The sequence below is a fragment of the Zea mays genome, chromosome 8, assembly GCF_902167145.1.
Source record: "Zea mays cultivar B73 chromosome 8, Zm-B73-REFERENCE-NAM-5.0, whole genome shotgun sequence".
In the NCBI taxonomy this organism is placed as follows: Eukaryota; Viridiplantae; Streptophyta; class Magnoliopsida; order Poales; family Poaceae; genus Zea; species Zea mays.
In genome coordinates, this window is record NC_050103.1 from 141636848 (window position 1) to 141708936 (window position 72089).

A 72089-nucleotide genomic window follows, 5' to 3' on the forward strand; every position below is an offset into this window, starting at 1 on the left:
AGTACACATCAACATACTCAGCAAGTATCCTGTTTGGCTGTAGTGGACTAGCTTTATGTGGGGATAAGTCAAGCAGTTGCTTTTAGTTGGTCAGATTATTATTTACTAGTAGAAAAAGCCAAGTTTTAGCATTAACCCAAGTTATTAGCCCAATGTACCCTTTCCAAACGGAAAGAATACCACTTACCAGCACCATAGTCATAACCAAAACCATCGATTCTCACAACCACCTGTACCACAATGTCTCTGATCAAGTACCACTAATCACTGGAGCTCCCTTGGCCGCTCATAACCGTGAGCACGGCTGATATATCAGTTTTCAAACACTCTGCAGAGGTTGTGCACTTTACCCACAAGCCGTGATTCCCTCTTGCCTCGGGCCGATCAAACCCTTAAACACTACCAAGGTGAATAGGCAGGGTTTCACTACGTAGCCTTTACAAAGATTCCCCGGGGCTGTAGCCACCCGTTAGGTTTCCTAAATGCACCGCACTCCTCCCCAAGGGGCGAACCCAAACTTGGCAGAGCGAGCCGCATACACCGAGCCCCATTGACGGCACGACGACTAAGTGAACTACACCCCGGATCCTCTAATTATTCAGCTAAGGGCACCCTATTCCACCCTCATGGTTGCACTGTTTTCCCGGGTGGTCATCCATAGAACAGGTCCTTACGGAGAGGCACTCGAGAAACCGCTCGAGTCCCCTTAAAGGTCACAAGTACAACATCATAATAAGAGAAGGGAAAACAGCGTATCATAGATAATCTCATCATGTTCATTGATTAGAGTTTGAGCAATAGCATAAAGCTAAACAGTAATAATCCAACCCAAATAGGTAAGCAAGGACATGGATAACAAAAGCTAGTCAATCCTTAGGTATAAAGGTGTAAAGCGGGAGGTGAATTAAAGAATGAATAGGACAGAGATAGGTCAAAGGACACTTGCCTCCACCAAACGACTGCTGCTCAGGGGCTTCTCCTGCGAGTTCCTTGGGCTCTTCGACCGGATCGTTCTCTATGCGATTGCAAGCATACATACATTCATCCATTCAAATTGGGAAACAAACAGTACATCATACAAGGGAACAAATAAAGTGAATATGCATCAAGTATGACATTCGGTATCGCACTCATTATGGTTAGAAAGAAACGGGAAAAGGTTTCGCGGGAGGGGGGGGTTAAAGCTTATGCACTAATGATTAGTTACAATTGGCTCTAACAAAAGAATTCAGTTATATGCACTAATGGAAACCTAGTCGTTTTTAGTTGATCAGACTGGATAAACAATTGGTTGTATGAACCTACTAGCGTAACGAAATTCTAAATTAAGTTTCTTATTTCAATAATATGAACAATGATTAACCTACCTAAAATAAAATAAGTAACAGTAATGAAAGACAATATAATAATATAAAAAAAAATAAAAATAAAAAAAAGGGGGGCGGTTGAACCGGCCTGGGGCAGGGGCGGGGGCGGCCGAGCCGGCGGCGCGCAGGGGCGGCTGGGCAGGGGCGGGCGGTTGGGCCGGGGCCGGGGCGGCCGAGGCCGGGCGGCCACAGGGGACGGCCGAGCCGGGCGGGCACGGGGACGGTCGAGCCGGGCGGGCACGGGGCAGGGCGCACGGGGGCGGCCGAGCCGGCCATGGCGGCCGAGCTGGGCGGCGGGCGGCCGAGCGGCGAGGGGAAAGGGGGAGGGGAGATGGGGGAGGGAGGAGAGGGGGAGGGAGATCTCACCGGGGACGGGCGGCCGAGCGGCGAGGCGACCGAGCGGCGGGGCGGCGGCTAGGGCAGGGGGCGGCGGCTTGGGCAGGGGGCGGCGGCTGGGGTGGGGAAGAGAGAAAATGAGAGGGAGGGAGAGGGAGAGGGGTTTTGGGAAAAATAAAGGGAGGGGGGCGGCATGGGCCAACTGGGCCCAAAGGAGGCGCGCGGGGGGGGGGGGGGCGACTGGGCCGGCCAGGGGCGGTCCACGACGCGGGAGAGAGAAGAAAAAAAAAGAGAGAGAGAAAGAAAAAGAAAAAGAAAAAAAAAGGTTTTTCTCCCTTTCGAAATCCGATCTTTCTAAATGAATGCACTTACATCCCTAAGCAAATCAAAGTATGCATAGTTCGGCATGGTGCATCAAACAACATCAAGTAATTTTAGGGTTTTTCTTTACACGGGAATTCCAAGCCGAACTCCGTTATAACTTTGGAAAAGATCAAGGTTTAGCGAGGGAATGAGAAAAAGAAAAGGGTAACGCCTGAATTTGGTGAAAGAAAAGAAGAAAAAATTCTACCCCCAAATTCAGGGCGTTACAAACCTATCCCCCTTAAAAGAATCTCGCCCTCGAGATTCAGGGCTGGCTAGCAAAGAGCTCAGGGTATTTAGCCATCAGATCATCTTCACGCTCCCAGGTTGCTTCTTCCTCAGAGTGGTGATTCCATCTGACTTTGCACATTCTGATGGTCTTCCTTCGGGTGACTCTGTCTGCAACCTCAAGGATTTGCACTGGCTTCTCAACGTAGGTCAAGTCCTCCTGGACTTCAAGACCTTCCACTGGCAACTGCTCTTCTGGCACACGCAGGCACTTTTTCAACTGAGACACATGAAAGACATTATGCACAGCAGACAAATTCTCTGGCAAACTGAGCTGATAGGCCACTTCTCCACGTCTTGCAAGAATCTGATACGGACCAATGTAGCGGGGTGCTAGCTTGCCTTTCACTCCGAATCTTCTGACTCCTCTAATCGGTGACACTTTCAGATAGACAAAATCTCCGACTTCGAAATTCAGCTCTCTTCTTCTTGTGTCTGCATAGCTTCGCTGTCTTGATTGCGCTATCTTCAGATTCTCTCGAACCATCTTGATGTTTTCTTCGGCTTCAAGTAAAATGTCTGGCCCAAACACTTGCTTTTCTCCAGGCTGATCCCATTGCAACGGAGTTCTGCAACTCCTTCCATAGAGCGCCTGAAATGGTGACATCTTCAAACTGGCCTGGTAACTGTTGTTATAGGAAAACTCCGCATAAGGCAATCTCTTATCCCATCCGGACTGATCTTGCAACGCACAGGCTCTCAACATGTCTTCAAGAATTTGATTGGTTCTTTCGGTCTGGCCATCTGTCTGCGGATGATAAGCTGAACTGAAATTCAGATGCGTGCCCAAAGCTTCATGCAACTGCTGCCAGAAATGAGAGGTGAACTGCGTTCCTCTGTCTGACACTATCTTCTTCGGCACACCATGAAGACAAACGATCCGAGACATGTACAGCTCTGCCAATACGGCACTGCTGTAGTTGGTCTTGACAGGTATGAAGTGGGCTGACTTGGTCAAGCGGTCCACTACTACCCAAATGGAATCGTAGCCGGCTCGAGTGCGAGGCAATCCGACTATGAAATCCATACCAATTTCGTCCCATTTCCACTGAGGGATCTGCAACGGTTGCAACAATCCAGCAGGTCTCTGGTGTTCTGCCTTAATTCTTCGGCAACTATCGCACATAGCCACATGCTCTGCGATTTCCCTCTTCATTTCGTACCACCAGAATTTCTTTTTCAGATCCTGATACATCTTCTCACTGCCAGGGTGAATCGAATAAGCTGTCTCATGAGCTTCCTTAAGGATCAACTCCCGAATGGACTGGACATTGGGAACACACAAGCGGTCTTTGAACCATATCACGCCTTCTGCATCTTCTCGAAAATCTTTGCCTCTGCCATCTAGAATCAGTCGCCGAATCTCACTGATCTTTTCATCATTCTTCTGCGCTTCTTTGATCTCGCGCTCCAAGGTAGGTTCCAACTCGACTGTGACTCCTCGCGAATTGTTCAGAAATCCGAGACTCAACCTGTCAAACTCCTTGGCCAACTCATAAGGCATCGGACGAGCAACCATCAGATTGACTTGACTCTTTCTGCTCAAAGCATCTGCCACTACGTTTGCTTTGCCTGGATGGTAATGAATCTCCAACTCATAGTCTTTGATCAACTCTAACCATCTTCGTTGCCTCATGTTCAACTCTGACTGAGTGAATATGTACTTCAGACTCTTGTGGTCTGTGTAAACATCACATTTCTGTCCATACAGATAGTGCCTCCATGTCTTCAGTGCGTGAACCACTGCTGCCAACTCTAGATCATGGATTGGGTAATTCTTCTCATGAACCTTCAACTGTCGGGACGAGTAAGCCACAACTCTTCCCTCTTGCATCAACACACATCCCAAACCTGTGTAGCAAGCATCGCAATACACCGAAAAGGGCTTGTGCACATCAGGCAAGACTAGGACAGGCGCTGTAGTCAACTTCTCTTTCAGCGCTTCAAAGGCCTCTTGGCATTTCTGGGTCCACTTGAACTCAACCTTGTTGCCTAGCAACGCGGTCATTGGTTTCGCTATCTTCGAAAACTCTTCAATGAATCGCCGATAATATCCGGCCATTCCAATGAAACTCTTGATTCCTCGAGCATCTGTTGGCGCTTTCCAGTTCAGAATGTCTGCCACTTTCTTCGGATCCACAGCCAAACCTTCTTTGTTGATTATATGACCCAAGAACAGGACTTCATTGATCCAGAACTCACACTTGCTCAACTTTGCATACAACTGGTGCTCTCGCAATCTCTGCAATACCATTCTCAAATGATCTGCATGCTCTTCTTCGCTTTGAGAATAAACCAGAATGTCATCAATGAATACCACCACCAACTTATCAAGATAATCCATGAATACACTGTTCATCAAGTTCATAAAGAACGCTGGCGCATTGGTCAAACCAAAAGACATCACTGTGAACTCATACAACCCATACTTGGAAATGAATGCCGTCTTCGGAATGTCCGAAGGTCGGATCCTGAGCTGATGATAACCTGACCTTAGATCAATCTTGGAGAACACACTGGCTCCTCTCAACTGGTCGAACAGATCTTCTATTCTGGGCAAGGGATACTTGTTCTTGATCGTGACTTCATTCAAAGCTCGATAATCGATACACATCCTCTTGGTGCCATCTTTCTTTTCCACGAACAAGACAGGGGCGGCCCAAGGCGAGGTGCTTGGCCGAATGTAACCTTTCTCTGACAGCTCATCAATTTGCTTCTTAAGTTCAACCAACTCTGGTCCAGATATTCTGTAAGCTCTCTTAGAGATAGGGGCGGTTCCAGGAAGAAGCTCTATGGCAAACTCAACTTTCCGCTCTGGTGGCATACCCGGTAAGTCCTTTGGAAACACATCCGGGAACTCAGACACTACCTTGATACTCTCAATTGGGTCTGCTTCACTGCTATCGACGGTCATCTGATAACAACTTCCTTTCTTTGGCTCAGGCGGGACTAACTCGGTCACCACTTCCTCTCCTAGTGGGGACACCAACTTTATTGTCCTCTTATCACAACTGATAACTGCCTGATACTTATCTAGCCAATTCATCCCTAGGATGACATCTATTCCCTGAGTACCCATTACTATAAGGTTGGCGGGAAACGCTATCCCCCTTATTTCCACACTTATATTCAAACAAATGCTATCGGCTCGAATTCTACCACCGGCTGAGTCAATTTGAATGGGGGTTGACATGGTAGTAATTGGAAGATTATGTGCTTCTACCCATGATGCAATAATGAAAGAATGCGTTGCTCCAGTATCAAATAACACTTCTGCAATATGGGAGTCGACTGGGAACATACCTACTATCATGCCGGGGGTCTCCTGAACTGCTTCAGCCTCCAAGTGGTTCAGCCTTCCATGATTATAGCGCGGCTGAGGGCGATTGCCTGCTCCAGGCTGAGGCACATTCTGCTTTGCTGGGGCATTGAGGCCTGACTGCTGCTGGGCTGCCTTCTTCGGACATTGCATCACCCAGTGGCCTTGCTCTCCACAGTGGAAACATGCTCTGTTTCCAACCTGAGCTGGTGCTGCCTGACTGTTCTGTTGGGTTGCTGGGGCAGGAAGACGAGGTGCCTGCTGATTCTACTTCTGAAACTGACCTCCTGACTGATTGCTCCGACGGTTCTGGTACTGGTGCTGAGGATACTGCCTTTGGAACTGCTGATGCTGCTGAGTTGGACGCTGGTTCTGCCTGAACTGCTGAGGTTGATTGCCTGAGAAACGAGGACGACTGCTGCTTCCAGGCTGGGGTCCACTGATCTTGCGCTTACGATCCTCCATCTCCTTACGCTTTCTCTCTGTCATGATTGCTCTGTCAATCAGGTGCTGGAATGTCGGGAAAGTGTGATTCATCAGCTGATACTGCAGAGGGTCAACCAAGCCTCTCAGGAAATGGTACTGTCGCTTGGCGTCGGTGTTGACATCTTCAGGAGCATAGCGAGACAACTGCAGAAATCTGTCCCGGTACTCACTGACAGACGATGACCCTTGCTTGAGGGCCAGGAACTCCTCTTTCTTCACTATCATCAGACCTGCAGGAACATGGTACTGACGAAAGCTTCCTCTGAACTCTTCCCAAGTGATGGCGTTAGGGTGGGCATGGGTGGCGAGGTAAGACTCCCACCATGACTGGGCTGCTCCTCTCAACAGACGGGGACCATACAGGACTTTCTCCCTGTCATCGCACTGAGCGGTATGCAACTCCCGCTCCACAGTGCGCAGCCAATCTTCAGCATCCATGGGGTCAGAAGAATGAGCGAACGTTGGTGGATGGCCTCTCATGAATTCAGCACGCTTGTCTCTGGGCATCTGAGGCATCTGAGGCTGAGGTGGGACCTGCTGCTGTTGCTGCTGCTGCTGCTGAATGGCGGCCAAAGTCTGACCGATAGCTTGGACTGCCTGAGTCTGCATCAGAAACATCTGCTCGATGGACATCGGGGGCGGGGGCGGCAGGTGCTGCTGCTGAGGCACCTCATCCTGTGGAGCGGCTCGCTCCTGTTGAGCACGCCTTCCTCCTCTGCGCGTGTTCTCTGACATCTGCAGAATGCAACCACACATCAGAACTGATCTGGCAAATCTTGCAGCATAAGGAAAAAGAATAGAATTCTTCAACAGCACTGAACAGATGAGCATCTTCACCGATCTCCAACACAGACCACACAGCTTCTCAGATAAAGAGGAAAGGAGAATAAAGGGTTTCCCAACTATATAACTAACTTTATTAACATAATAGGTAAACCAAAATGCAGGGGATACCCACACTCTGGTGACAATCATTACAAAGATCCAAACCAAACATAGTTCATCATGACAAACATAAATGCACAGGATATAGCAAACTACCCTGTCTAACTAAGACTAACTAAAACTGAGACTAACGCTAAGACTGAAGCTTCTATGCATATATATTTCGTATTAATTACAAGATCCAACTCTAACGATCTATGGTTCTAGAGTTATCTTGGTCTTGCAGTCGGGATTGCCATAAGACTGGGATCCACGCCGAGGTGAACGGTACAGATGCTGAGTCCCGAAGGGAGCGGGGGAACCATCCTCCAGGTGACGACGTTCCGCGCGCTCAGCCCGCAGCTGGGCGATCTCAGCACGAGCCCTACTCAGCTCGTCTAGTGCATGGTCCAGCTCCGTGTTTAGCACGGCGGCTAGGTTGACTGTGCTGCTCAACCTAGGATTGCCCTCACCGACAGGTGAGACAATCACGCCTCCTGTGCTGCCAGATGGACGGTGGGGGTAATACTTCAGGTCAAGACCGTCAGCTACCCCACCGAAAACCGAGCAGTAGTGCGAAAGCGCACGCCGTGCAGCATCTTGCATGGCTGCCTCAGCTGAGTCCCGTTCAGAGATAGAATAGTGCTCTGAGCAGGCCTCCGCACCCTGGAGACTGTTCTCCGGACGGCGCACCAAGCAAGTTGCCTCCCAGCGGTCCGGGTAGACCCCGCGACTATGCTGGTAGACCACACAGCGATACTCGATGGACCAAGTATGCCGGTCAAATGCCCGACGTAGCAGGGTGTCGAGCGCATCGTGGAAGTGACACCCGCGAGCAGCGTCGCGAGTGATGGAACGAGCAAACCATCCTTCCAGCTCATGGTTAGCAGAGAGGTCGGTGCCGTGGCTCAAGCTGTCGTCGCCACCTCCGTCGTCTGGGTCTCCTCCAGCAGCTACTCCAGAAGCTGGGACGCCCAGTGGTGGTGCAGGGGGCACCTCCAGGGGAAGCTTAGGGGAGCAGCTCCTCACAGACTCTATCTCCTGGTGGAGCGAGGAAGAAGAGCCCTGCTGCTCCTGTCGTCGACGCTCCTGCTCCTCATGCAGGCGGTGGTGCAGTCTCTCCAAGTGGCTGGACTGTCCGGCCACAGGACGGCGAAGCGGACGCTCGGCAAGGCGGGAGGGTAAGAAAGGGATGACGGACTTTCGTGCAGTGTGTCTAAGTCGAGCCATCTATAAAAGACATCGCAAGCAAAAGGGTGAGAACAGAATTAATATGACCAGCAAATAATGAATCATAAGTGAATGAAGGATTAGAATAAAACATGATTTTCAGCAAGGTATAATATATAGTAGAACATAGGTTTGGTCGGTATGACCAACTTTTGAAGGGATATCAAAGTCAAGGAAGGGACAGAGGTCTATAGTCCTTAGAACGACCATTCTACTCTAGGTTAGCGGTCCTACAGTCAGCACGGCTTTGATACCACTTATGTCACACCCGGTTTTAGAAGGCAAACCGAATGCAAACCATGTACGTGCCAGGATCAGTTATTCACGTACACAGCAGTTACATAATATGGACATCATCACACAGTGCTCAAAATAGTATTAAAAGGGAATAATAGTCGATTACATCGTACGTCTGAGACGTCCATATAGTTCTTACAATAAATCAAAGTGCGGAAAAGAAACGTAGATAACTGCGGCCTTCACAGGCAGCCGACTGGGGGTTGCCGCTAACCCACACCTAGAACTCGTCGTAGTCTTGGAACTCCTGGAAGTCTCCTTCCACAGCTTCATCTTCGCCTGAGCAGTGGTTGCAATGCTGACAACCTGGGGGGGGGGGGGGTTTGGTGTGTAGAGCAAGGGTGAGTACACATCAACATACTCAGCAAGTATCCTGTTTGGCTGTAGTGGACTAGCTTTATGTGGGGATAAGTCAAGCAGTTGCTTTTAGTTGGTCAGATTATTATTTACTAGTAGAAAAAGGCAAGTTTTAGCATTAACCCAAGTTATTAGCCCAATGTACCCTTTCCAAACGGAAAGAATACCACTTACCAGCACCATAGTCATAACCAAAACCATCGATTCTCACAACCACCTGTACCACAATGTCTCTGATCAAGTACCACTAATCACTGGAGCTCCCTTGGCCGCTCATAACCGTGAGCACGGCTGATATATCAGTTTTCAAACACTCTGCAGAGGTTGTGCACTTTACCCACAAGCCGTGATTCCCTCTTGCCTCGGGCCGATCAAACCCTTAAACACTACCAAGGTGAATAGGCAGGGTTTCACTACGTAGCCTTTACAAAGATTCCCCGGGGCTGTAGCCACCCGTTAGGTTTCCTAAATGCACCGCACTCCTCCCCAAGGGGCGAACCCAAACTTGGCAGAGCGAGCCGCATACACCGAGCCCCATTGACGGCACGACGGCTAAGTGAACTACACCCCGGATCCTCTAATTATTCAGCTAAGGGCACCCTATTCCACCCTCATGGTTGCACTGTTTTCCCGGGCGGTCATCCATAGAACAGGTCCTTACGGAGAGGCACTCGAGAAACCGCTCGAATCCCCTTAAAGGTCACAAGTACAACATCATAATAAGAGAAGGGAAAACAGCGTATCATAGATAATCTCATCATGTTCATTGATTAGAGTTTGAGCAATAGCATAAAGCTAAACAGTAATAATCCAACCCAAATAGGTAAGCAAGGACATGGATAACAAAAGCTAGTCAATCCTTAGGTATAAAGGTGTAAAGCGGGAGGTGAATTAAAGAATGAATAGGACAGAGATAGGTCAAAGGACACTTGCCTCCACCAAACGACTGCTGCTCAGGGGCTTCTCCTGCGAGTTCCTCGGGCTCTTCGACCGGATCGTTCTCTATGCGATTGCAAGCATACATACATTCATCCATTCAAATTGGGAAACAAACAGTACATCATACAAGGGAACAAATAAAGTGAATATGCATCAAGTATGACATTCGGTATCGCACTCATTATGGTTAGAAAGAAACGGGAAAAGGTCTCGCGGGAGGGGGGGGTTAAAGCTTATGCACTAATGATTAGTTACAATTGGCTCTAACAAAAGAATTCAGTTATATGCACTAATGGAAACCTAGTCGTTTTTAGTTGATCAGACTGGATAAACAATTGGTTGTATGAACCTACTAGCGTAACGAAATTCTAAATTAAGTTTCCTATTTCAATAATATGAACAATGATTAACCTACCTAAAATAAAATAAGTAACAGTAATGAAAGACAATATAATAATATAAAAAAAATAAAAATAAAAAAAGGGGGGGCGGTTGAACCGGCCAGGGGGCGGTTGAACCGGCCTGGGGCAGGGGCGGGGGCGGCCGAGCCGGCGGCGCGCAGGGGCGGCTGGGCAGGGGCGGGCGGTTGGGCCGGGGCCGGGGCGGCCGAGGCCGGGCGGCCACAGGGGACGGCCGAGCCGGGCGGGCACGGGGACGGCCGAGCCGGGCGGGCACGGGGCAGGGCGCACGGGGGCGGCCGAGCCGGCCATGGCGGCCGAGCTGGGCGGCGGGCGGCCGAGCGGCGAGGGGAAAGGGGGAGGGGAGATGGGGGAGGGAGGAGAGGGGGAGGGAGATCTCACCGGGGACGGGCGGCCGAGCGGCGAGGCGACCGAGCGGCGGGGCGGCGGCTAGGGCAGGGGGCGGCGGGTGGGGTGGGGAAGAGAGAAAATGAGAGGGAGGGAGAGGGAGAGGGGTTTTGGGAAAAATAAAGGGAGGGGGGGCGGCATGGGCCAACTGGGCCCAAAGGAGGCGCGCGGGGGGGGGGCGACTGGGCCGGCCAGGGGCGGTCCACGACGCGGGAGAGAGAAGAAAAAAAAGAGAGAGAGAAAGAAAAAGAAAAAGAAAAAAAAGGTTTTTCTCCCTTTCGAAATCCGATCTTTCTAAATGAATGCACTTACATCCCTAAGCAAATCAAAGTATGCATAGTTCGGCATGGTGCATCAAACAACATCAAGTAATTTTAGGGTTTTCTTTACACGGGAATTCCAAGCCGAACTCCGTTATAACTTTGGAAAAGATCAAGGTTTAGCGAGGGAATGAGAAAAAGAAAAGGGTAACGCCTGAATTTGGTGAAAGAAAAGAAGAAAAAATTCTACCCCCAAATTCAGGGCGTTACAGTCTTCGCCATAAGACAGTGGCAGGAAGTCTTACGACTCAATGCATCTGCCACCACATTGGCTTTGCCTGGGTGATAATGGATCTCCAGTTCATAGTCTTTGATGAGCTCAAGCCATCGTCTTTGTCTCATATTTAACTCTGACTGGGTGAAGATGTACTTCAAACTTTTATGATCTGTATATATGTGACAGATATTTCCCAGCAGATAGTGACGCCAAATCTTTAGGGCATGAACCACAGCAGCTAGCTCCAAATCATGAGTTGGATAGTGCTCCTCATGTCGGCGCAACTGCCTTGAAGCATACGCAATCACTCGGCCCTCTTGCATCAGTACACAGCCGAACCCACTGCCAGATGCATCACAATATACATCAAAAGGTTTAGTGATGTCCGGTTGAGCTAATACTGGAGCAGTGGTCAATAGTGTCTTTAGTTGCTCAAAGGCTTCATTGCACTTAGAAGACCAATTGAACTTAATGTCATTCTTCAACAAACTTGTGATTGGCTTCACAAGCTTAGAAAAATCTGGTATGAATCTGCGATAATACCCAGCTAGTCCAAGAAAACTCCGGACTTGATGAACAGTTGTTGGGGGTTTCCACTCCAGAATATCCTTGACCTTGCTAGGATCTACCGCAATTCCTTTAGCCGATAATACGTGCCCCAAAAATTGAATTTCTTCCAGCCAGAACGCGCACTTGCTGAACTTGGCATATAGCTGATGTTCCCTGAGGCGCGTCAATACAATCCGTAAATGCTGAGCATGGTCCTCTTCATTCTTAGAATATATCAAGATATCGTCAATGAAGACTACCACGAACTTGTCCAACTCGGGCATGAACACCGAGTTCATCAAATAAGTGAAATGGGCAGGAGCATTTGTGAGCCCGAAAGACATTACCAAGTATTCAAACAATCCATATCGCGTAGTAAACGCGGTCTTCGGTATATCCTCGGGCCGAATACGGATTTGATGATAGCCCGACCTGAGATCAATTTTGGAAAATACCCTCGCCCCAGTCAGTTGATCAAATAATATGTCGATCCTTGGAAGGGGGTACTTATTCTTGATGGTGACCTCATTTAGGGGTCGATAATCCATGCACATTCTCAAGGTTTGATCCTTCTTCTTAACAAAAATGGCGGGACAACCCCACGGGGACGAGCTTGGCCGGATGAATCCCTTATTCAATAGATCTTGTAATTGAATCTTCAGTTCCGCTAATTCATTAGGGGGCATGCGGTACGATCTTCGGGAGATGGGAGCCGTACCGGGCTTTAGCTCAATTACGAATTCTACATCTCTTTCAGGGGGCAGTCCAGGCAAATCTTCCGGAAATACATCTGGAAACTCACATACTACCGGAATGTTCTTGATCTCCGGTACAATGGCTTCATAGACTCTTCCAGAAGTTTTGGCTGGATTGGTTGCGGGGAGAGTCAAGAGAATCTCTTCTTGGTTATAGCTCAACCTGACGGTTCTGAGTTCAGTGTTGAGGATTGCCTTGTGTTGGGTTAACCAATTCATACCCAAAATTACATCTATATCCTGGCCCTTTAGAACAATCATGTTAGCAGGAAAGTTCCGTCCGGCCATTATTACTGGCACTCCATAGGCCACTTCTTTAGTATAAATGTGTCCCCCAGGTGAATGAATTTTAAATCCCTCCTTTGATTCATGGTATGCAATATGATATTGTTCCACAAACTTCTTGCTAATAAATGTATGTGAAGCACCAGAATCAAAAAGAATAATTGTTGGGTGACTGGCCACGGGAAACGTACCCATCATCACCGGCTCTCCTTCCGGTGTAGTAGCCACTTGAGTGTAATATACACGCCCCGTTTTCTTCGTATTCTTCCCCATAGCATTTCCTTTAGGCTGAGTTGATTTCCCAGATCCTTGCGGAGCATTAGATTGATTTTGCCTAGGATATGGGCAGTCTTTGATGAAGTGTCCCGACTTGCCGCAATTAAAGCACCCAGTTGAAGAACTAGGCAAGGCAGGGAATCGAGTGCCTGGGGCACCCGGCTGTTTTGGGGTAGTGGGAGTATTGTTGGGGCGGATAATAATAGGCTGTTTGAAGGGAAATGAAGGTGGACGAGAAAAAGTGCGATTTTGGTTTGAGGGTCGAATCACAAACCGTGGTTTCTTCGCCTGGCCCTGATTAGGCCTCTCACCACCGAATCCCTTATTCTTTCCAGAATTTGTGTATTTGGCTTCAACAGATAAGGCTGTGCTGATAGCCTTTCCATACGTGAGGTCTATGCATGTGGCCATTTTCCTTTGTAGCCGATCATTCAGTCCCCGCATAAAACAGTTCTTCTTCTTTAAATCCGTATTCACCTGATCAATGGCATACTGCGACAGGTGATTGAATTTGTTGAGATATTGGTTGACGGTATCTCCACCTTGTTGTAACTTCATAAACTCCTCTTGTTTCATATGTAGCACTCCTTCGGGGATGTAGTGTTCACGGAAGGCTGCTTTAAACTCATTCCAGGTGACTTGATGGTTGTCAGGTTGAATAGCCATAAAATTTCCCCACCAGGTACTGGCAGGACCACGGAGTTGTTGTGCGGCGAACAACGGCTTCTGTGTCTCTGAGCAACGAAGAAGACCAAACTTTTGCTCGATAACCCGAATCCACTCGTCAGCTTCTAGGGGATCTTCTGCCTTGACGAATAGGGGTGGACGAGTTTCCGAGAAATCCAGATAGGTGGTCTCACGGGGACCCTGCGGATAACCTCTTGCTGCTTGCTGCTGGAACTGCTGCTGACCCGCCATTTCCCTAAGGAAGCGGGTATTATCGGCGGTGGCATTCACCAAGGCGGCGATCGCCTCGGCTAACGTGGGAGGAACTGGAGGTGGGTTTGGGGTAGCATCCCATCCCCCAGAAGTTCCTGCTGCATCCTGTCCTCGAGTCCTGGTCGGCATCTGTGGCAAAAACATTTGAAGTAAACATAATGTGCCAGAGAAAACCTTCCATTTTACATTACTATAAAAAGTAATGATACAGACTCGATATTACATAACAGGATACAATACCCATTATACAAAAGTTCAACCTATTAACAGGATACAATACCCATTATACAACAGTACACCCTTCAATACCCTACCATACCCTACTCTACTTCTATTACACCCTTATTCCTGCTTGCCATCAGTCTTGGCGGCTTCATCGTCAGGTGTGGGAGTCCAGACATCAACCAACCTCAAAGAAGGAGGGGGCTCAAAAAGGTCTAACTCCCCACCCAGCGCACGTCCCGCAACGTGGGATGGTCCAGCTTCCGCCTCAGCAGGTGGTGCAGGCTCACTTGGGTGTAGTTGTGAGTATAGTATATGGACTTCCTCGTGCAACGTATTGCAGTAAACCTGCAGGTCATCAACAGTCGAGCTAAGTTCTTTAACTCGGGCCTGAGCCCTTGCTTCCTTAGCACACATTAGCAAACGAGACTGCACGGCCCAGTCAAGTGCTAAGTCTCGATCAGCGAGTTGATCCTGCAAGTGTCGGATGTCCCTTCTCAGTTCGTTGATTCTATCTCCGTCAGCGACCCAAGCATCAGTCCTATGTTGCAGTGCTGCCTGAAGTCGACTCACACGAGCTTCAAGGTCTCCGATGGGGTCGTTACTTCCACTGCTGCTGCTTTCATGTCGGGGAGCCAATTGATGCCGAGACACCCCAATTGGTCCCGTAGACTTGCGTGCCGTTAGCCTGGTACGTGGCGGCATCTTTTCTAAGGGGGAAAATGTTATTAGAATAGTGCTTAGCATGATGCATGTATAATTACAGAATCAACCTTAGTCGATTCAACCTTCTATATGTTGCACTCTTCCTATCTGGTCTTTAAGATAGACTTCTTCAAAATACTTAGGTAAGAAGAGAAAAGAATTTTTAGGTAAGACTTTCGAAACTCCTTTTGAAGATGCTTCATAACATCTGCCAAGAAGGGCTACGCTCCGATACCAGCTGTGACGGAACCTCCCAAGTAATTAGGCCCACCTACAGCTGTCCTTGTCTAACAGACATCAGACACCCTGTAGATGTTCCTAAGTCACTTGACAAGTTCGGTATCTTTCCTTACCTTACCAGGAACGTTTCACCCATCTTGTAGACATTACAGAACATCGGAGATAAAGAAAATGCGGAAGCGAATTACATAATCTTACATTGATTTCAAAAGTAAGCTTGAGTTATGTTATTACAGACCAGACTAAACGTGAGTGCAGAGTAGTAGTATTATACAAACCAGGGAGGCACAAACTCCTCCCGAGAAGTTATAACAAAGATCCTAAGTGGAGGACCGAGTCCTCCCGCACTTCAGTCTTGTTTTTCTTCTTTCAGAACCACCTTGGCACAGAAGCAGCAAAAGTCTGCTACTTCCTCACCTAAAAACAACGAAGGGATAAACCCTGAGTATGGAATTACTCAGCAAGTCTTACCCGACTAAGAAAAGACTCTCAAGGGTATGCTGGTTATATGGGAGTCAAGGTAAGGCTTTTCAATATTCAAAGACTCTGTTTTGCAGAAATGCTTACTAAAGTGGATCCTTAAAAATCCAGTTTTAATTTGTCAAGTTAAGTAAAATTACCTGCACTAGAGTTCTTTCTACCCTAGTTCAATCACTGGTCCTGCACTAGCCAATTTCTTAACAAGAGCCCATCGTCTTTAGTGGAATGCTACGTGTAGGGTAGTGACCAAGTCTTCATGACCGCGAAGGTACGGCGATTCGAATCGATTATACTCAGCTGAGGATCTCCAATCACACGACATATGTAGCACTTAACCCTTGCATATGTCAACCCGCCACCGGGGTTCTTAAGACCGGATCAGGTTCACGCAGACCGAGAGCACAGATACACCACCGTCCAGCCTCTTGCCACGGAGGGTACACGCTACTCTCGCCACCGCTCCACGCCCATCTCGTGTTGTCTTATTCCGGCCTTAGTCTGCCCGAGGCAAGGCTTACCCATGACGAGGCATGTGACCAGTTAAAGGGTCCTCGATCAACAAGCCTACATCGAGACGGTCCTTAATCGACTCAGACGGAGACACTACACCGAGACTCTCTTCTCGTGCAAGTCACCCGCCCGGTCTCAGCTTAATCATTTCAAACCCAAAGTTGGTACCTGGCAGAGGTACATCTTTTCCGATGTTGAACCTATCAAGGCCTTTGATAGATCCATCATCAAGTTTTATTTTCGAAAAACATCCCACCCACTTTTGCCACATCATATTTTGTAAAAACAAAACCTTTTGTTTTTCTAAAGCAAAGCTAAGCATCAAAAAGCTTTTGTAAAACAGGTGATCAAGGAAGGTAATCAAATTCAAGGAAGGTAATGCAGGAATGGTTTTATCAAGCAACTCCTATCACCTAATGCAGCAATCAAGTGAGAAAGATTTTGAAATAGCAAGGGAGGTGGCAAATGCACCGGGGCTTGCCTTCGTTTACAGGTGATTCAGGCTCGGATCCACAAATGTCGAAGTAGAAACTATTCCCGGCCTGAGTGTCCAAAGGTGGTTGTACTTGCTCTTCAGTGACTTCTATCTCTTCTTCACGTTCTAATCATAACCATTCACAAGTATAAGAATGGATGCCATGGGATGCTCATGAGGATGCAAAGATAACATAAACTTATTATTTATGTCTTGAATACAACTTGCCTTCACGGAGTTCCGGGAACTTAGGGTTTCCGGAGTCGGTAAAGGAGTTCATAGGGCAGGGGGGTGTTTTGGGGTTTGGTGATCAAACAAGGTCCAAATCAATACAAACTTTACCCAAGGCTTCTAAATATTGTATAACACTCATATAAAAATTTTGGGCATTTTAGGACTTATCAATTATTTTCTAAAAATCCATAATCAACATTTTTAACCATTTTAAATACCCTAAAATTTCTTACTTTCACTAAAAACCACCAACTTATTTTTATTAAATACTATGGAAAATGACAAACCTAGGAAAATTAGTTTCACAATTTTATCATTTTTCTATAATTTTCTACAGATTTCTAAAGTTCCACTGAAAAAGAAAAGGAAAAACTCTAAACAGTACTGGGCCAATTCAAGTCCAGGCGGCCCAAGCCCGAGTGGATTCGTGCGCGCGCCCGTGCCCGCGAGGGAGATTTTGCGCAGAGGCCCTCGGCGTTTTGACTAAACCAGAACAGGGTCGTTCACTATTGCGCAGAGTCACTGACACCTACAAAAAGGCCCCTGCGTTTCTATCAATTTGCAACCGGAAGTCCCCGACGGCGCTCGCGCACCGCCGCGCTCCGGCGAGCATCTACATCGGCCGATTGGGGCTATGGCTGGGTTCTCCGAGCGGCGGACATGAAATTGGGGTCAGCCTGACCATTTCCCCTAACTTAATTGCACTATTGGTGAACTATGGAGCTCCGGCCACGGTGGCCGTAAGCATAGCGGCGAAATGATCATGTTCCCGGCGACCAGAGAGCCCTTAGTTCAATTCAATGGCTCGTCAAGCATCAAGAGGAAGCAAGGACGTTGAAACAAGGGAACCGAGGGTGAGATTGGACCTGAAACGGGCTGACCACGGCGAGCTTGATTCACGGCGGCGGAAAATAGATTTGGGGGAAATCCAAAATTCGCGAGTTCTAGCGAAGGACGGCTAGCGATTAGTGGTGGCTGAATGCGTGAGGATGTGGTGAAGCTCACGGCGGGGTCAATTTATAGAGCCCCGAGGCGGTGGCGCTTTAATTTAAGCGGCTAGCGGAGGTGGCCGGAGATAAGGAAGAAGACGTCGCGGTGAAATCGTGGCTAATGGCGTGGCAAGCTCCCCGTCGACGATGGGATGGCCTAGAGGAGTCACGACGGCACGGTGTAAAGACAGAGCCACGCGGCGGACGCCGGTGATGGCTCAACGGCGGTGAAATCCTTATCCCCGAGCAGAGAGCAAGGGGAGGAAAGCACTACAGCTGGCCGGAGTGGCTTACAGCTCACCGGCGGCAAGGGTTCATACCGGCTGTGCATATCCGATGACCACCGAGCACGAATCACGACGAGCCGCGATCAACGGCGACGGCTACCGGCGATGAGCACGGGGGAGATCTTCTTCAGTTAATCAGGCACTGTACCATGGCTAGGACCAATCTGATGGACTGACAGCCAGAATTGAGGGTCGATTTTCTTCCAAATTTCTGTGGCAACACAAACCAAACTCTGCAGCAAAGTTATAGATCTACTAACCAGCTACAAGTTTGTCATAGATACCATGGGCAGATTCATGCTGGATCATAGAGGAATCTTTGCTCAAAGTCTCTGTGGTTACACTGTTTCTCTAAAAATTCAGACTCAGTGACCTGACAGTCCAACTTTGGCTGAGTTTTTCTCCAAATTTCTCATAAGACCATGGCTTGAATCCTTAAACAAAGTTGTTCTCCTATAATTGGGCTTCAACTTTGATGTGGTGACCTAGGGCAAAAACCCTATACTTTGTAAGTTACAAAGCCCCAAAGTTGAGTCAATTCTCTGAATTTCAGACTTAGAATTGCCCTCAAATGAGGTCCATTTTGCATTTAAGTCCAAAACTTAGGGTTTGGCTTGTAAATTCACATATTTGTGAACCAAATGACTTTATATGTCAAAACATAGTAGTTTTTACACTTTAGTCCAAAGGTTCATCATTTTTGCACATAAGCCCCTAGGGTTTGGTTTTAGGGTGTTCCAGGGTTCCAATTAGGTTTTCTGGTATCTCAGGGGTATAAAAGTGATTCAAGTTTATTCTTAGGGTCATTTTATGACTTTTACCCTAAAGTATTTAGGTTTTCTTAACTTGAGTTAAGTTTTACCCCCTTTAACCACTATTTAGGGTTAAGTCCATTAACCAGGGTTCCATTTGCAAAAACATTAAAACAATACAACTTGTTTGAAATTTTTGCCTAGTGAATGCACTCTAGGTGTGTCACACATATGCAATGCCAATGCTTATGATGTCATGCTCAAGTTTTAGTTATAGTAACACCAGGGGTGTTACAAATACAAAGCTAGAAAAATCTAATGTGGCTAGTTCATATGTAGAGCATGTTGTTATCTGCAATAGATGCAAAGAATTTAATATTGATGCTTGCAATGAACATGCTTCTACCATTCTTAAGTTAAACAATGATGTTACAAGTCTTAATCCTCAACTTAAGACTTGCAAGGATAATTATGAGAAACTAAAATTTGCTAGGGATGCCTACACCATTGGTAGACACCCCTCTATTAAGGATGGACTTGGTTTCCAAAAGAAGACCAAGAACTTAACAAGCCAAAGGACTTCTAGTCTCAACAAAGGGAAATGGAAGACTCCTATGACTAGTAGCTCTCAAAAGAACCATGCATATCTTTATGATAAGAAAGTTACTAATGTTGCTCATCATGATAGGTGTCATAATCATGTTGTTTTCATGCCTATCTTTATGATAAGAAAGTTACTAATGTTGCTCATCATGATAGGTGTCATAATCATGTTGTTTTCCTGTATGTCATGATGTTGTATTTAGTTCTCATGCCATGTTTGCATCTATCTCTTCATATGCTCATGGTAGGAATAGACCTAGGCACCATCATATTGCTTCTCAAGCGCCTAGGAAGACATTAACTGGACCAACTACACTTTATCAAACAAGTAATGCTTCATTTGTATTGTTATGCAAAAATGATAAAGTAGTTGCTAGAAGGTTGGGACCTAAGTGCAGGAGAGACAAAACTTGCATCTAGGTTCCAAAGTCTGTTGTGACTAACCTTGTAGGACCCAAAAAGAGTTGGGTACCTAAACCCAAGCTTAATTACCTTGCAGGGTTATGCATCTAGGGGCTCAAGCTGGATCATTGATAGCGGATGCACAAACCACATGACAGGGGAGAAGAAAATGTTCACCTCCTACGTCAAAAACAGGGATTCCCAAGACACTATCATCTTTGTAGATGGGAACCAAGGCAAGGTTAAGGGCTTAGGAAAAATAGCCATCACATCGGAGCATTCGATTTCTAATGTGTTTCTAGTATAATTGCTCGGATACAATTTATTGACTGTAAGCCAATTATGTCATATGGGTTATAATTGCTTATTTACGAATATTGATGTATCTGTCTTTAGAAGAAGTGATGGTTCATTAGCTTTTAAGGGTGTATTAGACGGCAAGCTCTACTTAGTTGATTTCTCAAAAGAGAATGCCGATCTAGATGCATGCTTAATCGCTAAGACTAATATGGGCTGGCTCTGGCACCGTCGTCTAGCACATGTTGGGATGAAGAACCTTAATAAACTTCTAAAGGGAGAACATGTGTTAGGACTAACCGATGTATGTTTTGAGAAAGACATACCTTGTGCAGCGTGCCAAGCAGGGAAGCAGGTGGGAAGTACTCATCAAAGCAAGAACGTGATGAAAACATCAAGACCACTGGAACTCCTACATATGGATCTCTTCGGGCCTGTTGCTTATCTCAGCATCGGGGGAAGTAAGTATGGTCTTGTCATTGTTGATGATTTTCCCGCTTCACTTGTGTGTTCTTTGTGCAGGACAAATCAGAATCCCAAGGAACTCTAAAGCACTTCTTAAGGAGAGCTCAAAATGAATTCGAGCTAAAGGTGAAAAAGATAAGGAGCAATAATGGATCTGAGTTCAAGAACCTGTAAGTCGAAGAATATCTTGAGGAGGAAGGCATCAAGCATGAGTTCTCCGCTCCCTACACACCACAACAAAATGGTGTGGTAGAGAGGAAGAACAGGACGCTAATTGATATGGCAAGGACAATGCTTGGTGAATACAAGACGCCTGAGCGGTTTTGGTCGGAAGCTGTGAATACAGCCTGCCATGCCATAAACCGGCTCTATCTGCATCGCCTCCTCAAAAAGACATCATACAAACTGCTAACCGGTAACAAACCAAATGTTTCCTATTTTGTGTATTTGGGAGCAAATGCTACATCTTGGTAAAGAAAGGTAGGCATTCAAAGTTTGCTCCCAAAGCTGTAGAAGGGTTCTTACTAGGTTATGACTCAAATACAAAGGCGTATAGGGTCTTCAACAGATCATCAGGATTAGTTGAAGTCTCTAGCGACGTTGTATTTGATGAAACTAATGGCTCTCCTAGAGAGCAAGTTGATCTTGATGATATAGAAGAGGATGAGGTTCCGACAACCGCAATGCAAACAATGGCGATAGGCAATGTGTGACCACAGGAACCACAAGAGCAAGATCAACCTTCTTCTTCTACATTGGTGCATCCCCCAACCCAAGATGAGGAACATGTACCTCAAGATGAAGGGCAGGATCAAGGGGGCACATGAAGAACAAGATAACGAAGAAGAAGTGTCACAAGTTCCTCCAACTCAAGTACCATCATCGATTCAAAGAAATCATCGAGTAGATCATATTCTGGGTGATATCAGCAAGGGAGTAACTACTCGCTCACGTTTAGCTAATTTTTGTGAGCATTACTCGTTTGTTTCTTCTATTGAGCCTTTTAGGTTAGAAGAAGCCTTGCAGGATCTGGACTAGGTGTTGGCCATGCAGGAAGAGCTCAACAACTTCAAGAGAAATGAAGTTTGGAGCCTGGTGCCACGTCCGAAGCAAAGTGTTGTAGGAACCAAGTGGGTGTTCCGCAACAAGCAAGATGAACATGGTGTGGTGACAAGAAACAAGGCTCGACTTGTGGCAAAAGGTTATGCCCAAGTCACAGGTTTGGATTTTGAGGAGACTTTTGCTCCTGTAGCTAGGCTAGAATCAATTCTAATATTATTAGCCTATGCTGCTCACCACTCTTTTAAGCTATTCCAAATGGATGTGAAGAGCGCCTTCCTTAATGGAGCAATCAAGTAGGAAGTGTATGTTGAACAACCCCCTAGCTTTGAGGATGACAGGTATCCCGACCACGTCTACAAGCTCTCTAAGGTGCTATATGGACTTAAGCATGCCCCAAGAGCATGGTATGAATGCCTTAGAGATTTCCTCATTTCTAATGCTTTCAAGGTTGGGAAAGCTGATCCTACTCTATTTACTAAGACTTGTAATGGTGATCTTTTTGTATGCCAAATATATGTTGATGACATTATATTTGGTTCTACTAATGAAAAGTCTTGTGAGGAGTTTAGTAGGGTAATGATGCAGAAATTTGAAATGTCAATGATGGGCGAGTCGAATTACTTCCTTGGATTTGAAGTGAAGCAACTCAAGGAAGGAACCTTCATATCCCAAATGAAGTACACTCAAGATCTGCTCAAGAGGTTTGGGATGAAGGATGCAAAGCCCGCGAAGATACCAATGGGAATGGATGGACATCTAGACCTCAATAAAGGAGGTAAGTCCGTTGATCAAAAGGCATAACGATCTATGATAGGATCTTTACTTTATCTATGCGCTAGTAGACCGGATATTGTGCTGAGTGTATGCTTATGTGCTAGATTTCAATCCAACCCCAAGGAGCATCACCTTGTGGCCGTTAAGCGAATTCTTAGATATTTGGTTTCTATGCCTTGCTTCGGGATCTGGTATCCAAAGAGGTCTACCTTTGACTTAATCGGATACTCAGATTCTGACTATGCCGGGAGCAAGGTTGATAGGAAGAGTACATCAGGGACTTGTCAGTTTCTGGGAAGATCCCTGGTGTCCTAGAGCTCTAAGAAACAAACTTTCGTTGCCCTATCCACCGCTGAGGCCAACTATGTTGTCGCAGGACAATGTTGCGCGCAACTGCTTTAGATGATGCAAACCCTCAGGGACTTTGGCTACAATCTAAGCAAAGTCCCACTCCTATGTGATAATGAGAGTGCAATCCGCTCGACGGATAATCCTGTTGAACACAGCCGCACTAAGCAAATAGACATCCGACATCACTTTTTGAGAGACCACCAGCAAAGGGGAGATATCGATAGTTATCATATTAGCACCGAGAACCAGCTAGCCAATATCTTCACCAAGCCTTTAGATGAGAAAAGGTTTTGCAGGTTCCGTAGTGAGCTAAATGTCTTAGATTCGTGCAACTTGGATTGATCTATAGCATACATGTGTTATATGCCTTTGATCATATCACTTTAAGCATTAATGTCTTTAATTGCTTATTTTTGGTGCTCAAGTTGTATGAGTCATCCCCGGACCTCACAAGTCCCTATGCAAATGATGCACATGTTTAGGGGGAGGATATGCTACAACTTGACTCCCTTAAGACTAACTTGTTTGTTGAGTACTCTTGATATAGTCTCAAAGGTGCATTGAAAGGGAAAAGTGAACTTGGACAAAGAAAGGGCTTCCACTGCATTCCGGTATCAATGTATCTTGTCCCAAGTTTGTACTTGTGTTCTCATTGCCTTTTACTCTTATTTGACATTTTGGTGAGGCAATGGGGTTAAAGGGCCAAAACTTCTCCTGTTTTGGTGCTTCATGCCAAAGGGAGAGAAATTAAGGCCAAAGCAAATGGATCAGCCAACCACTTGTGAATTTCAAAAACTGTAGAGTTAGAATCTTTGTGTTTTTCTTTATGTTTGATCAAAACCCTCTTATTGCAAAAAATGTTCACTTATGGGGGAGAATTTTCGTTATGGAAAAAGGGGGAGTTTGTGGCATTTGATCAAATTTACTCCTGAAAGATCTCTTGATTTGCCAAAACAAGTGTTCTTGATATAGAGATAGGAAAAAGAATTTGTTTTGTGAAAATAAACCAAGTGGTGGCAAAAGTGATCCAAATATGCCAAATCCTATGTGAGATAAATTGGTCTTCAATTTGCACTCTTTAGCTTCTCTTTGAAAATGATGTTGCACTTTGAGTTGCTTTTAATGTGTTGGCATAAATCACCAAAAAGGGGGAGATTGAAAGGGAAATGTGCCTTGGGCAATTTCTATAAATGTTTTGGTGATTAGATGCCCAACACATATTGTTTTAAGGTGATGTGTACTAAGTGTTAAAGAGATGAAAATCAAGAATCAAGGTATGACTCTAGCCTTAGTGAATTGTTTTTGGTACTAACATATTCCTCTAAGTGCTAGGAACCTTGTCAAATCAAATGAGATTGAATTGGAGAAGTTTGGCTAAGTACAGCCAAACTTGCATCAACCTTCGGTGCACCGGATAGTGTCCGGTGCCCAGGCTGGCTCAACGATGAACTCGCTGCTCTCGGGAATTGCAGAGGGTGCTGCGGCTAAAATTCACCGGACTGTCCAATGCGCACCAGACTGTCAGGTGAGCCAACAGCGCCCGCGCCAACAGTCGGCATCACGATCAACGGGTGACACGTGGCTAGAGCCAACGGTCACTAGGCCACACCGGACTGTCCGGTGTGCCAAGTGGACTGAGGGTTCAACGGTCGGCTTCGCCAATGAAGGAAAGAAATCGTGCACTGTTCATGTACGGTGGTGTACCAGACTGTCCGGTGCGTCAACCGACAGAAGGCAAAAATTTCCTACCAAATGGAGATCCAATGACTCCTAGCTGCCTTGGGGCTATAAAAGGGACCCCTAGGCACATGGAGCAGTACACCAAGCCTCCATTGAACATCTGAGAGCACCTAGAGGGGGGGTGAATAGGTGATCCTGTGAAACTTGAAACTTAAGCCACAAAAACTTGGTTAAGTGTTAGCACAATAATTGCCAAGTGGCTAGAGAGGAGTCTCAACAAAACACAATAACCACAAGAGATCAATCACAGAGATGGCACAGTGGTTTATCCCGTGGTTCGGCCAAGACCAACGCTTGCCTACTCCACGTTGTGGCGTCCCAATGGACGAGGGTTGCAATCAACCCCTCTCAAGCGGTCCAAGGACCCACTTGAATACCACGGTGTTTTGCTTTGCTTTTCTTAATCTCGTTCGCGAGGAATCTCCACAACTTGGAGTCTCTCGCCCTTACACTTGAAGTTCACAAAGAAGCACGGAGTAAGGGAGGGATTAGCAACTCACACAAGACACAAAGATCACAGCAAATATGCACACACAAGACCCAGACTTAAGCTCAAAAGACTAGCACACTAGAACGGAGCTTAAATCACTAGAATGTTGAACAAGTGCGCAAGAATGGAGTGTGAGTGATCAAGAGTGCTCAAGGAATGCTTGGTGTACTCCTTCATGCGCAGGGGTCCCTTTTATAGCCCCAAGGCAGCTAGGAGCCGTTGAGAGCAATTCGGGAAGGCAATTCTTGCCTTCTGTCGCCTGGCGCACCGGACAGTCCGGTGCACCACCGGACACTGTCCGGTGCGGATCTCCTTCCTTATTTGGCGAAGCCGACCGTTGGCGCCTGGGAGCCGTTGGCGCACCGGACAGTCCGGTGCCCCCTCCCGACCGTTGGCTCGGCCACGTGTCTCGCGCGGATCGCGCGGCCGACCGTTGGCCCGACCGACCGTTGGCTCACCGGACACTGTCCGGTGCACACCGGACAGTCCGATGAATTATAGCCGTACGCCGTTAATTTCTTCCCGAGAGCAGCAAGTTCGCCTGAGCCAGTCTAGCGCACCGGACACTGTCCGGTGCACCACCGGACAGTCCGGTGCACCCAGACAGAGCTGGCTTTGGCTGAAACAAAGCTATCTCTTCTCCAATTCAATCTTTCCTGTTTCCAGCACTTAGACACAATACATTAGTCCATAAAACAATGCACTAAGTCTAGAAACATACCTTTTGACTTGATTTGCACTTTGTCCACCACTTTGCATAGATTAACACAAAAACACTTGTATTGGCACTCAATCACCAAAATACTTAGAAATGGCCCCAAGGGCACATTTCCCTTTCAACATCCTAAGACGCCTAGACTCCGCAAGCACGCATCCGGAACATTGTGATTGATATTTGAGCACTTGTGGAGTTGTGAACTTGTTGCGTTGTGTTTGTGTGCTCGTCTCTTAAATTGTGTGCGTGTCGTTGCTGCAACTCTAGCTTTTGCGTGTGTTTCTTTCCCTCCCTTACTCGTGTGGTTTTCTTTGAGATCAATATTGTAAGGGCGAGAGACTCCAACTTGTGGTGATTCCTCACAAAGGGAACATCTATTATAAGGAAGAAAATCGTGGTATTCAAGTGGACCATTGGATCGCTTGAAAGGGGTTGAGTGCAACCCTCGTCCATTGGGACGCCACAATGTGGAAGTAGGCAAGTGTTCTACTTGGACCAACCACGGATAAAATTGTTGTGTCATCTGTTGTTATTCTTGTGTGATTCTCTCTGCTTCTACTCACTTGATAATTGCTCTAAGTTTGATACTCACATTGTGAAGCACAATTAAGTGAAGAAGTCATCTCTTTCTCTCTAGACATAGCACCTTGGTTTTGATTCCACTAACATTTTATAAACCAAGTTTGTGCCATTTAGTGTTGATTTTTACAGGATCACCTATTCACCCCCTCTAGGTGCTCTCAATGCGGGACAGTGAATTGTAAAGTAAATAGGACATAATGGGTCATAGGACACTTTCCTTCACCAGGTTGTTGCTCAAGGAAGTCTCCTGCAACACACTCGGAAACCTCGGACTGCTCGTTGTCTACACAAAACAATCATTCATTCAACACACATGGGAAATAACAAAGAAACAGTACACCAATCATATGAAACAGAGTAAACATAGGTTCAATGGAAAAGTACAAACACACAAGTGAACTCTAGGTTCTAGGGTAGGTTGATATACCTAGTGGTCTGTTGTTCTCCAACTACTGCTTATCTCAGTAGATCAACTACCTAACTATGTCTATTTTATTAAATTACTTATTTAGATAAAGTTATTCCATGGATGGGATTACATTAACTGAGATTAAAATATACAAGATTAAGCATTTGCACATTTATTCGAGTTTCACTTTTATCTTACCTTTAATGAACATTCTATCACTTTAAATTAACCTAGAGTCTAGCCACAAAATTAAGACATGCAAACAGTGGATGAATATAATTTAAATAGGTAGAGAATAACATTATGAACATTTTGCAATTTGAACCACCTAATTTGGAGTTCATATGCAAAAGATACAAAATTTCCAAGTTTTAGAATCCAAAAACACTAAATTAAACCCATTTATGTGATTAAAATAAAGACCAGGGGCTTCCTTACAAGAAACCAGGGGCTCGACTGAAAGAAAACTGGACTGCGGGATCTAATTCCAGGGTACCGAGGGTTTCATTTACAAAACAGCCAACCGAAGGGGTATCGGGCTCCCTCGGCTGTTAGATCTCGGACCGACGACCAAGATTAGATCGACGGGCGAGCACGCGTGCACGCGCGACTGACTGGTGGGCTGTGGCCAGGCCCGATGGTAGGGGTGCGGGTGAGGGACAAATCCGAGCGGTCGGATCCCAAGCGGACGGTTAGGATTAGGTTTGATCTATTTAAATCCGGGCCATCCGATCTAAGATGAACACTGGGGATTGAACGACCAGCCTGAGCAGGGGCTCCCTGGTTGCCAGCGGCAGCGCCACCCGTGTTCGTGGCGGAGCTTCGCCGGAGACGAGGGCGCGGGCACGCGCGGGGACCTCGGGGCACAGGGAAGGGCTCAAGGAGGTTCGAGGGAGTGTGGCGAACGCGACCATGGGCACAGCAACGGCACAGGGGCACTGGAGGGTGGCGGTTCACGACGAGGCGGCTCGACGGCGGCACAACTCTACTCCGGTGAGCAATCGCGCATAACCGAGGGAAGACAAGAGGAAAATAGAGGCGGGGTAGGTTGGTTACCTCGAGGGGAGTCTCCGGGACCCTTGAACGGTAGTAGAGGCACGACGGGGTCTCGTGTCGACGGCGGTGGAGCTGCTGCTACGCGGAGGAAAGGCCAATGATCGTGGACAGTGAGGAATAGAGGGGGAGGGGGTGAACCGAGGGGTGTCCCAGGTTGTTGGCGTCGAGGCGAAGCTCACCGAGGCAATGGACACGACGAGGGCTCGACAGCGACCGCGGAACAGGCACGAGACCACGGCGGTGGACGACAGCGATGTCCTCTCTAGCGCGCGCGGTGTGGGGTGAGTGCGGGAGCTCTGTACGAGGTCCGAGTGAGGGAGGGGGAGAGGGAGTGGGGTGCAGGCCGCTAGAAATGGCCGGGGTGGGGCGGGCGCGGCCTCGCGTGCGTCGTGGGCGCGGAGTCCACAACGTGCACGCAGGTCATGCACGCGGACGGTTGGGGGGGGGGGACGGGATTGACAGGCAAGGCCCACGGGCCAGCGGGAGAGGGCGCACGAGTGAGCGGGCAGCGCCGACAAGCGGGACCGGGCTGGCAGAGGGAGATGGGACAAAGGGTGCTCGCATGGGCGAGAGGAATGGCGTCGACAGGTAGGCCCCACCGCGTAGAGAGAGAGAGAGCAGCCGGGCCAACTGGGCTGAAAAGGTCGAGGGAGAGGGTGTCTTGGGCTGATTTCTGGTTTTTCTTTTGTTCTGAATTTTCTATTTCTTTTCTTTTATTTTCTCTATTGAATTCAAATAAAATAAACCATAAATTCAAATTTGAATATTTCAAACATGTGCATCAACCAAAAATAAAATTTTAGCTCAACATAATGCACCAATTCATGTCTCCCCTAGGTTTTAATATTCTAAAGAAATAATACACCTCTCGAATAAACACCCAAAATTCTATTAAAAAGAAGAGAAAGAAAATCTATAGAGGTGAGAAAAGGAGTAACACCTGAATTTGGTAGATATTAAAGAACAAATTTTATACCCCAAATTCAGAGTGTTACATGCTCGGTTGGTTCTCAAGAGCTCTCTTGAATCTTGGTGGAAGACACGTAACCATAAGCACAAAGCTAGGTCTTTCGATGATGCTGCAGATAGGGATGGTAATGGGTCGGGTTCGGGTTAGGTGGAGCAAAAACCCACTCGCGATCGCACCCGTGAAGTCTAACTAAACTCGTCCCCGATCGCACCCACGGGTACAATTTTAAGCCCGCACCTGAACCCGTCGGGTTTCGGGTCACTCGCGGGTTTTTACCTAGTGTCACTTTTAAATAACAATTAGCTATAAACAATTAAGTATCAACAATAATTAAGTTATATCTACATATTTTAAGCCTTCACATATTGAGTAGCAACAAAACGTTTCATGAATCAGTAGCCATGTTACTTATTCAAAACAATTACCGTTGTATCTTAATTATTTTTGCACAAAAATAAAGAATAAACCAACATTTCGGGCGAGATGCGGATCACCGCCGGTTGAAATAGAAACCCGCACCCACACCCGCGAAACTTCGGATCGGATACGAGTTGCACCTGCAGATCAAAATCTTCACCGAATAGGTCACGTACCTATCGAATTTCGGGTTTGCTGATTAAACTGCCATGCCGCCAATTTATTATCTTTTCTACCCAGCGTGTACTAGAAAAGGATGAAAAAAGAAGGAAAAAAAAGAAAAGAAAGAAAAACTCCAACGAAGCCTTCTGGGTCTGAACGTCCACGTCCAATTGTGTCCTACTCCTTCGGTCCGTCCCCATTTCTTCCTTTCCTAGGCCTCGACTCCTCCCGACGTGATCGCTCCAGAGAAAATTTCGCGGGTTTAGACAAACAGCGATTGGGATCGAGATCGGGGCAACATGAGCAAGGTGTTCGAGGGCTACGAGCGCCAGTACTGCGAGGCGTCCGCCTCCCTCACCCGCAAATGCACCGCCGCCGCCGCCCTACAGGGAGGTAATCCTCCACCCCTCCCAAATCTCTTCGTTTTCTAGAAGCAACCTCAATCTCGGTAGGCTCTCCCTCCGAATCGTCTCTTGGTAAAATATTTGGTCGCGCAGAGAAGCTGAAGCAGAAGGCGGCGGAGATCCAATCCGGCATCGATGGCGCTGAGGCACTGGTATCCCCTCGCTCCTCTTTTTTGTTTTTGTTTTATTAAACATAGGCAAATAGTGGCTGTGCTCTTGTTACTAAGTAGCCGCGAAGGATGCACGACCCTCACAAAACTGTTTTGGAATTATATTCAGGTGTAGGGAGAAAAAAAGAAACAAGGAACGATCCTTCTTTAGAGCTGTATTTTTTATAGATCACGGAAAATTTTGAACCCTAAGGATTACATAATTGTTTAAACTTAGGGACGTTTCCTTCTTATAGGATCAGGCTAAGCAGTTATCAAATTCAAATGGAAGTTTTATTGTGCGGCGGAAGACATCTATTGTATATTGGTAATGTTGTTTTTGTTTTCAGATAAGGAAGATGGATCTTGAAGCAAGAAACCTGCAACCAAGCATTAGAGCTGATCTCCTAGTAAAGATCAGGGAGTACAAGTCAGATCTTAATAACCTTAAGGGAGCGCTGAAGAGGGTTACTAGTATTAATGCACAACAGGGGGCGAGGGAGGAGTTGTTGGAGTCAGGAATGGCAGATACATTGGGGGTATGTTACCTTTTCTGAATTCATGAACCATTCTCATCTGGATTGAACCATGCTCTTTTTGGTTTGTTAACAAGGTTGTGCAAGGCATGTCTATATTTGAACCATCATTTTCTCTTGGTTATTTGGCAGAAATGACACAAAACATACCTGTTTGGTTGGTGTTAATTTGGCTCAAGTTCTTTAATGTTAGCCCTATGATCTGGATACAAGTGTCTATGACTCCTTTCAGTACTGCAGTTAGTGAAGGCAATTGAACCTTCCAAATTACAGATGTGGAGCTAATTGGGACAAAAGCAATGCCTTGTATGAGTAGCTAACGTCAGGATGTGCTCTTTGGTTGTTTCATGGACTTGTAGTGAATGAATTCACAATTCATGTTAAACGCACTCTGAATGGCAAAGCACTTATTTTCCCATGTTCGTCGAAAATATCAATCATTTTTTGTTGAAGCAGCTCTATACCAATCTAGAAAATTCTAAAGGCTACCCCTGCAGCATGGATAAGCCGAAGCTATCAATAATGTCTGCAAGGTGGTAGTAATGTGTCCTGCAAATTGTGGCATATGCTGTCCAGAATCCATATGGCTAAGCTCTAGCTATATCAAACTGGCAATATTCATATTCTGATGAAGCATGAGGCGCTAGTTCTTTTGCACGCACATATTTCTGATTTATCATCAATCTTAGATTTGTTTATTTGTTAGTTTCATGTGTCTATCCTTCAACCTTGCAAGTAAAAAGTTGACAGTCTCCATGAGAGTCTAATGTTGTTTTTTTATGATCACACAGGTTTCTGCTGATCAAAGGTCAAGATTGCTCAGGGCAACCGAGAGACAGAACCAAACAACTGATAGGCTCAGAGATAGCCATAGAACTATGCTGGAGACTGAAGAACTTGGTGTCTCTATCCTGCATGACCTGAGTCAACAGCGCCAGTCTCTCTTGCATGCTCATGATGTAGTAAGTATTTTTTTACCAAATTCTACCAGTTTGAACTAACTGTTTTGGTTTTTGTGTGCCATTTAGTTTTATTTTAAATTAAATTATCTTAAACCTCCAGTACTATGCAATTTGTTGAAAGGAAATCACTTACAAGTCACAAGTTTCTCTCTACTTACTGTGTGTCAGATTAGATGAAATGTAGCTTTCCATAGTCTACTGTTAAAAAAATGTCATGCATACAGGTTTTTATGTGGATAATTATGTCTATTATGCCTTTTGATGTCAGCAAACACTAAAGGAGATAGTGTAGACCCTGACCTACTTTTCTTCAATAGTTTTTCCTGGGTAACTGTAGTATCTACATTGGCTGAGTTTTAATAACTCTTCACTGTTTTTTTTGTCATGCATAGATTCACTTTTACTTTCATATAGTTCCCCCTTTTCATTTTTATGTTACTTGTGACTGTTGTAATTGGCAAGCATTGCATATGTTCATTAAGTGCACATATTTTCACATGCCTAACGACATACATACAACTGTGGGGGCACACGCCTGAAACACTGAGCCCACTATCAATCTGGAGAGATTTAGAGTAATTGATTGCTGACTGGGCCGGACTTGCATTATTGAATAGATAATAGATAGATGTATATCAATATAAACTTATTATTAATTGAACCAGACGTCACCAAGTTTGTGTGGTTATCAGATCGTCTAATGCATCAACTTTGATTAGAAAAACACAGTATAGCTTTGTTCTTCAATACCAACTCGTATCCATAGTTTAAGTTCAAACAAATATGAGCGATAGTTGATGCCAAAGTCCATGCTGTCATGCACCGGTCAAATATAATAACTGGTATCCACAATTACCAACATGCGGTTGTTGTTTGTTTTGTTCAGATCTCCTGTTTCCTATTTAACCCCTGTTTTGTAATCTTTATTTGGATCTGCAGTTGGACGAGGTGGATAACAACGTCGGCAAGAGCAGGAGGACCATTGGAGGCATGATGAGGAGAATGGATAGAAACAAGTGGATCATCGGTCTCATCATAGCAGTTCTTGTCTTGGCTATCCTCGTGATTCTGTATTTCAAGTTCGTGCACTAGTGGATTGCGTTGCGTACGTTGCATGGACGGTACGTAGTTTTCTACTGCGACCAGAACGAAGAGGAAGGCAGCTGTGAATTTGCTTCTATCTACATTTTGCGATTTCCTGTATTTATTTTCAGTTTTCTATTTCTTTTTAAATCATATTTCTGGGGGTGTGCTCGTACGGTACCGGATGTGTTGTGTGAGGAAACAAGTTCAGGCCATGACGCAGAGTTTTGTATATCTGATTGGTTTCTATTTAAAAGAAAAACTGAACGGATAATCAATAACTAAGCATATTTGGGAATTTTGCTGCAGCTTTTGTTTTTGTTGATTGGGTCTGTAAGACGGCCTGCGTGCCTTTAGGCTGTATTGAGGCTGCTCCAGTTATTATCTTCGGTTTTCTAGCTAGGAGAGACTAGCTTTTTAGTTTTTAAGAAATTAGAAATCCAGTTTTTATAAACCGGGGCATAAACTATGGGGCATAGACTATTATTTTTGGAACTAACTCAGTTTTAATAAACTAGTTTTTTTTAAAAAACTGAGGCCTTCCAAACATGCTCTTGTATCCACTATTGTGCTTGGATATGTAAAATCATATCGAAAGAGCTGCAAAATCATGGAGATCGAAGCACCTCACTTGATCAGCTTTAATTTTGGTAGATCCGACTATACATGTAGGCCAGCCCAGCACGGACACGCCTGGGCACAGCACGACTAAGTCGTGCCCAGACATGGCACGACGGTTAAATGGGCTATACCGGGCTAGCACGTGGGCCAAGTTTTCTGTCCAGGCATGGCACATCCACTGATATGGACCGGCTGGGCCCCGGTCAGCCCATGGACCGGCTGGGGGCCTCGATCAGCCCATTAGCCCTATGCTGGGCTCGGGCCTAGTAACCAAATACACTGAATACATCACATTTAACAGAATACATCACATTTAACAGTAAAACCAACATAGAATAAGGCAAATAGGCTATAAAATAGTCTTTAAATGTTTTGAAGCCTTAGTGCAATGCTTCCTTATTAAAAACCTTTCTAGGTAAAAACTTACACCTCGAGAGAAAACCCTAGTAAGAAAAAGAGTACAACAAACTCTTTAAATTATTTATAAGTTCATAGTTCAGTCTACAGTCCATATGACCATATTATTTAATTGGGTTGGTATACACTTATACTTAATAATTGCTAATAAAATTTTGACCGGCTTATTAAAACAAATGCTCAGTCTTAACCATTTTCCTTGATAAGTTTTACACTGCACATGAGCCCTCACCGTAAGTGAGCTTATGCACATTATTACCCACACTTGCTGAGCGATGAATGTCTGTGAGCTCACTCTTACTATAATCACACCAAGTCAAGAATATGTATCACAAGATGAGAAGCATGACAGATGATGCGATTAGTTCGGAGAGGTCTAGGCTATCGTCTCCTAGTCAACTATGGTTGCAGATGATCGTTGTCATCATATGATGTATTTATTTAGCTATTTTGTATAAAATTCTATTATGTAAAAAATGTGATATTGATTTTTGTACCATGATCCATCATATGTTTGAGACTTGTTCCTAGCACGCATTTGAGACGCACCTTAATTTTCTCTTAAATCTGGATGTGATAGAAGTGGTATCGGAGGAATGTTGACTATAGGACGTAACCTAGATAGACCCGAGAAACCTTTAGCTACTTACCTTTTCTACTCTATTTCTTTCTAAAACTTTCCTTAATCTTTTGTCATCTATTGCTGCTTTACTCTGATTACTCTTACCTTTTCTTTTCTAAAGACAAAAGGGGATTTCACATCTTAGAATCGTACACATAAAGTGATACTTGTCTGATGAATGCTTGTTCTTATGATACTTATCTGATTAGGAATAGGACACCTAATCCTTGGGGAAAAACTATTTTGTAGGCATCTATACTCTTGAATGCTTGTTCTTATGATACTTGTCTGATTTGGTTCTTTGATTGAGTGTGATGAGTTGTGGAGTAATGTCCGCAATTACATCTACATATAGGTATAAAAATATATTGTTAAGATAACCACTCAACTCAAAAATATTTTCCCCTTAAAAATAATAATAATAGATCAATCCAACAAGAACATGACCCCTTATCTTAATAGATTTATCTTATTTTAATAACATCCATTTTTAGATCTAACTTATTCCAATAAGATTCATCTTATCTTAAAAGATTCTATCTTATCCTGATAGACTCATATTGTCCTGATATGCATGCTTATCCCACCCTAGAGTAACAACTAGGATCTAGTCCAAATTAATTGAATCTTATCTAGTTTAATCTAAATCTAATCTAGATCCATCTAAACTATTGCGAGGTAATGTTGTTAATCTAATCTAATCTAATAAGGCCTAGTCAATCGGTTCACATTTTCTTACACCAATTTGTAGGGTAGAGCAAATTAACCTAGATTAGTTAATAGATTAAAATCTACACCTAGAGACTCTTTTCCCACCTAGTTCACCTAAATTGTTGTCTTAGACCAACTCGGCCATGCACAACTACCTGACCTACCATATGGGTTGCCTAATCCATCCATCCCAACCAAAAAGCAAAGTACCCTATTTGACCTATCTCATGTTCCACAACCATCTACCTATCTAAACCTCCTAGACCAGATGGTGACACCAAGACCCAAGATGAAAACCCCTAGACTGGAGGAGAAAGATAAGATCAATCTCGTCAAGGAAGGACAAGAGTCACACCAGATCTCCAAATAAGTCAAAGATCCATCATCCAGTTTGAATTCTTTCCTTGCCATAATCTTTATTACTTACCCATCTCTAGTTATGGCCTATCAGGAGGCTAAACAAAAAAACTATCTATTGTGAACCAATTTAGAAATAGATGCAAAATTACAACAAACCGATCTACATCCCTTTTCTTACGAATCTCGAGGACGAGATTCCTTTTTAAAGGGGTAGAATTTGTAACATCCAAAACCATGATTTGGTGATTTAAAAAATTCTCCAAAAGATTTGTGATAAGATGTCTTTTAATAACGATTTCACTCCTTTATAAAGTATATATCTCTTAAGTAAATAAATAATAATAGTAAAAATTTGGTATCCAAAACTTAGATCCAATCCAAAAACTTAAAACTAAAACTTGGGACAATAAATAAAAGAAAGGCTTCAATCTAGTTATAAATCCATTTATAAAATTAAAGCACTATTTACAAAAAAATATATTAATTCTTGGTAAATATATTAACTTGTCCTAAATAAATAAGTAATAAAATTTAGGGCATACATTCAAAGGAGTATCTATGGAAATACAACATCTATGGTTTACGTTTTGAAGCATTTTTACTTAGAGAACTAAGAATGATAATAATAAATATTTCTATACTTTGCATACATGCTGGGTCTTTGAGTTGTGCATTTAATTATAGTTTGAAACCACCAAACTCCGAGTTGAAAGTAAATTGAAATGGAATTTGAAGATTAAAACTTGAACTATAAAAGGAATAAGAAAAAAAGAAAAAGAAAAAAACTGAAGTGCTTCTGGTTCGAAACCAGCCTCTCGGCCCAGCCCCTCGTCACGCCCGCTTGACCCAAATACATGTTAATGCCAACATGTGGGGTCAGCCGGTCAGCCTCACACACAGACGGCCCACTCCCTGACACCTGACTCACGTTTAGAGATGTCTAAACGGATCGCTCGGCCTGGCACGATCAAACTCATTGAAGCACGACCCATTTAAGCACAGCATGATTAGACCCGAATAATTATCCGAGCCGGGCCAGGCAGCCCGACAGGCTCAATTCTCTGAACGAGCCCGACACGAGATGGGCCCAACCGTGTTGGACTAGCCCGTTAAGCCCGACCCGAAAATAAACACCGTGCCGGCCCGAGCCGTCCAGCGTATAAACTAAGCTTAAAATTAGATCACCATAAAAAGTTGAACACATTTATAAATCATAATTGAAGGATATAACTAAATACAATAATATATATTACAAATAATACACATATCACAATTAAATTATAGACCTTAAATAAATGATATAGCTATTTTTGCAATTTTTTCTTATCAAACAGGCCGAATCTGAGCCCGTTTAGAAACGGGCCGTGCCCAGGCTGGCCCAACGTGTCGAAAACGATGAACGAGCCCGGCACGCTGCCCGTGCCGGGCTAGGCTCGAGCCCGTATAGAGCCAGGTCAGACTCGGATCGGGTCTAAATAGCGGGCTTCGTGCCGGACTCACATGCTGCGGGCTTGATGGCCATATGTACTAATGTACCCACGTTCCATCGGACACAGGCGTATTGATGGCCATATGTAGACCCCCATGACCAGCTATTTTTTCCTCTGTGAACAATCGATCACGTGCTCTGCCTGTTCCACTGCGGCACTGCCCTGCAGGCTCCGCTGTCCAGGATCATCTTCCTGGTCGCGATCATAGCGAATGCAATGGGTTCATAATAGAATCGACCGAATCCCACTAATGGCCAGCCCGACATCCAACTGATCGGGCTGTCCTAGATTCTAGAGTATAAAGAGCCGCTTCCACACCAACGATATAAATGCACGCCCCCGCGATCCCTCATCCCCTTCAAACCGTGAGTGCCACTGAGAGCCACCATCAGTGAATGGAGAAACAGAGAGGAGTCACTGTGTCTAAGGATTGCTTATGCTGTCATGATTCTAGTAGGCTGCCATGGAGATTCGCTCTAAGTGCGCGTAACATGCACATAGCGTGGTCGTGCGTGTGGATCAGGTTGGTGCCTTGTGAGATCCCTCTTTAGAGCCAGCAGGGGAGTAGTGAGCCAGGAGAAGAGATGGGATGTCGCCGCCATGGTCCTGCTCCTCCACTGTCATTCAGTGTGCGCGGCATGGTCGAAGGTGATCACAAGATCCAGAGCAAGAAGCCAACGGAGTCTCCATGGGGAATCTCGACCTCATCGTCAGGGAATTGCTCGTCGTCGTGCAACGTCCGCCATGGAGCCAATGCACCGTGTTGGAAGGACCACTGTCACCCCAATCCGAGGTGAGAACCCCTCCGTGACGTTCGCTGTTCGCTCCTCGTCGTGTAATAACAAACATGGTGGGGAATCATGCACTAGTGCGGGGAAGCCTGCTACGTCGGCAGGGTTCAGAAAGCACGTGGCCCGTTAGCCCGACACGAAGCACATTTTTTTAGCACGAGCCCGGCACGACACGGATTGAAGTGGGCCCGGGCTCAGCCCGGCTCGGAGAGCGCGCCGGGCTAGATAGCCATTTGAGCCCGTTGGGCTGGCCTGGGTACGGCCCGGTATTGCCGGGCCTTTTAACCGGCTTGTTCAATTACTAGCGGTTCAATTTCCAGCGTTCAATTCACCAGCACCACCCAACTTGGGCTGCCTGCAACGGCCCAACTTCGGCACTTCGGCACTTCGGCTCCCGACGACCCGTTCCCAAATGCGTTCGGCACTTCGGTCGCGTGCGTATAACCTAATGCGCTATGCGCGTCCGTCTCTAACCCTAACGCTCACTCGGTCATTCTCCCACTCTCCCTCCCTCTCGCTCCTGCCTCTTGTTGTGGCGGTGCAGCGCACAACACACCTCTTGGAGTCCCTGGCTCCTGTCCCTGCTCCGAACTATGGTGCTCCCTACTCCAGTGGTCTGGTGCTCCCTCCTCCCTGCTCCAGTGGTCCGGTGCTCCCTGCTCCAGTGCTCCGGTGCTCGCTCCTCCCTGCTCTAGTGCTCCTATGAGGCTGTGAGGTGTGTGGATCCGTGAGGAACCAATGCGCCGGCTCCATCCATCTCCACGACGAGTCGGCGACGGAACTGATGCTCTGGATCTACTGCTCACTGGTGCCATCTCCCTGTCCAGCATGTCCAAAACAGAGGTAATCAAATCTGCTCTAGATCTACTACTCACTGGTGTTCATCTTCTCTCCTCTGTTAAGCTCCTGATCTGGTTGCTGTGTGATGAACTGATGAACTGTTGTTTCTTGGAATCTTGGAATCATGATCTGCTTGTTGTGCTCCGGATGTACTGGTGTTGACGCTTTTTTGGAGCGCCAAATACTCAAGAAGAACCAGCGGCGGTGCTCTCTGGTCAGGTGCGGACGGTCCGCGGCCTGGGGCCGGACGGTCCGCGACCTGGCGCAGGGGCTAGGATTTCCTGCCTGACGGCCGGACGGTCCGCGCCCTGGGGCCGGACGGTCCGCGCGTGCGCAGGGGCGGCGGAAGATCGCCAGCGGCGCCTGGATCTCGCTCCCGGGAGGGACCCCGTCGGGGAGGAGAGATCCTAGGGGTTGTCTAGGCTCGGGCCGGCCGACCTAGACTCCTCTAATCGGCGTAGAGTCGAAGAGAGGCGAAGAATTTGGGGATCGAGAGGCTAAACTAGAACTAGACTAGAACTACTCCTAATTGTACTGGAAATAAATGCGAATAGAAGTTGTATTGATTCGATTGTTGATTATAAATCGGCCGTAGACCTCTCTATTTATAGAGGAGGGGGGCTGGACCCTTTACAAACTAATTTCCGAGCTTATCCCATGATTTTAGCCAACAACCATAGCACAAAACTCGGAACCCTAAACTACTCTGCGCACGCGCGGACCGTCCGGCCCACAGGCGCGGACTGTCCGGACCGCGGACCGTCCGGCCTCAGGGCCGGACCGTCCGCCAATGCTCAATTCTGGTTCGAACATATGCCCCCCTGCCTTTTGGTGGAGCTGGGCGAACCAAAAGCAACTAACTCGATGTGATCACATCGGTTTTCTTAGGCATCTTGCCACATACTAGGATGGTACTGTTTGAGGAAACGCCCATTCAAAGCCTTAGGTAAATCCTTACCTTGTAATGTTTGTAGTAAATAAGCATTACCCGACATCACCTGTTTCACTTTATAAGGACCCTCCCAGCTTGGCGACCATTTCCCGAACTTTCGGTCTTTATTCCTTAGAGGCAGAATGGTCTTCCACACTAAGTCTCCTACTTGAAATGATTTTGCTTTGACCTTCTTATTGTAAGCCCTGGCTACCATGATCTTGTCCTTTTCTATTGCTCCCAAAGCTATCATCCTCTTGTCGGTCACCTCATCAATATTATCCATCATTGAATTATAATAATCAGTAGCAGTTAGATCATTTTGTCTGGCAAACCTGACAGCATTCAAACTTATTTCCACAGGTAGCACTGCTTCCTGCCCATAGACAAGCTCAAAAGGAGATACTTTAGTAGCACTATGTTTAGATATTCTATGAGCCCATAAAGCTTCAGACAAAATCTTATGCCAATGTTTAGGATTATCAGATACCTTCTTCTTTATCAAATTAATCAACGTCCTATTACTAGACTCGGCCTGTCCATTGGCCTGAGCGTAATATGGAGACGAATTAAGCAGCTTAATTCTGTATAATTCAGCAAATTCACGTACCTCCTTTGATATAAAAGAAGTACCTTGATCTGTAGTCAAGGTCTGGGGAATGCCGAATCTATGAATAATATGCTCAGTTATGAACTCAATTACCTCCTTGTGCGTCATGTTCTTTAGAGCAACGGCTTCAGTCCATTTGGTGAAATAGTCAGTGGCAACTAACACAAACCGATGCCCCTTTGATGATGAAGGATGAATTTCTCCAATAAAGTCTAATCCCCATCCTCTGAACGGCCAAGGCTTGATGATAGGATGTAATTCGGCTGCAGGGACCAACTGTAGGTCGCCGAATTTTTGACACACTTGGCAACCCTTGTAGTACTTGAAACAATCAGCTATCATACTAGGCCAATAAAAACCAGACCTTCACAACAACCACTTCATCTTTGGAGCCGATTGATGAGTACCACAAATTCCTTCATGTACTTCGGCCATGGCTAATATAGCATCATCTGGGCCCAAGCACTTCAGCAGGACATCATTGACTGTTCGGCGGTAAAGTTCATCACTCATCAAAACATATTTGAAAGCTGTTCGCCGAATGTTCTTATCTGTCCTGATATTGGGATTTCGTAAATAATTAAGTATATGCGTCCTCCAATCACTTGCATCGGCTTCATTGTCAGCCGAATCGATTAAGAGAACATTTCTGGTAACCCCGGACGGTCCGGCGTCATCACGCGGACGGTCCGCGGCCTGGGAATTTGGCTCCGCACTGGTTATCAGAATTTCAGTTTTGTGAAATTTCCCTCTCTTTATCCGATAACCTGATGCGTCTTGTGCCAAATCGTTAGCTCTATGATTCTCAACCTAGAGATATGCCGAATACTGAATTCGTCAAAATAATGGATTATGCTCCAACATTTCTCAAGATAACTATTTAGAGTACCATCAAGACATTGATATTCTTCTAACACTTGTTGGACAACCAGCTGAGAATCACCAAACACCTTCACATGTTTTACTCCCATACCATTTAAAAGTTCTAAGCCGAATAGGAGGGCCTCATATTCAGCTTGATTATTAGTGCAATAAGTTTTCAATCGGCTGGAGAAGTCAAAGGAGACATTACTTGGTGAAACAAGCACAATGCCAATTCCTTGCCCTTCATTGCAAACCGATCCATCAAAATATAAAGTCCAAGGAGTAATAGTGAGGTATGACATGTCTAGTTCATGAATATCATTAACCCGATGTTCTACAATAAAATCCGCTACGACTTGGCCTTTCATAGATTTCAATGGTTCATAGGCCAAGTCATATTCTATGAGTGCATAAGCCCACTTACCAATTCTACCACTCATAATTGGGTTATGCAACATGTATTTGATTACATCGGCTTGACCAGAAACAGTGCAATGACTAGACAGTAAATAACATCTACATTTGGTGCATGCATAAAACAAGCATAAGCATAACTTTTCAATAAAAGTGTACCTTGTTTCAACATCCACCAACCTTCGGCTTAGATATGTCACCACATGCTCCTTCCCCTCAGTTTCTTGTGTCAGAACAACCCCAATAACCTTGTCTTCAGCTGCAATGTATAGTCTGAATGGTGCTCCTACTTGTGGTGCTTTTAACACGGGAGCCGAAGACAAGTATTTTTTAATGAGATCAAATGCTTCATGTTGCTCTGCCCCCCAAGTGAATTCAGCATCATTCTTAAGCCGAAGGATAGGGGTGAAGGCATCAATCTTCCCGGCTAGGTTAGAAATAAACCTTCGTAAATAATTCACCTTGCCGAGAAACCTCTACACTTCGACCTTACAAGTCGGAGGCCCCACATTCCGAATAGACTTGATTCGGTCAGGGTCTATTTCTATACCATGTTCATGGATGACAAATCCTAAAAACTTACCAGCCGACACTCCAAAAGCACATTTACGTGAGTTCATTTTTAAACCATATCGACGCATTTTATCAAAGGCTTTGCGCAAATCAGCTATATGAGAACTAAACTCAGCCGATTTGACTACAATATCATCAATGTAGACTTCCACAGTGTTTCCTAACAACTCATGGAAGATCAGATTCATAGCCCTCTGATAAGTAGCACCAGCATTTTTAAGACCGAATGTCATGACAACCCATTCAAATAAACCAATGAAGCCTGGACATATAAAGGCCGTTTTAGACGCATCTTCTTCGGCCATGAAAATCTGATTATATCCGGCATTACCATCAAGGAAGCTAATAATTCTATTTCCTGATGCATTATTGATTAATGTGTCGGCTATGGGCATGGGATATTCATCTTTAGGAGTTGCTTTATTTAAATTACGAAAATCAATGCATACTCTAAGCTTACCTGACTCCTTCTTCTCCACTGGCACAATATTGGAGACCCACTCTGTGTATCTGCAAGGTCTAATAAAATTAGCTTCTAGCAGCCGGTGGATTTCGTCCTTGATTCGTGGGAGAAGATCTGGACGAAACGTTCTAGCTTTCTGCTTGAAAGGTCTGAAACCAGGCTTAATAGGCAGCCGATGTTCGACAATTTCTCGGCTTAGTCCAGGCATTTCAGTGTAATTCCAAGCAAAACAATCTGAATATTCCTTCAATAGATCGATCATCTCATTTCTAGAATCGGTCTCCAGGGTCTTGTTTACAAAAGTCGGCCTTGGAGTTTTACCATCTCCTATGTCAATCTCCTCCAAAGGATCGGCCGATGTAAACCCCTGTCCTAGTTTATCAAGATCTCTGAATTCCTCTATCATGTCCCCCACAGAGGGATCAGATGATCTTTGTGTGATGGCGGACTTTCCGATCTCGGGGACCGGATCACCTGTAATACTGTCTTTTCGCTGTGGTAGATGTTTGGTCTTAAAGTCCGAAATCTTTTGTGAAAAACCAGACCATCCGGCCTTGGCGGCCGAACTGTCCGTGACCAAAGACTCATGAACTTTGTGTGTATTCATCATTTAACTTTATTTAGGATTTAGCCGATTCTCCATCGGCTCTAGCATTACAGGAATGAAACCTTTCTTATCTATACTTATGAATTGATAATCAGAAAAGTCTACTCCTGTGAGACATGTAGCAGTCTCATAAGTCCAGAGTACAGGGGCATCGGCCACAGCGATGCAGGCCGATACATCAGCATGTACTTGTTCTATGTCATCGCCTACCCATTGTATCAGCATTTGATGTAATGTAGAAGGTACATTGATTGGCGTGAATCCAATCTCTACCTAGGATTAAACTATAATTTCCTTCTACATCAGCGACGAAGAATGCAGCAGCAAGGGTCTTAGTCCCGATGGTTAATTCAACGGACGTGACTCCCCTGGCTTTGATCGAACTATCAGTTCCAACACCGCTGAGGGTCATGTTGGTCTTGACAAGTTCGTCATCTTGTTTACCTAATTTTCTTTATAATGAATAAGGCATTAGATTTACAGCCGCCCCTCCATCTACCAACATCTTAGCAATCGGTATCCCATCAATGTGGCCGCGTACGAAGAGCGGCTTTAAATGATTTACCGATTCTTTTGGTTTAGTAAAGGCGGCTTCTTTAGGACCAAAATCAAACTGGGCAACAACAGGTTCATCGTCGCCGATAATAGTACAATCGGCAGAAAATGTAATAATATTTACATCCATACCTGGGTGTTCTGGAGAAGCCTCGTAGTCGACCAGGTCTTCTCCTAGCAGGTCGTCCTCTTCCATTGATGTTGTCGTGTCGTTGGAGGCTTCCTGGTGAACGGCGGACGGTCCGCGTGCGGTGGCCGGACGGTCCGCGCCTGGTGCAGGTTGTCCAGAGACTTCCTGGTGAACGGCGGACGGTCCGTGCGCGAAGGCCGGACGGTCCGCGCCTGGTGCAGGTTGACTTTCTATTTCTGTGGCCGTTTGTTTTTTCTCAACGGCCTTCGGTCTCCATTTCTTTTGCGGTGGCGGGTATAGTGGATGTGTGTCATTAAATGTCTTTTCCGCCTCCTTCTCCTGGCTCTCCTTTGCTCTTAGGCGCTGTAATTTTCTCTTTTGGGATCGTGTCAATCCCGCTGGGCACCATCGAGGCATGGAGTATTTTGGATCGGCTGTTTTGATGGTAGCCGTATCCTTTTCGGTTGTGTTGGCCGATTCGCCGAAAATCATCGGTCCTTTATTGTCTCCCTGTATGACAACATCTGCGGTGCCTATTTTGATGATGTCCTTTTTTGTTGTTCTTTGAGTTGCTACAGGCATATGCCCCCCTGCCGGATTGGTTGGCCTAGGAGGCCGAGTAGTCCGGCAATCTTGTTGGGCCTGTGCCTGGTGACCTGATTCAGCAGCGCTCAATCGGTCTTGCACTGGCGGCGCCAACCTATCAAAAACGGACGTTTGGGGTGCCCCCCAGGCGGGGTACTGTGGCATCCCAAATGGATATGGTGGCATGCCCCACATTTGATTTGGGACATATGGTGGAGGTAAGTATGTGTATGGATATGGCATAGATGGATAAGGAGGTGGAGGGGTCCATGTCGGCATGTTAGGTCTCAATTGTACAATAGGACCTTTCATTTCTTCCGATTGGTGAGGTGGTCCAATCGGTCTGACCTGACGTTGCTCATGAATGGGTGAGCGGGGTCGCTTCGGTGGCCGGTCACTGGGGCCGACCTTCTTTTTCACATATTTAGACAACAATTGATCGAAAGTTGAGCCAGGCTTGATCAGCCGACCAGCTGCTTTAAATGTATTTGTTTTCCACGTACCTATCTCTGGTCGTCGTGGTTTGAAGGTACGTGGTCGCTGCGAGTCCTGAGTACGGCCGGACCGTCCGCCGGAGCTCTCCGGACCGTCCGGTGGGGTCCCGGACCGTCCGCGCCTACGTGTCGGACCGTCCGGGATACGCAGCGCGGGTTCCTGCATCTGTCTTCCTGTCTGCGCTTGCCCCCCAGTGCTGGAGGCTGTGATGGTCACCTTTAGGGTCTCCCCTCCATCGGGAGTCTTCTCGGCTACCACTTTTCTGCAAGAAACTTTATGATCCTCATCGGCCTTTTTAGAATTGCCGATGATTGCCTCTTTGCCTTTGCTTTTAGCGGCCGTGTTTGGCCGAACCAGGACTTTCTTGCCCTCAAAGTCGATCACGTTCATTGGAAAGGGCTCTGTATCCACCTGCATTTCCTGAAATTTCAATCGTCCCTCATTAATGGCCGATTGAATCTGTCGTCGGAATACATTACAATCATTAGTGGCATGAGAAAATGAGTTATGCCACTTGCAGTATGCACGACGTTTTAGCTCGTCGGCGGATGGAACAGTGTGATTTATTTTAATATTGCCATTTTTGAGTAATTCGTCAAATATTTTATCACACTTACCAACATTAAACGTAAACTTAACCTCCTCTTGCCGTTTCTTTTGAACCGGCTGCAAGGAGGAACAAGCCGAAGATTTGGCCTGTTTTGGCCAAACCATTTCAGCAGCATATACTTCGGCTGATTCGTCATCTGAGCTACTTTGGTCGCATTCTACTATATGTACGTTGTGACACATTGTTTTAGCAGTTTCTTTGCTCCGGCTTTCGCAAGCCAAAGCCCTCTGGTGTAACTGTGCTAGTGTAAAAAATTGGATGCCTTCTAATCTCTCTTTTAAATAATATCGTAGACCATTAAAGGCTAATCCTACTAGCTGTTTTTCTGCTAAATGAATTTGAAAGCATCGGTTTCTTGTATCGCGGAATCTCCGGATGTAATCATTAACCGATTCGTCTTTTGTCTGTCGCAATGACACTAAATCTACCAAATCCAATTCATAATCACCGGAGAAAAAATGATCATGAAATTTTTGTTCTAGATCCCCCCATGATGAAATGGAATTAGGAGGTAAAGTGGCATACCATGCAAACGCGGTTCCTGTTAGCGATAATGAAAATAAACGTACGCGGAATGCCTCTGTGTCGGCCAATTCTCCCAATTGTGCTAAGAACTGGCCTATATGTTCGCGTGTGTTTTTCCCTTGATCACCCGAAAATTTTGCGAATTCGGGTATCCTGGTTCCCTGTGGGTATGGGTGGTGATCAAATCGGCTGTCATAAGGTTTCCGATATGATTGCCCCCCAGGGACCATGCTTACTCCGAGCTTATCTCGGAACGCCCCGACTATTTCTTCCCTTACTATATCAATGGCAGCCGGTGCAAGACCACCGGCTCTCTGGTCAAACATAGGTGGGATTGGCTGGATATTAGCATGTTGTCTTTCCCCCCATTGGTTTGATTTACGTGGTGCATTTTCATTTGCCCTATATGGGTCATAGGTTTGATCGTTTCTTTCCGGCCTTCTAGGTGGGGCCGGAAAGCTTTCCTGGGCTTTGGATCCTGAATTAATGGGCTGGTGCATCGCATAGTGTGATGGGAAGTGTTGCTGGGACGGGCGAGGATTCATGTAATAATCCTCCTCAAAATACTCATGCGCGGACTGTCCGGATACGTACCCGGACCGTCCGTGGCTATATGCGGACCGTCCGTCGTTGTATGCGGACCGTCCGACTGGGTAGTTTGGGTTCTGTGCCGTGTGTGGTGGCTCGGGCGCATATCTAGGTAACTCATTAAAAATAGGCCCGACTGTTGCTGGCCCGGATGGTCCGCGCTCACGTGCGGACGGTCCGGGCATGTGCAGATCGGCTGGTTTGCTGCCGATTTGCGGTTGCTTAGGGTATGTATCCATCGGCATCCCATAAAGGGGTTGTGACTGGTCGTGACAACCTGTAGCCGATGTGTTACACGCGTTATCTCCTAACCCAACCTCGTGTGAAGGAAAATTTGCGATGTTAGACTTATCGAATGCACGTACTAGTCTCTTAACATCGCTTTGCATACCCCCTATGATGCTCTGCATTTGTTCACGCTGCTCTTCTACATAATTTCTAAGAGATTGTAGCTCGTTGGTATTACTTACATTGGGGATATCTGGCGTGGGTTGGAGCGAAGCCGGATCCGTCGCCCGATGTCGGACGACCTTGTTGTTCCTGTCCACTTTGAAGTTGGCCAAGAATTTCGCTCTCGCCTCCTGGATCATCCGCTCCTTGTGCTCCTAAAACTGGAGCTGCTCATCAGCCGGCAAGGTTTCCCAAGTCGGCTCTATGATGTTGCTTGGAGAAATATCAGAGCTCTCCCTTGAACCGACCATTGAGGGCCGATTTGATGAGCCTAGATGTGTTTTCCCCAGCGGAGTCGCCAAAATGTATGTTGACGCTTTTTTGGAGCGCCAAATACTCAAGAAGAACCAGCGGCGGTGCTCTCTGGTCAGGTGCGGACGGTCCGCGGCCTGGGGCCAGACGGTCCGCGACCTGGCGCAGGGGCTAGGGTTTCCTGCCTGACGGCCGGACGGTCCGCGCCCTGGGGCCGGACGGTCCGCGCGTGCGCAGGGGCGGCGGAAGATCGCCGGCGGCGCCTGGATCTCGCTCCCGGGAGGGACCCCGTCGGGGAGGAGAGATCCTAGGGGTTGTCTAGGCTCGGGCCGGCCGACCTAGACTCCTCTAATCGGCGTAGAGTCGAAGAGAGGCGAAGAATTTGGGGATCGAGAGGCTAAACTAGAACTAGACTAGAACTACTCCTAATTGTACTGGAAATAAATGCGAATAGAAGTTGTATTGATTCGATTGTTGATTATAAATCGGCCGTAGACCTCTCTATTTATAGAGGAGGGGGGCTGGACCCTTTACAAACTAATTTCCGAGCTTATCCCATGATTTTAGCCAACAACCATAGCACAAAACTCGGAACCCTAAACTACTCTGCGCACGCGCGGACCGTCCGGCCCACAGGCGCGAACTGTCCGGACCGCGGACCGTCCGGCCTCAGGGCCGGACCGTCCGCCAATGCTCAATTCTGGTTCGAACAACTGGTAACGCCATCGACGAGCTGTGTTTGGCACAGAGCAACAGAGGTAATATGATCTTGATATATTGTTTAGGTTTCAATCCTATGAACTGTTGTTTAGGGTTTGAGATTTTTATTCCTATGAACAGAGGTGACTTTGTTGATCTATTGTTTAGGTGATTTTAATCTATTGTTTAGGCCTTTAGGGTTTAGGTGTTGACTGTTGATCTGTTTACAAGTTTGATTAGGACTTATCTGTTCTCTCATTTAGTGAATATCCTAAACTTGGGAATATCTGTGGTTTAGGACTTCAATATCCTATATTTTTATAAGTACTTCAATAACATCTCTAGTTATATGAGCTTACATTTATCTGTTGTTTAGGTCTCATCTGTTATGTTGACTGTTGATCTATTTACAAGTTTGATTAGGACTTATCTGTTCTATCATGTTCTCTCATTTAGTGAATATCCTAAACTTGTGAATATCTGTGGTTTATGACTTCAATATCCTATATTTTTATAAGTACTTCAATAACATCTCTAGTTATATGAGCTTACACTTATCTGTTGTTTAGGTCTCATCTGTTCTGTTGACTTTTGATCTGTTTACAAGTTTGATGAGGACTTATCTGTTTACAAGTTTGATGAGGACTTATCATTTGCTTAGGCATCAATGTGATTACAAAGTTAAGCTTGCTAAGCAGGGAAAGCAGTCAATCCTTAAGTTTAACCCTGATGGTTCTGTGTGTAACTAGGATTACTGTCATGATCGTGCTAGAACTCAGATGTGTAGGTTGATTTCTATCCTTGATCTTCCTCTTAATTTTGCGGAGTCACCTACTTTTGAAGAGTATATTAGACTATCTCATAATCATGTCTTTAAAAAAGTATCTATACAAACCACCTCTAGGGACTTTGTTAAGTTCTTTACTGATCGGCGTACGAAAGTTGTTGAATGCTTGCAATCTGTTACTTCTATTGCAATTACATCTGATATTTGGAGTTGTAATGCTAAGGAGGACTGTCTTAGTGTGGTTGCTCATTAAGTTTCTAAGGACTGGCTATTAGAAAATAGAGTAATTGGGCTTAGACTAATTGAAACATCTCTCAACATTGCTGAGAGGGTTATGACTGTGCTTGAGGATTATGAAGTAGTTAATAAAGTTTTTTCTATCACTTTGGACAATGCCTCTTCCAATTCTAAGGCAATGGAGAAGCTTAGTCCATTATTGTCTGGTTATGTTGGTACTTCATTCTTGCATCAACATTGTGCTTGTCATATTATAAACCTGATTGTGAAGTGTGGCTTGAAAAGGCTAAACCCTTACCTTGATTCATTTAGATCTGCAATAGTTTTCTTGAATGCTTCTAATCAATGCATTGCTGCATTTAAGGGCTACTGTGTTGCTATGAATGTGCGCCCTCGTAAGTTTGGCATTGACATGGCTGTGAGATGGAATTCTACATACCTTATGCTTAAGCATTTAGTTCCTTACAAGAAAACCTTTGGTGTCTTCATGGACACTAACTATCCTAGAAAACTAGGTGAGCATAATCTGTTGACAAATTCACATTGGTATGTGGCTGAAAAGTTGCTTGAGTTTCTTGAATTGTTTTATGATGCTACTGTGACTCTTTTTGGGGTTTACTATCCTACATCTCCACTTATAATGCATAACATCCTTGACATTGTCCAACATTTAAATCAGTATGAGAATGATGCATTGCTTAGACATGTTGTTGCTCCTATGAAGTCTAAGTTTTTTAAGTACTGGAGGGATATTCCTATGCTCTATGCATTTGCTTTTATATTAGATCCTAGAGCCAAACTAAGGGGTTTCAGCAATATCTTGAGATTATTATCTAGGCTATCTGGCACTGACTACTCACTTTACTATACTTGTGTGGAAAGTGAGTTGTCTACAATGTTTAATAAATATGATCTGAAGTTTGGTGCAGTCAGGCAGCAAGTGGCTCCTCCAACTGTCACAGGTAAAACAAAACAAAACTGGGGATTGATTTATGCATCTGATTGTACCTCTGAGTTCCCATATCCTAGTTCTACCACACCTAACCTTGGTAGAGGAACATCAGCATCTGCTTTGCTTCAACAAGCACACTCTAGTGTTGACCTTAGTTCACTTGACACATAGCTGTCCTCCTACCTGGATAGTGACACTTTGCAGAAGTTTGATGAGGACTTCAATACCCTAAACTGGTGGCATGAACATAAGTTGTCCTATCCTGTTCTCTCCATCTTAGCTAGGGATGTTATTTTTGTTCCTATTTCAACTATATCCTCAGAATCTGCATTTAGTCTCTGTGGTAGGATAATCGAGGAACGACAAAGGCGTGTAGCACCAGAAATGGTAGAGATGCTTCTTTGCATGAAAGACTGGGAACTTGGTAAAGCTAGAGGGCAGTACTGTACACAGGACCAAGAACTTGAAGATGCATTTGAAGGACTTTATCTTGATGACCCTTATGACTTTTATCTTCCTAGTTCCTACTCCATTCTATTGATTTGGAAATCTAGTGATGTAAGTTGTAATATGTAACTGAACAACCTTGACATGAACTATTAAATTAGAGCTGGGTTGTACTCTTTTTTCCTTTCTAGGGTTTTCTCACGAGGAGTGAGTTTTTACCTAGAAAGGTTTTTAATGAGGCAGCCATTGCATGAACAACTCTAATCCTTTATTTTTATCTCAACTGTGTGAATGTGCAAGTGTGAATTCGTGTATACTTCTGATCTTTATATTTCTGATTTGTATATATATATAAACTGTGTGAATGTGCAAGTGAAGGGATAATGTGTAAACTGGTATTTGTCGTGCTCGGGCTGGCATAGGTTCCTTCATGGGCCGTGCTTTCCGGGACAGCCCGACATATGGTTGGCCTAGATCAGTGTCGTGCTCAGCTGGTAGAATCAGCCTGTCGAGCGGCACGACCCGGCACGGTTATCTGTTCGGGCTTATTCGTGCCAGGCTCAAACGGGCCGGGCCGGAACGGGCTCGGGCTGGGCCAAGTCGTGCCGCCCGTTTGGACATCTATAGTCCATGCCATGAAGGTCGGTGGCGCCGCCCAGAGACGATCGGGGAAGGGCGATGGGTTCCTGGCCAATGATCAGGAGATGAACGATCGAGATTAGATGGCCGGATAATGCTTCGATGTTTTAAATCTGGATCGCTGGATTGATCGTGGATGACTTAGATTAGAGGGCTGGGTACCATTTTGATGGGAGACTTTAGGCCACAAATCTGGGATCCATGTGCTTGGGGCACACGCTCGTGGCATATTATCTAAAGAGTCCTCGCAGTCTTCGATAATTAACCCGTCGTCCAAGTCATATAGAAAAGAGTATAAAATAGGTCCCTGAATTTAGCACCTGGACCCCTGACTTATACATGTATAGGATCCACAGTTCTCAGAGCCTTAGTTTACATAGAATAATATTCGAAATTGATTTCCAATATAGAAACAATTCAATAAAATTTAGAAATTCATAACTTATTTGTTTTAACTCCGAATTTAGTGATTCTCCAACCTACGGGTTCATCTCGATGCTTAGAATATTCTCACGCAGTTTGTTTTCATGTTTCGTGTAATGTTATTTTTACATATTCTTTGTCTACTTGTATATATTGTTTTGAATAGAAGCGAGGTTACGAGGCACCTAAAGCGCTAATTGGAGAAGCACCTAGAGTTTGCACCAAAAAAGCAATTTGTGTCCTTGATCACATTCTTTACCCTAATAATGATATTGATAATCATAGTGGCATGCTTAGGTTAACTTGATAGGACCTAATAGGTTACCTAGTTTTGTTTACCCTGCACCTTGTATATAAATGAATTATTGGATTGTCTTGCTATTGCTCTACCTAGTTTTAGGATTATTGCTATATATAAATTATGATCATGCTCTATTATTATTGTCAATGGATTATTTATTGTTGATGAGTCATCATATGTGTGATATTTAATCCTAGCACACATTTGAGACACAATTGGATTTGTCCTTGATTGTTTTAGGGTTTAGGGTTTAATATAAAAAAACACCCTAGATCTTCACGTTCTAGCTCTGATTTTAGTGGTTCTCGAGCCTATCAACTCGTCTCGACGTGAAGATTTATTTTACACAATTGTTTTGTTTGTTTGGTGTAATGTTATTTTTTATTTATTGTTTGCCTATTTCTATGTTTTGGTGCGAGTAGTAGAGCGAGTTATGAGGAACCTAAAGCCCAACACATCGAAGCATCTGAGCAATAAGAGTTTACTAAAGAAGGCAAATATGCCCTTCATCACGTTGTTTGACCTAATAATATTTACTGGATTGTTCTCACATATGCATTGCACAGTTAGGTTAAACAGATGGTACCTAATAGGTTACCTAGATTTGTTTTCTCTATACCTTGTTTATACCTGGTTTACTGCTTTTGGGTAGACTTGCTAGTGTTGTACCTGGTTTTTGGGATAATGATACTTATGGACCATAATCATGTTTTATTATTATTGACTTTATTATTACGCATGATAAGATCACTTTGTTTAATTGCAACATGGAACCCCAACCCAAGAAAACAGTGCAACCACAGGACTGTTATGGCTCTGGTCTTGGCTAATTATTAGGGAAGCTGGTGTGAGTGAATTTTACTCGAAAGGGCAAGCGAGGAGGAGTTGCTAAAGTATTGTGATAGGGCTGATCATGTTGCGATGGCTTTTCAGACCTCAATATGATCTATACCACCTCTGCCTAAATTCGTAGCCGGTTTTCTCATAAGAGTGGATCTTTGTAAAGGCCTTGTAGTGAATCCCTAGTCATTCACCTTGAAAGTGTCTAAGGGTCCAGCTAACCCGGGCTAGAAGGGATACACAACTTGTGGGTAAAGATGTGCAACCTTTACAGAGTGTAAAACTTATATATTTAATTAACTCTCCACATAATTTAGAAAATAACACACGATCTAGACAGTTAGGAAACATTTAATTACGTCCTTTTCAATTACAAATTACACCCTAGACTTTTAGATTATAGGACCCACTATCCAGGAACCTTATTTTTACATTGAGGCCCATCCAGGATTACATATAATTACATATAGGTCCTTAATATTCACAATTAAGTCCCTAAAAGCACAAATTTAATAGAAAAAACATCCTAGAACTTATATATTTCATAACTTCTACGATTTAGCTCCGATTTTAGTGGTTCTCGAGCCTATGGACTCGTCTCGACACATAGATTTATTTTACATAGTTGTTTCCATTATTTAGTGCAATGTTATTTTTATTTATTGTTTGCTTATTTGTATGTTTTGGTGTGAGTAGAAGAGCGAGGTTACAATGAACTTAAAGCCCAACCTACAGATGCATTTGAGCAATAGGAGTTTACTAAAGAAGGCATGGGTGCCTTAGATAATGTTGTTTGACCTTATAATATTTATTGGATTGTTCTCAAATATGCATTGCATAGTCAGGGGGTTTATATTTGAGTTGCTTTTGCTTGTTATGTTGAGCCTTAATATTTTTTTGGAGGGACTAGATGTGTTTTCAGAGTTACAAGCTCTTTTACCTTTTGCTCTAATTTCTAGATAGTGGGCTTGAGCCCTTTCTATCCCTTCTTAAGAGCCATCAGTTGATGCTTTGTTGCGTCGAGTCGTTGTCTATGTCTTTGGGGACCATGTTTTTGCTTATTTCAAATGACCCCAATTTAGATTTTGTTTAGCTTTTGGTCATTTGAGTGAAATCTTCCCTTTTTCCTTCTTTTTTGCTCTTTATGTTTGTGTGGTTATGTGGACAATGCATTCATCAAGGGGGAGATTGCGAACACATGGTTGATATATGTGAAAGGGAAATTGGCCTTATAGCCATTCCTATATTTTTTTAGTGCTTGATGACCATCACAATCATGTGAACAAACTAGTTTGCCAAGTATATGATCACATGTTCATAAGGATATACATCAAAAGATCAAATCCAAAAAATCAAAAGGCACAGACCGTTCAGGCATCCTATGCGGACCATACGTAATATCTAAATTAGATTTGGACAGGAACTATGTTGAATTGAGAAAATGAACTACCGACCGTTCAAGGCTAAGTCAAGTACCGTCCAGCGCCATGCGCGGACCGTCCGGTACCATGCACGGACTGTCCAGCTATAAATTGTGGACCGTCCGCCTGTTCAAAATTGAACAAACCTAAAGGTGATATGTTCCATAAAATGAATTTTAGTGCCAAGCGTGAACCGTCTAGGGCTACTAGTGGACCGTCCACGAAGCACTTTGTTTGACATTTGGCGACGTATTTAATGTTATTTTAGTCATTGATATAGTCGTTCCATATAACCATTTGCGATCTAGTCGTTGATCTTGTAGGGGTGGATCGCTCGAGCAAGGGACACGGACCGTCTGTGGGTGGTCAGAACGATAGTAACGGCTAGGTGGTAGTTGGAGGCTATAAATACAACCCCAACCACCCCATTAAATCACATCCAAGAGACCCAAGCAACACAAGCACTCCTATTCATTGCAAGAGCTAGAGCTTTCACTCCAAGTCACATTAAAAGCAATTGAGATCCTCAAAAGTGTCATAATCAAGAAGTGATCAACTAGAGAATAATTCCTTGAGAGATATTTGAGAAGAGTGTGTCATTGAGTTCTTATGATATTTTATTAGGTGTTCTCATTTGTATTATCATTATATTTCTATTCTCGTTCTTTGTATAAGCTAGCAATAGACTCCGTGCATATGGAGGTCCTTGTGGGGACTGTGCCCTTCGATTAAGAAGAAGCACTCAAATGATCTAAGTGACCGGATTGAGAGAGGTTAAGGGTTGCAAGAGACCTATCCTAAGTAGACACTTCAATGGAGAGGCAGATTTCCTTGTGAAACCGAACTCCAGTGAATAAATTATCATGTCTTTTGTGTTGTGGTGTGATTGTGATTTATTTCTTCCTTCCCTCTTCTAGTTCGCTTGCTTGCTCTTAATTCCAAATCAATTGTGTTGCTCCTAAGTAATTATGTAATCATATTGAGTAACACTTGCAAGAAGAACTCATCTCCCTCACTTCGATCAACTTGTTTCTCGTTCTAACACCTAACCGGGGTCTAAGTTTGTATTTAAAGTGATAAATTTTAGGTGTCTCCTATTCACCTCCTTCTAGGCAAATTTCAATTGGTATTGGAGCCCAACACTTTATTAGAGTCTAACAAATCGGAGTGATGTCTGGAGAAGTCACCGACAAGAGCGAGAAGATACCTTCAGGAGAGAAATTTGAAGAGAAAGTACCATCGGGAGAAAAGCCCAATGGGAACAAAGAAGAAAATGTGTTGTCTGAGAAGAAGCACAAGGAGAAGCATAAAGAGAAGAAAGGAGAATCCCAAGGATCCTCCAAGTCACACAAGAAGGACGACAAGAAGAAGAAAAGGATGCGGAAGGTGGTCTACTTCGAGACCGGCACATCTTCATCGCCTTCCACATCCAACGTCGTGTCGTCATTTTCAAAGTGCCATGAGCGCAAACCGGTTAACCAAATCCTCTTTTGTTATCCTCGTAATCCTAAACATACACCCTTGTTTTCGGTTCCATTAGAGAAACCACCACAATTTAATGGTGAAGATTATTCGTGGTGGAGTGTTAAAATGAAAAGTCACTTATATTCAATCCACCCAAGCATTTGGGATGTTATTGAATTAGGTATGAAGATACAAAATATTGGAGATGAGGACTATGATTTGGAAGAGGCGACCCAAATCGTACATCGCAACTCCTACGTCACAACGATATTGCTTGCCTCTTTGTGTAGGGAAGAATACAACAAAGTGAATGGGTTGCAAATAGCCAAGGAGATTTTGGACACACTTAATACAACACACTAAGGTGACAAGATCACCAAGATCACAAGGATGGAGCTCATCGAAAGAGAGCTCGGGAGGTTCTCCATCAACAAGTGAGAAGGATCACAAGAAATGTACAACCGACTCAAGACGTTCGTGAACCAAATTCACAACCTTGAAGTCATTAAAATCAAGCTAAGTTACTTATTTCGCAAAATACTACTCTTGTAACCTTGATTTGTGAAGGACCTAGGTACGAGGTGAAGACCCCCGAGGAGGTACATGGCAGGTTCCTTAGCCATGAGATGATGGTTAAGAACTCCAAGTATGTTGAGGACTTGCATCAAGGCAATGACCCCTCAACCGAGCTGCAAGCCATTGCCTTTAAGGAAATAAGCTAAACGGAGGAATGAGCCCCAAGCAAAGAGCTTCCAGTCGACCCCTTCAATATAAATGACGAGGAGACGACCCTAATCATCAAAATCTTCCACCAAATCTTAAAGAACTAGAAAGGGAAGGACTACAAACCCCATAGCAAAAGGAACCAGTTTTACCACATTTGTAACAAACCCTCTTGCTATGGGGTTTGTAGTCCTTCCCTTTCTAGCTCTTTAAGATTTGTTGGAAGATTTTGACGATGAGGGTTGTCTCCTCGTCATTCAGCTTGGAGGGGTCGATTGGAAGCTCTTTGCTTGGGGCTCCATCCTCCTTTTAGCTTATTTCCTTGAAGGCAATGGCTTGCAGCTCGGTTGTGAGGTCATTGTCTTGATGCAAGTCCTCAACATACTTGGCAAACTAGTTAGTTCACATGATTATGATGGTCATCAAGCACCAAAACAAATATAGAAATGGCTCTAAGGCCAATTTCCCTTTCACATATATCAACCATGTGTTCGCAATCTGCCCCTTGATGAATGCATTGTCAACACAACCACACAAACATAAAGAGCAAAAAAGAAGATAGGAAAAAAGACAAGAAAGGGAATAAGATGGAAAAGAAGAAATTCTTCTATAACAAGAAGGGAGGAGAAACCCATGTTGGTAAGGAGTGGGACTCAGACGAGAGTTCTTCCTCCGACTCCGATGATGTGGATGTCGCCACCCTCGCCATCAACAAAGGTGTCCTCTTCCCAAATGTTGAGCATAAGTGCCTTATGGCAAAGGAGAGCAAGAAGAAGATATACCCAAGATCCTCTCCTAAGTATACATCCTCCGATAGTGAATCTGACGATGAATCTAGTGATGAGGAGGCTTTGTCGAAGTTTTTCAAAGGCCTTAGTCAAGATCAAATAGCTAAGGTGAATGAGTTAATCAAAACCATCAACGAGAAGGATGAAATCTTGGAAAACCAAGAGGATCTACTCGTTGATGAACATGAGAAATACACTAAGCTAGAAAAGGCCCTAGCTCATGAAATTGAAAAGAATAAACTCTTGACCAATGAGCTAAAAATATGCACTAATTCAATTTCCTATCTTCAATCTGAGAATGTTGATTTAAATGCTAAGACTGAGAAATTGAATGATTGTCATTCCTCTACATCATCTATTGAGCATATTTCTATTTGCACTAGATGTAGAGATGTTGATTATTTTATTGAGAATGTTGCTTTAATTAAGAGCCAAAATGATCATATTGCCAAACTAGATGCTAAAATTGCCGAGCATGAAGTTGAAACATAAAAGTATAAATTTGCTAGGAGAATGCTTTATAATGGGAGACACCCCGGCATTAAGGATGGTGTTGTCTTCCAAACTGGAGGCAAAGAAAACACCAAAACTAATGCCCATGGAAAGGAATTTCCAAATTTTGTTAAGGGAATGGCTCCAATTTTTCATGATAATGATGTTTACATTATTTATTCCAAGAATTATCATGCCAAGAATGTTAAACATGCTCATGTTCATCGTTCTTATGCCTCCAGTTCAAAAGCATCTCATTCTAGGCATTTTGATTCACATGCTAAAAATGTTTAAATGCCTAAGACTAAAATTAAGAATGCACCAACTGGACCATGTACATATCTTTTCATACATTTTATGCATCATATGTGCTTACAAAGTTGTTATCAAATATGCGTACAAAGTTGTTTTCACACAAGAGCCCAAAGACTTGTGTGTGGGTACCAAAAGTGCTTTTCTCTAAGGACACAAGACCATTTGGGTATCTAAAAACAAGGCATAAAACTATGTCTATGTTGTAGGTTTATGCATCTAGAGGCACTAGTTGGGTAGCGGATGCACAAATCACATGATTGGTGAGAAGAGAATGTTCTCATCCTATGAAAAGAAAAAAGGATTCCCAAAATGCAATTACATTCGGGGATGGGAATCATGGCAAGATAAGAGGTCTAGGTAAGATTGCAATCACCACTGAGCACACTATTTTAAATGTCTATTTGGTGGATTCCCTAAACTACAATTTGCTTTTTGTATCTCAATTATGTTCAATTTGTCACAATTGTTTATTTATGGATGTCGGTGTTACCTTTTTAGAAGAAATGGTGATTCAGTTGCTTTTAAGGGAGTGTCAAAGGGAAAGCTATATTTGGTAGATCTTTCAAATGGCAAGGACGAACTTGACACTTGCTTAATAGCTAAAACTAATATGGGTTGGTTATGGCATTGTCGACTTGCCCATGTTGGGATGAAGAATCTTAATAAGCTTCTAAAAGGGGAGTACATTTTAGGACTAACCAATGTGCATTTTGAGAAAAATAAGACTTGTAGCACATGCCAAGCAGGAAAGCAAGTTGGGACACATCATCCACACAAGAATATCGTGACAATGGAAAGACCATTGGAGCTTCTTCACATGGATCTATTTGGCCCAATTACTTACATAAGCATCGGCAGGAGTAAGTATGGTTTAGTTATTATGGATGATAATTATCGCTTCACTTGGTTGTTCTTTTCGCGGGATAAATCTGAAACCCAAGGGACCATGAAGAGATTATTAAGAAGAGCTCAAAACGAGATTGACTTAAGAATCAAGAAGATTAGAAGTGACAACGGAACAGAGTTCAAGAACACTCAAATTGAAGAATTTCTTGGCAAGGAGGGAATCAAGCATGAGTTCTCTTGTCCTTACACACCACAACAAAATGGTGTTGTAGAGAGGAAGAATCGAACTCTAATAGATATGGTGAGGACCATGCTTGAAAAATACAAGACATCGGATCAATTTTGGGTGGAGGTGGTCAACACGGTTTACTACGCCATCAACCAGTTAAATCTTCACTGAATCCTCAAGAAAACATCATATGAACTCTTTAACAGTAAAAACCAAATATTTCATATTTTAGAGTCTTCTAGAGTAAATGTTTTATTCTTGTCAAGAAGGGTAGAAACTCTAAATTTTCTCCTAATGTGGTAGAAGGCTTTTTTGCTTGGTTATGACTCAAACACAAGGGCATATAGAGTCTTCAACAAATCCACCAGATTAGTTGAAGTTTCTTGTGACTTTGTGTTTGATGAGACTAACGGCTCTCAAGTAAAACAAGTTGATCTTGATGAATTAGATGATGAAGAGGTTCCATGCACCACGCTAAGGAACATGTCCATCAAAGATGCGTGCCCACAAGAACCACAAGATCCAACTAAAGCACAAGATCAACCCTCTTCCTGCACACAAGTACTCCTCTAACTCAATATGAAGAGCAAGCTCAAGAAGATGGGGAACAAGTTTAAGATAATGAGCAAGCTTAAGATGGGAGAATACATCAAGGGGAGATAAAGAAGAAGAACAAGATAAGGAGGATGATCAAGAGATACAAGCAACAAGGCCACCTCACCCCAAGAGTCCATCAAGCAATCCAAATATTTCACCCCGTCGACATGATTCTTGGTGATATCCAAAAGAGGGTAACGACTCACTCTAGGATTGCTAATTTTGTATGAAAACTATTCTTTTTATGTCTTCTATTGAGCCTTTTAGGGTTGAAGACGCATTAAAGGATCCGGTGCAAGAGGAACTCAACAAAATCAAAAGGAATGAGGTTTGGCACTTAGTACCACGTCCTAACCAAAATGTTGTAGGAACCAAGTAGGTATTCCACAACAAACATTATGAACATGGTGTGGTGACAAGGAACAAAGCTTGACTTGTAGCTAAGGGGTACTCAAAATTTGAAGATTTGTATTTCGATGAAACCTTTGCACTCATAGCTAGGCTTGAGTCCATTCACATATTAATATCCTATGCTATTTACCATAATTTCAAGTTCTTTCAAATGGACGTAAAAGTGCTTTCCTCAACGGGCCAATCAAGGAAGAAGTGTATGTTAAGCAACCTCCCGACTTTGAAGATGATAAGTATCTCACTCATGTATATAAGCTAAAAAGGTGCTCTATGGGCTTAAGCAAGCATCAAGAGCATGGTATGAATGCATGAAAGATTTTCTTATTGCAGATTCCTTCAAAGTTGGAAAAGCATATCCTACTATCTTTACTAAAACTATTGACAATAATTTGTTTGTATGCCAAATTTATGTTGATGATATTATATTTGGGTCCACTAACAAATCATCTTGTGAAGAGTTTAGTAGGATCATGATTAGGAAATTTTTAATGTCCGTGATGGAGGAGTTAAAGTATTTCTTGGGCTTCCAAATCAAGCAACTCCAAGATGGAACCTTCATCAGCCAAACAAAGTACTCAATACATTCTAAAGAAGTTTAGGATGAAGGATGCCAAACCTATCAAGACACATATGGGAACTAATGGGCATCTCGACCTCAACATAGGAGGTATATCTGTAGATCTATCAAAAGGTATATCAATCTATAATAGGTTCACTTTTGTATTAATGTGCTTCTAGACCAGAATTATGCTTTCTGTATGCATGTGCGCAAGGTTCCAAGCTGACCCTAAGGAATGTCATCTTATGGCCATGAATACAATCTTGAGATATTTAATTCATACTCCTAACTTTGGGCTTTTGTATTCTAAGGGCTCGAACTTTAGCCTTCTTGGATATTCTAATGCTGATTATGTCGGATGTAAGTTTGATAGGAAGAGTACATCAGAGACTTGTCAGGTTTTGGGGAGATCCTTGGTGTCTTGGTCTTCAAAGAAACAAAACTCCATTGGCCTATCAACTACTGAGGCCGAGTATATTGTTGTAGGACATTGTTGTGCATAATTGCTATGGTTGAGGCAAAACCTCGGGGACTTTGGCTACAATCTAAGCAAAGTCCCCCTCCTATGTGACAATGAGAGTGCAATCTGCATGGTAGATAATCTTGTTGATCATGGATGCACTAAGCACATAGACATCTGATATCACTTTTTGAGAGATTACTCACGAAGGAGAGATATCGTAATTGATCGTGTTAGTACGCATAAATAGTTAGCCAATATCTTCACCAAGCCCCTTGATGAAAAGAGATTTTGTGAGCTTAGTAGTGAACTAAATGTTCTTGATTCTTGGAACATGGATTGAAATATTGCACACATTGCTCATTCACTATACCATTGATCATTTATGTCTCTTTCAATTGGTATAATTTCATATTTCATATTCTGGCTAGTACCTGCTTTCACAAGTATTCATCACTTGTATGCACATATTAAGGGGGGCAATGGTCTACACTTCAAATCTTTGAGACTAATGTCATTTCAAGTCTATATTTTCTTAGTCTCAAATTGGAAGGGAAATGGAGTTTCTGGCAAGGAAAGCGCTTCCACTGCACACTTGATCGGTATCAAAAATTCATTGATCAAACTCTTGTTATAAATTTCTATATTTTTGTTTACTAAAGCAACACAATTGTCGGCGTTTTGACCCCGGGGGGTCCCCTGGTCCGACGAGTAAATTGTCGCCGCGTGCCCCAGCCCAGATGGGTCGGCGCGAGACGGAGCGCGAAGGGGGAAAACCGGAGGGAGACAGGCGTAAAAGGGGAAACCCGCGTCCTTCGTGTTTGTCCCGCGCCCAGGTTGGGTGCGCTTGCAGTAGGGGGTTACAAGCGTCCGCGTGGGAGGGAGCGAGAGGCCTGCACGCGCTGTCTCGTCCTCCCCCGCGCGGCCAACCTTCCGTACGAGTGCCCTGGCCCTTCCTTTTATAGGCGTAAGGAGAGGGCCCAGGTGTACAATGGAAGATGTAGCAGTGTGCTAACGTGTCTAGCAGAGAGGAGCTAGCGCCCTAAGTACATTTGAAAGGGAAATGTGCCCTTGGGCCATTTCTAAGTATTTTGGTGATTGAGTGCCAACACAAGTGCTTAAATATGAATTCATGCCTATGGATGAATAAAGTGCAAATCAAGAGCAAAGGTATGTTTCTAAGTCTTAGTACATTGATTTTGTGTACTAATATACTTGTTTAAGTATTGGAAACAGGAAGAAAAAGAAAAGAAAAGAGGTGGCTGTGTACAGCCAAGGGGCTGTTTCGGTCTGGGGCACCGGACTGTCCGGTGGTGCACCGGACAGTGTCCGGTGCGCCAGGCTGCCTCGGCCGAAGTAGCCGCTCTCGGGAATTCGCCGACGGCGTACGGCTAAAATTCACCGGACTGTCCGGTGTGCACCGGACTGTCCGGTGAGCCAACGGTCGGCTAGGGTCAACGGTCGGCCGCGGTTTCTGCGCGCGACACGTGGCCAAGCCAACGGTCGGAAAGGGGCACCGGACTGTCCGGTGTGCACCGGACATGTCCGGTGCGCCAACGGCTCCCAGATCTGCAACGGTCGACTGCGCTGTTTAAGGAAGGAGATCGGGCACCGGACAGTGTCCGGTGTGCACCGGACTGTCCGGTGCGCCCGATGACAGAAGGCAAGGATGGCCTTCCAGATTTGTTCTCAACGGCTCCTAGCTGCCTTGGGGCTATAAAAGGGACCCCTAGGCACATGGAGGGAGACACCAAGCAACCTTAGAGCATTCTTGATCATCCACACTCAGTCTTTGCGCATCCGATTGTCATTCTAAGTGATTCGAGCTCCGTTCTTGTGAGAACTTTGAGATAGTCTTTGAGCTCGATTCTTGGCCGTGTGTGTGCGCATTTCGCTGTGGATTTGTGTGTGTTGCTTCCCTCCCTTACTCCGCGCTTCTTTGTGAACTTTAAGTGTAAGGGCGAGAGACTCCAATTTGTGGAGATTCCTCGCAAGTGGGGTAAAGATAAGCAAGGCAAAACACCGTGGTATTCAAGTGGGTCTTTGGACCGCTTGAGAGGGGTTGATTGCAACCCTCGTCCGTTGGGACGCCACAACGTGGAGTAGGCAAGTTTTGTACTTGGCCGAACCACGGGATAAATCACCGTGTCTTCTCTGTGTTGAATTCTTTGTGATTGTCGTATTGTGCAAGATCTCCTCTTTAGCCACTTGGCAATTATTGTGCTAACCCTTAACAAGTTTTTTGTGGCTATAAGTTTAAGTTTTTACAGGATCACCTGTTCACCCCCCCCCCTCTAGGTACTCTCAATTGGTATCGGAGCCGTTCTCTTCAACAAAGGAACTAATCGCCCGAAGAGATGGATCCTAAGGGGAAGGGAATCGTGATCAACGACAAGGAAAAGGAGTCCTTCGTCAACGAGCCAAAAGATGACAAATCCAACGACTCTGGCTCGGGCCACAAGCGCAAAGATGGGAAGAAGAAGAAGACAAGGCGCATCAAGGAGATCGTCTACTACGACAGCGACGAATCCTCTTCTTCTCAAAAGGACGACGACAACGACTACAGGAAGACGGTCAATTCGAATTTTTCATTTGATTATTCTCGTATTCCACATAGTTCGAATTCGCATTTGCTTTCCATTCCTCTTGGCAAACCTCCACACTTTGATGGGGAGGACTACGGATTTTGGAGTCACAAAATGCGTAGTCATTTATTCTCTCTCCATCCAAGCATATGGGAGATTGTAGAGAATGGAATGAAATTTGATAGCTCGGATAGCCCTATGTTTATTAATGAACAAATTCATAAAAATGCACAAGCTACTACTGTGTTGCTAGCTTCCTTGTGCAGGGACGAGTACAATAAGGTGAGCGGCTTGGACAATGCCAAGCAGATATGGGACACCCTCAAGATTTCTCACGAGGGGAACGACATCACCATGCTCACTAAAATGGAGTTGGTGGAGGGCGAGCTTGGAAGGTTTGCAATGATAAGGGGCGAGGAGCCAACCCAAACATACAACCGGCTCAAGACCCTTATCAACAAAATAAGGAGCTACGGAAGCACGTGATGGACGGATCACGACGTCGTTCGCCTAATGCTGAGGTCATTTACCATTCTTGATCCTCATCTCGTGAACAATATTCGTGAGAATCCCAGGTACACGAAGATGACGCCCGAGGAGGTACTCGGAAAATTCGTAAGTGGGCGGATGATGATCAAGGAGGCAAGATACGTGGACGACGCCTTGAATGGACCGATCAACGAGCATCAACCCCTTGCTCTCAAGGCAACAAGAAGCAAGGAGGCGCTACCTAGCAAGGTGGCACAAATTGAGGCGGCCGGACTTAATGATGAAGAGATGGCTCTCATCATCAAACGTTTCAAGACGGTGCTAAAAGGTCACCAGGGGCAGCCAAGCAAGACCAAGACAAAGGGGAAGCGCTCATGCTTTAAGTGCAGTAAGATTGGTCATTTTATCGCTAACTGCCCCGATAACGATAGTGACCAGGAACAGGGGAACAAGAGGGAAAAGAAGAAGAATTACAAGAAGGCCAAGGGCGAGGCACACATCGGAAAGGAGTGGGATTCGGATTGCTCCTCCGACTCCGACAATGAAGGACTCGCCGCCACCGCCTTCAACAAGTCATCCCTCTTCTCCAACGAGCGTCACACATGCCTTATGGCAAGGGAGAAGAAGGTGAGTACTCGAGACTCCACTTATGCTTCTTCTAGTGATAATGAGTCTAGTGATGATGATGACATAGACTATTCATGCTTATTCAAGGGCTTAGATAGATCTAAGATAGACAAAATCAATGAATTGATTGATGCCTTGAATGATAAGAATGTGCTTTTAGAAAAGCAAGAGGATTTGTTGTATGAAGAACATGACAAGTTTGTAGAAGCACAAAAATCACTTGCATTAGAGATTAAGAGAAATGAAATGCTTTCTTGTGAGTTGTCTACATGTCATGATTCAATTGCTAGTTTAAAGAGCATAAATGATGATTTAAATGCTAAACTAGAAAAATCTAGTAAATCAACATCTTGTGTAGAACATGTTAAGATTTGCACTAGGTGTAAAGATTTCAATATTGATGCCTGTAGTGATCATTTAGTTTCAATTTCCAAACTAACTGAGGAATTGGCTAGTCTTAATGCCCAACTTAAGACTAGCAAGAATGATTTTGATAAACTAAAATTTGCAAGGGATGCCTACACGATTGGTAGACACCCCTCAATTAAGGATGGACTTGGCTTTAAAAGGGAAGCCAAGAACTTAACAAGCCATAAGGCTCCCATTCCCGCTAAGGAGAAAGGGAAGGCCCCTATGGCTACTAGTGCTAAAAAGAACCATGCCTTTTTGTATCATGATAGAAAAAATTCTAGAAATGCTTTTAGAAGTTATGATGCTTTTGATTCACATGCTTATGATTCTTATGCCGTGATTGCTTCTAGTTCTTCCTATATGCATGGTAGAAGTATGACTAGGAGAAATGCTATTCATCACGTGCCTAGAAAGAATACTATTCATGCTCCTAGGAAAGTAGTAAATGAATCTTCTACAATTTATTGTGCTTTAAATGCTTCCTTTGCTATTTGTAGAAAGGATAGGAAGATAGTCGCTAGGAAGTTAGGGGCAAAATGCAAGGGAGACAAAACTTGCATTTGGGTCCCTAAGGATATTTGCACTAACCTTGTAGGACCCAACAAGAGTTGGGTACCTAAGTCCCAAGCCTAAATTTGCCTTGCAGGTTTATGCATCCGGGGGTTCAAGCTGGATTATCGACAGCGGATGCACAAACCATATGACGGGGGAGAAGAAAATGTTCACCTCCTACGTCAAGAATAAGGATTCCCAAGATTCAATTATATTCGGTGATGGGAATCAAGGCAAGGTAAAAGGGTTAGGTAAAATTGCAATTTCTAATGAGCACTCTATCTCTAATGTGTTTTTAGTTGAGTCTCTTGGTTATAATTTGCTATCTGTTAGTCAATTATGCAACATGGGGTATAACTGTCTATTTACAAATGTAGATGTGTCTGTCTTTAGAAGAAGTGATGGTTCACTAGCTTTTAAGGGTGTATTAGACGGCAAACTTTATTTAGTTGATTTTGCAAAAGAAGAGGCCGGTCTAGATGCATGCTTAATAGCTAAGACTAGCATGGGCTGGCTGTGGCATCGCCGCTTAGCACATGTGGGGATGAAGAACCTTCACAAGCTTCTAAAGGGAGAACACGTGATAGGTTTGACTAACGTGCAATTCGAAAAAGATAGACCTTGTGCAGCTTGTCAAGCAGGTAAACAAGTGGGAGGAGCACATCACAGCAAGAATGTGATGACCACTTCAAGACCCCTGGAGCTGCTGCATATGGACCTCTTCGGACCCGTCGCCTATCTGAGCATAGGAGGGAGTAAGTATGGTCTAGTTATTGTTGATGACTTTTCCCGCTTCACTTGGGTGTTCTTTTTGCAGGATAAGTCTGAAACCCAAGGGACCCTCAAGCGCTTCCTCAGGAGAGCTCAAAATGAGTTTGAGCTCAAGGTGAAGAAGATAAGGAGCGACAACGGGTCGGAGTTCAAGAACTTGCAAGTGGAGGAGTTCCTTGAGGAGGAAGGGATCAAGCACGAGTTCTCCGCTCCCTACACACCACAGCAAAATGGTGTGGTAGAGAGGAAGAACAGGACGCTAATCGACATGGCGAGGACTATGCTTGGAGAATTCAAGACCCCCGAGCGTTTTTGGTCGGAAGCCGTGAACACAGCTTGCCACGCCATCAACAGGGTCTACCTTCACCGCCTCCTCAAGAAGACGGCATATGAGCTTCTAACCGGTAACAAACCCAATGTATCGTACTTTCGTGTATTTGGGAGCAAGTGCTACATTCTAGTGAAGAAGGGTAGAAATTCTAAATTTGCTCCCAAAGCAGTAGAAGGGTTTTTGTTAGGTTATGACTCAAATACAAAGGCGTATAGAGTCTTCAACAAATCATCGGGTTTGGTTGAAGTTTCTAGCGACGTGGTATTTGATGAGACTAATGGCTCTCCAAGAGAGCAAGTTGTTGATCTTGATGATGTAGATGAAGAAGACGTTCCAACGGCCGCTATGCGCACCATGGCGATTGGTGATGTGCGACCACAGGAACAATTGGAGCAAGATCAACCTTCTTCCTCAACTATGGTGCAACCCCCAACCCAAGATGATGAACAGGTTCATCAACAGGAGGCGTGTGATCAAGGGGGAGCACAAGATGATCATGTGATGGAGGAAGATGCGCAACCGGCACCTCCAACCCAAGTCCGAGCGGTGATTCAAAGGGATCATCCTATCGACCAAATTCTGGGTGACATTAGCAAGGGAGTAACTACTCGATCTCGATTAGTTAATTTTTGTGAGCATTACTCATTTGTCTCTTCTATTGAGCCTTTCAGGGTAGAGGAGGCCTTGCTAGATCCGGACTGGGTGTTGGCTATGCAGGAGGAGCTCAACAACTTCAAGCGCAATGAAGTTTGGACACTGGTGCCTCGTCCGAAGCAAAATGTTGTGGGAACCAAGTGGGTGTTCTGCAACAAACAGGACGAGCACGGAGTGGTGACGAGGAACAAGGCTCGACTTGTGGCAAAAGGTTATGCCCAAGTCGCAGGTTTGGATTTCGAGGAGACTTTTGCTCCTGTGGCTAGGCTAGAGTCAATTCGAATCTTGCTAGCATATGCCGCTCACCATTCTTTCAGGTTGTACCAAATGGATGTGAAGAGCGCTTTCCTCAACGGGCCGATCAAGGAGGAGGTGTACGTAGAGCAACCCCCTGGCTTCGAGGATGATCGGTTCCCCGACCATGTGTGTAAGCTCTCTAAGGCGCTCTATGGACTTAAGCAAGCCCCAAGAGCATGGTATGAATGCCTTAGAGACTTTTTAATTGCTAATGCTTTCAAGGTTGGGAAAGCCGATCCAACTCTATTTACTAAGACATGTGATGGTGATTTGTTTGTGTGCCAAATTTATGTCGATGACATAATATTTGGTTCTACTAACCAAAAGTCTTGTGAAGAGTTTAGCAGGGTGATGACGCAAAAATTCGAGATGTCGATGATGGGCGAGTTGAACTACTTCCTTGGGTTCCAAGTGAAGCAACTCAAGGACGGCACCTTCACCTCCCAAACAAAGTACACGCAAGACTTGCTGAAGCGGTTTGGGATGAAGGACGCCAAGCCCGCAAAGACTCCGATGGGGACCGACGGACACACCGACCTCAACAAAGGAGGTAAGTCCTTTGATCAAAAAGCATACCGGTCAATGATAGGTTCTTTGCTTTACTTATGTGCTAGTAGACCGGATATTATGCTTAGCGTATGCATGTGTGCTAGATTTCAATCCGATCCTAAGGAGTGTCACTTAGTGGCGGTGAAGCGAATTCTTAGATATTTGGTTGCTACGCCTTGCTTCGGGCTCTGGTATCCAAAGGGGTCTACCTTTGACTTAGTTGGATACTCAGACTCCGACTATGCTGGATGTAAGGTCGATAGGAAGAGTACATCGGGGACGTGCCAATTCTTAGGAAGGTCCCTGGTGTCATGGAACTCTAAGAAACAAACCTCCGTTGCCCTATCCACCGCTGAGGCCGAGTACGTTGCCGCAGGTTAGTGTTGCGCGCAACTACTTTGGATGACGCAAACCCTCCGGGACTTTGGCTACAATCTGAGCAAAGTCCCACTCCTATGTGACAATGAGAGTGCTATCCGCATGGCGGAGAATCCTGTTGAGCACAGCCGCACAAAGCACATAGACATCCGGCATCACTTTTTGAGAGACCACCAGCAAAAGGGAGATATCGAAGTGTTTCATGTTAGCACCGAGAACCAGCTAGCCGATATCTTCACTAAGCCTCTAGATGAGAAGACCTTTTGCAGGTTGCGTAGTGAGCTAAATGTCTTAGATTCGCGGAACCTGGATTGAATTGTAGCATACATGTATTTATGCTTTTGATCATGTTCCTTTTTGCATTTTGTTGCTTATTATGGTGCTCAAGTTGTACAAACACTCCCTGGACCTCACAAGTCCGTTGCAAAATGATGCACATGTTTAGGGGGAGATGTGTTACAACTTGACCCTTTGAGACTAACCATGTGTTTGAGCTCCATGATTTAGTCTCGAAGGAGGATTGAAAGGGAAAAGGTGGACTTGGATCATGAAAGACTTCCACTGCACTCCGATGAGAGGGTAACTTATTCCAAGTTCATCTTTAGACTCTTATTGCCTTTGTATTCTTATTGAAGATTTTGGTGAGGCAATGGGGTTAAAAGGCCAAGATTGATCCCGTTTTGGTGCTTGATGCCAAAGGGGGAGAAAATAAAGGCCAAAGTGATAAATGGATCAGCTACCACTTGAGAGATTTTGAAAATAGTAGAATAGAGCTTTTTGTTTTGGCAAAACTCTTTTATTGTGTCTCTTGTCAAAAGTTGGCTTCTTGTGGGGAGAAGTTGTAATTATGGGAAATAGGGGAAGTTTTTGAAATCTTTGATCAATATCTTTTGGAATGACTCTCTTTATGCTTCAACATGTGTGTTTGACTTAGAGATAGAGATTTGAGTTTGATTTGCAAAAACAAACCAAGTGGTGGCAAAGGATGATCCATATATGCCAAAAATGAATCAAAATAAATTTAAGTGTTATTTGAAGTGATTTTGCACTTGTTCTAGTTGCTTTATGTTGTGTTGGCATAAATCACCAAAAAGGGGGAGATTGAAAGGGAAATGTGCCCTTGGGCCATTTCTAAGTATTTTGGTGATTGAGTGCCAACACAAGTGCTTAAATATGAATTCATGCCTATGGATGAATAAAGTGCAAATCAAGAGCAAAGGTATGTTTCTAAGTCTTAGTACATTGATTTTGTGTACTAATATACTTGTCTAAGTATTGGAAACAGGAAGAAAAAGAAAAGAAAAGAGGTGGTTGTGTACAGCCAAGGGGCTGTTTCGGTCTGGGGCACCGGACTGTCCGGTGGTGCACCGGACAGTGTCCGGTGCGCCAGGCTGCCTCGGCCGAAGTAGCCGCTCTCGGGAATTCGCCGACGGCGTACGGCTAAAATTCACCGGACTGTCCGGTGTGCACCGGACTGTCCGGTGAGCCAACGGTCGGCTAGGGTCAACGGTCGGCCGCGGTTTCTGCGCGCGACACGTGGCCAAGCCAACGGTCGGAAAGGGGCACCAGACTGTCCGGTGTGCACCGGACATGTCCGGTGCGCCAACGGCTCCCAGATCTGCAACGGTCGACTGCGCTGTTTAAGGAAGGAGATCGGGCACCGGACTGTCCGGTGCGCCCGATGACAGAAGGCAAGGATGGCCTTCCAGATTTGTTCTCAACGGCTCCTAGCTGCCTTGGGGCTATAAAAGGGACCCCTAGGCACATGGAGGGAGACACCAAGCAACCTTAGAGCATTCTTGATCATCCACACTCAGTCTTTGCGCATCCGATTGTCATTTTAAGTGATTCGAGCTCCGTTCTTGTGAGAACTTTGAGATAGTCTTTGAGCTCGATTCTTGGCCGTGTGTGTGCGCATTTCGCTGTGGATTTGTGTGTGTTGCTTCCCTCCCTTACTCCGCGCTTCTTTGTGAGCTTTAAGTGTAAGGGCGAGAGACTCCAATTTGTGGAGATTCCTCGCAAGTGGGGTAAAGATAAGCAAGGCAAAACACCGTGGTATTCAAGTGGGTCTTTGGACCGCTTGAGAGGGGTTGATTGCAACCCTCGTCCGTTGGGACGCCACAACGTGGAGTAGGCAAGTTTTGTACTTGGCCGAACCACGGGATAAATCACCGTGTCTTCTCTGTGTTGAATTCTTTGTGATTGTCGTATTGTGCAAGATCTCCTCTTTAGCCACTTGGCAATTATTGTGCTAACCCTTAACAAGTTTTTTGTGGCTATAAGTTTAAGTTTTTACAGGATCACCTATTCACCCCCCCTCTAGGTACTCTCAACATTCCGTTGTGGCAGCCGGAGAGGTTTTGGCACCCTGTTCATGAGATGTCGTGGCCGTCGGAGGAGCGCTGGAGCCTGGCGGAAGGACAGCTGTCGGGGCTGTCGAGTCCTTGCTGACGTCTCCTTGCTTCCGTAAGGGGCTGAGAGCCGCCGTCGTCATGGAGCACGCGGGGCGCCATCATTACTTGTTTACCGGGGCGAGCCAGATGGGACGCTGGTCTTGTTCCCCGTAGCCTGAGCTAGCTAGGGGTAGGGTAATGATGCCCCCCCTGTGACATTGTTGGTCCGAGCCCTGGGTCGGGCGAGGCGGAGGCTCCTCCGAGGTCGAGGTCGAGTCTGTCTTCCGTGGTCGAGGTCGAGTCCGAGCCCCGGGTCGGGCGAGGCGGAGACCGTCGGCTGAGGCCAGGGCTGAGTCCGAGCCCTAGGGTCGGGGCGAGGCGGAGTTCATCGTCTTCCGGGGCCGAGGCCGAGTCCGAGCCCTGGGGTCGGGCGAGGCGGAGTTCGTCGTCTTCCAGGGCCGAGGCCGAGTCCGAGCCTTGGGGTCGGGCGAGGCGGAGTTCGCCGTCTTCCGGAGCTGAGGCCGAGTCCGAGCCCTGGGGTCGAGCGAGGCGGAGTTCGCCGTCTTCCGGGGCTGAGGCCGAGTCCGAGCCCTAGGGTCGGGCGAGGCGTAGCTTCCTATGACGCCCGAGGCCGGACTTGGCTGCTGTCAGCCTCACTCTATCGAGTGGCACAGTAGTCGGAGCGGCGCAGGCGGCGCTGTCCTCTCGTCAGGCCGGTCAGTGGAGCGGCAAAGTGACTGCAGTCACTTCGACTCTGTCGACTGACGAGCGCGCGTCAGGATAAGGTGTCAGGCCATCCTTGCATTAAATGATTCTGCGGTGCGGTCGGTCGGTGTGGCGATCTGACCAAGGTTGCTTCTTGGCAAAGACTGGGCCTCGGGCGAGCCGAAGGTGTGTCCGTTGCTTGAGGGGGCCCTCGGGCGAGATGTGAATCCTCCGGGGTCGGCTGCCCTTGCCCGAGGCTGGGCTCGGGTGAGGCGAGATCGTGTCTCTTGAGTGGACCGAGCCTTGACGTAATCGCACCCATCATGCCTTTGCAGCTTTGTGCTGATGGGGGTTACCAGCTGAGATTAGGAGTCTTGGGGGTACCCCTAATTATGGTCCCCGACAGTAGCCCCCGAGCCTCAAAGGGAGTGTTAATACTCGCTTGGAGGCTTTTGTCGCACTTTTTTGCAAGGGGACTGGCCTTTCTCGGTTGCGTTTCGTTCCGGTGGGTGCGCGCGAGCGCACCCGCCGGGTGTAGCCCCCGAGGCCTCGGAGGAGTGGTTTGACTCCTTCGAGGTCTTAATGCGTTTCGTGATGCTTCGGCCGGTCTAGTTGTTCCCTCATGCGAACTGGCCGT

General features: G+C 45.1%; 1 protein-coding gene across 2 annotated transcripts; it reads left to right on the forward strand.

The window, feature by feature from the left end:
- Positions 1 to 29543: 29543 nt before the first annotated feature.
- LOC100191695 (uncharacterized) lies at positions 29544 to 32884 on the forward strand. Of its 2 annotated transcripts, XM_008656031.2 has the most exons (5): positions 29544 to 29835; positions 29940 to 29998; positions 30346 to 30534; positions 31323 to 31493; positions 32433 to 32884. In XM_008656031.2, the coding sequence occupies exons 1-5, from the start codon at positions 29742 to 29744 to the stop codon at positions 32583 to 32585; spliced, it is 666 nt and encodes a 221-aa protein (XP_008654253.1). In that variant the 5' UTR covers positions 29544 to 29741; the 3' UTR covers positions 32586 to 32884. The 2 variants fall into 2 exon arrangements, with proteins under 2 accessions (XP_008654253.1, NP_001130596.1); NM_001137124.1 differs by having other exon boundaries at positions 29634 to 29998; positions 32433 to 32676.
- Positions 32885 to 72089: the final 39205 nt, after the last annotated feature.

Coding starts and splice junctions, on each gene's coding strand:
- LOC100191695 (XM_008656031.2), top strand. CDS start 29,742: ATGAGCAAGGTGTTCGAGGGCTACGAGCGCCAGTACTGCGAGGCGTCC. Junction 30,535..31,322: donor GAATGGCAGATACATTGGGG/GTATGTTACCTT, acceptor ATGATCACACAG/GTTTCTGCTGATCAAAGGTC. Junction 31,494..32,432: donor TCTTGCATGCTCATGATGTA/GTAAGTATTTTT, acceptor TTGGATCTGCAG/TTGGACGAGGTGGATAACAA.